The following is a 64,359-nucleotide window of genomic DNA, read 5'->3' on the forward strand; positions in this document are numbered from 1 at the left end:
TATGCTGGAAAACTGTATCTCTGAAAACAGAGAAATAAATGTCCTCTTCATTTGTAGTGTCTACCAATTCTTATGATATATATAAAGGCTGATTTCAGCTGCCAATATGGCATCATTGAATACAGAGTTGAGATGAGATATACACTATGGATTCTCGCAAGCTGGTGTGAGCTCCAGCACATTGCTGCCCCAGTGTTTGTGGGAAACAGGAAGCATCACTCCTATTGATAAATTTCCAATTGCAACAAAATTGGTGTGACTCCTATCAGGTTTCTATCTCTGTGTTTCTCTGAGGTTTTTTTCTTTTCTTTTTTTTACCATTATTCTCAACTCTATGTTAAGCTTCTGCCTGCCTCTTAAATTGATATAGTTACTGTGAATCTCTTTTCAGGAGCTAACTGGCTAAAGTCTAGTTATGTATGACTGCTTGTAGGCTGAAAACAGTGAATTCTTTACTTTGGTTCATTGGTTGGTTAAGAGAACCATATAGATCTTTCATGGCATTTATAAAATCTCTGACATTTTTGGACAATTGTATAAGTGTGTTTATATGTGATTTTTTGGTGTGTGTATGGAGAATGGTTAATGAGTTTCATTAGATTCCAAAAAGACCATCATGCAGAAAATGATTAAGATCCTCTGCCCCTAACTTCCTTATATTCTACCACTACATAATCATTTTCAGTTTCCCAAAGTTCCCAATTTTTGTGATGGATTGCCAAATGTCCCCAATCCTTGAAACCTTATTGACTATCAAGTTCAGAGATCTGATCTATGGCTTACTTTTTCATTCTTTGCACTATTTTTTTAATCTTCAACTATTAATTATTAATGAAGAAAATAAAGTAAAGTATACACTAAGGGAGCCATTATAACTTTTTAAAGCCACTGACATATAGACATAAGCATCAGTTTTCATCTCATAGCATATTCCTAGCTGCTTCTGGTAGAGTATAAAAATACTAGTGAAGAGCAATGGGGTCTAAGAGACAGAAAGCCTGGGTTCAAATAAAACCCTGCTCTGTTAGATTACTGGCCTTTGATGAATAAATAAATGTCTCTAGGTTTCAGTTTTTTCATTTCTAAAACAACTAATAATTTTATTGAGTTGTTTTAAAAAATAAATAGAATATATCTCCAAAGTAGTTAGTAGGACACCTCATGTAAAATAAAAAATCAGTTTGACCTGTGGTGGCCCAGTGGCCTGGAATGCTGAGGTTGCCGATTCGAAATCCTGGGCTTGCCCAGTCAAGGCACATATGAGAAGCAACTATGACAAGTTAATGCTCCTTGAACCTCCCCTCACTCCCTTCTCTCTCTCACTATCCTCTCTTTAAAATCAATAAATAAAATCTTTAAAAAATAAGCAATCAATAAAGGTTAATTACTACAAATATTATTTTTATTGTTTCATTATTATATTTTCCTGTTTTTATTATTGGACTACAAGATTCTTGAGGTATATTTTATAACTGAAAACATAAAAATGCTTACAAAATATTTGTTGAATAATTAAATAAAATGAGAAAATATATCTCATAGACAGCAACTTACCAGACTTGCTTTTCTACAGTGAAAGTAAACTTTATCAGGGTTCTCTTAAAATTAATCATTTTTGTTTATTTTGTAAAGAGAAGACTGAGTATAGCCTTGCGAATGTGTTTTGTTTTTACACTATAGATGATGGGGTTGAGCACAGGCGGCAAAAGCAGGTATATACTGGCCATCATTGAATGGACCACTTTGGGGGCTGATTGGCCATAGCGGTGCACCAAGGACAAGCTTATCATGGGGATGTAGAAAATAGCAACTGCTCCAATGTGAGAGACACAAGTACTGAATACCTTGTGCCATTCTTTGGGGGAGGCCATACTAAACACAGAGTAAATGATCAAGATATAAGACAGAACAATACATGGTGTATCCACCCCTGTGGTCAAGATGAGATCAATTAATCCACAGATGTTGTTGGCTCGAGTATCTGAACATGAGAATTTAATCACATCTGGATGGTAACAGTAAGAATGGGAAAGGACATTTTTCCTACAGAAATTGAGGGATTTAAGGAGAAGGAGTAGTGGCACTATTAATACTACAGTGCGTATAATTATTAAGAGGCCCATCTGAATAATTCTGGAAGTAGTGAGAATGGTAGTATACCGCAGAGGGTCACAAATTGCCACATAGCGGTCAAAGGCCATAGCCACTAGCACACCAGATTCTATGAAAGTAAATCCATGAAGAAAAAACATCTGGGTAATACAGTTATCTAGACTGATTTCTCTTGCATTAAACCAGAGGATGGGTAATGTTGTTGACATTGTAGAAATAGTCAAGCCCAAGTCAGCAGCTGACAGCATGGATAGGAAATAGTACATGGGCTCATGGAGATTCTTCTGGGTAATGATGACAAGCAGGATCATGCTGTTCCCAGAGAGGGCAATGGCATAAAGAAAGCCAAAGGGAAGGGAGACCCAGGCATGGACAGACTCCAGGCCAGGTATGCTGGTCAGTAAGAAAGTAGGAAGTATAGATGTCAAATTACCTAAAATCTCCATGTTTTGTAGATTTGTAGTACCTGTCCTTAGACTGCTCACATCCTAGAGAAATAAGAAATTACATGTTTATACAAAAAGTATTGAGATAAATTTTCTTTTGGTTAAGAAAGTTATCTAAACACATAGATAAGTACACTAACATCATGACTGCTCTAAATCAAAATCTCATTTACATATGTGTTTATATGTGTGTTTATTCTTAAATTCAAGAAAAATATGCTAATATAAATTTATAAATATAGGAAGATATATTTTCTATATTGACAGAATTTAAAATTCCACTAAATCACAAGATTAAATGATTAGAGGCTTTGTTAAAAAAAAAAATTTATTTTGAATGAGTTGTGTATGAAGTGACTAAGAGAAGTCCACTTGCAGATTCAGATATTGATTTGTCTGCAGTGCTCATGTGGATATGAACCGCTAGAATGTATCGCCAGAATTTTGCTGATAATATACAGTTGGAAGTTATTGTATAAGTGCCATTTTAATCCACTGTGTAGGTAAACAACCTCAGAAATTTGTTTTACAACAGAAAATTGGTAAAGATGAAACTCTGTTGTAGTTATTGGGAAGGTCTATAAACTAGATGAAACCAGGTGGTTCTATAGGAATATTAAAACCAGGAGAGCATGGTGTCATGACTGGGTGTTACATGAACAACTATGCTGAATTACTTGAGTGGTCATGTTTTCTAAGGATTAATTCTTTAAATGCATCTGAGAACACATCAGTCACTCTAGAAAAAAATAGTTTAAGTTCAGCATTTAAAGCTGAGAATCTGCTATAGTGGCTTGAGGAATGAATAGAAAAGTAGTAAAGGCACAATGTCTATATTTTTAAAAACTTATTAGTGAAGGCAAAGAGAAAAATAAGCCATGACTGAAGAAGATGTCAAGTGAACCTAAAATTTTTGTAAGAATGGAAAGACCTAGACAAATATACATATTTGCAAACTGATGGTAAAGACACATACAATATATAGTGAGAAACTGAAAATATAGAATGATAGAGATTAAATGATGTCAAAAATTCTTTAAGAAAGTAGTGGGTGATTTTATGTAAAACATAATAATTAGTCCTCAAAAAGATGAGGATTATCATTTCTTCTGACACTAGTAAGTGGCAAATGAGTAGGTTGGTGAAGGTTTATATGAGGAGAATATCGCCCAGTGCTACTTTTTTTTTTTTTTTACAATTTTTTTTTATTGTGGTCAAATATACAAAATGTAAAATTTACCATTAACCATTTTTAGGTCTGCAGTTTAGTGATATTAAGTACATTCGTATTATTGTGCAACTATTGCCACCATCCATCTCCATACATCTTTCCATCTTTTAAAAAAGAAACTCTAAGATAACAAGTCCAGGTTATCTTGTCATTCAATTATGTTGCATACCCATCACCCAAAGTCAGATTGTCCTGATTTATTGATGTCGCCCCATTAAAAAAATAAAATAAAAGAAAAAGAAACTGTATACCCATTAAACAGTAACTTCTCATTATTCCCCTTCCAAGACCCTGGCAACCAACATTCTATTTTCTCTATTATTTTGTCTATTCTATGTGCCTCATATAAGTATAATTATACAGTATTTGTCTTTTTATGATGGCTTATTTTGCTTAGCATAATGCATTCAAGGGTCAGTCAAATTATATCATACATTAGATTTTCTTCTTTTTTTAACCCATTTCTACTTTTTCCCTGTAAATTATTAGGTGAAAATTACTGCTGTTCAAAGAGTATGAGGATGATAGAGGTAGGTCTGAATATAAGATAGGGTTTTCCGTAGACATTGCAGAGAATAGAAGAGGCAGTTGAATCAATACACACAGAAATGTTATAAAAGTCTTGTTCAATTGTTTACCTAAAACCTATGCATTCTTATTGACCAATGTCACTCTATTAAATTTGGTTTCAAAATAAAAGAATAAAAAATCTTAAAAATACATTATTAAAATAAATTTTATTATAAAAATAATTCAAATAATCATATATAGTTATTAAAATATTAATATTTTTTAACCAAGCTCTTTAAAATACTAAGTAAAGTTTACTTTCTGAGAATAAAAGCCTTATGAGTAAGTTTACATATTACCATTCCCTTTATGTAAGCTTCTACAGTTCCTTTTTAATCTCTACTTCCTAGGATGTGGTAGGATTCAAATAATTTAACAACTGGTTCTCTGTCCTAATGATCATTTTAAGTATAAAAAAATAATATACCAAAAGCTATTTTATTATTTCATGGATTTAATACTTAAATAAAAACAATAAAAGAGGTATAAAAAACTAGATTATGTTATAAGGAAGAGTTTTAAAATATCAATGAAAAAATATTAAATATATAATACCTGACAAAAAACAATAAAATTGTTATTTAAGATATTTCCATATTACTTCTTGATTGGTATCCTCATTTGCAATTTTTTTCACCTGTGGATGGAATAAACATTACTATGGGTGCTTAGACTATGCTATTGCACTGATGAATATTAAAAAAGAGTAAAGAATGTAAATTTGTGATTTCTACTTTGGGTGGCTGACCAGGCACCCACCTTAGAGAGATCTCTGATTATAAGTGCTGTTTTAACAACCAGTTTGCTGAACTCAACAAAAAATTAAGTATCAGTTCTGTCAAGTTGGTACAAACTGGCTGAATCCCACCACTGTTCCCAAGGTTTTCATTCAATCTCACAAAATTTATTGCAGTATTCAATTTAAATTAGTAGGTTTCAGATACTTGTCTGCTATGTGGATCTCTGAGTATAGGAGAGACCCTAACATTATCTGACTTTTCTGTAAGCCCGTATGAATATTTGTGAATAGATAACAAACTACAACATCACCACAATGAACACCTTTATCTGCCTCCTTACCATCTTCGTGTGGAAAAAGGATCCTTTTCTTTCTCCACTAGCAGAGAGAGAACAAGCTATAATTTTAGAGCCACAAACTTTATAGTAAAGTGGCATTAATTACTCTGTGGGGTCACTGGTAAAATTTAAATTTCTCTAGAGTCATAAAAAGAGAAAAAAACTTTGCTCTTCATCTATAAATAAGGAAAATGTTGTGTAATCTCAGGAGGGTTTTAGCTACTAGTTCAAGTGACAAGTGGTCCATAGGGATCTTAAATGCAAAGTAAATCAATCAAGTTATCTATATAAATAAATGTTTAGACATTGTTTTATCACAGGAGAATAGAAAAGTGCATGTCATTGTTTCTAGATTATCAATATCCTGGGAACATAGTAAAGCAAACCAATGCTCACTCGATAATTATGATGACAATGAAGGTAGAAGGAATATGTACCCCCGTCTGCAAGACCTTGTTTCTTCATTATTGCAGTGAACCAGAGGGGAGTTGCCATCCACTCCTGAATCCATCTCTGTTCAGTGACTCACTAGCTTTTCCCCAGAAAACGGGTCAGCCCCATTTTTCTTGCAGCTGAGTTACTGTCGGTGAAAAATGAGTTCCCATGTGCATGTGTTCTTGCTCTTGTACTTGCTATTTTACCATGGTAATAAGTTTAACATCCTGGACTCATAGGGTATATTGTATAAAATAATAAAATATCCCTGATTAACCCTGCTTTCTTGAACCCTTGTGTAATCTTCTGATCTTGAGTGTGCATAGAACTTATATTTGCTTTTAACCAATAGACTATTGCAAAGGTGACAAGTTATTATTTTCATGCTTATGTTACATAAGATCTGGCCTTAATGAAGCAAAATGCCATGTTAGACAGGCCCACATGCAAAGAAATGAGGATTGTTTCTGGCCATCATCCAGTTAGGAACTAAATCTGGCCTCCTCTAGCCAATAGCCAGTAAAACTCTGAGTCACTCAATCCAACAGGCCATAGGTAACTACCTGAATCCTACTAAAACCCCATGTGATCTTGAAAGCATATCTTTCCCCAGTCAAGCCTCTAATGAGGCCCTAGTCCTGATGATACCTTGACTATAGCACTGCACATTGCCATAAAACATGCAAAAGGATATCGATATAATTAGTTAGAAAAATGTAAACTAGTGTCAAAATAAGATAGGCACAAACCCACAGGATAACTAACATTAAAAATATAGGTAATAAAAATTATTGATAAAATATGAATTAAAGAGAACTCTCACATGCTGCTGGTGTGAATATAAATTAGCACAAACTCTTTTAAAAACTGTTGGTAGTATCTCAAATTTGACCCAGAAATTTCATTCAGAATATTACCAACAGAAATGAATATGTGTGCAAGTAAAAGACATTATAATGTTCATAGCAGCATAATTATTTATAATGATAATTATTTTATAACCAAAACCTGAACACAATAGAAGCATCCAGGAAAAGATAACCTGACAATTTTAAGTGTGTTCATAAAATTATGACTTAAAATGAATGAACAATTTCAACACACCACATTGATAAATCTCATAAAGATAATGTATGAGCCTGACCAGGTGGTGGCACAGTGGATAGAGCATCAGCCTGGGACGCTGAAGAACCAGGTTTGAAACTCCGAGGTCATCAAGGGTTTGCCAGCTTGACCATGGGATCATAGACATGACCCCATGGTAGCTGACTGGAGCCCAAAGGTCCCTGGCTTGAGCCCATGCTCACTGGTTAGAGCAAGGCATCCCTGGCTTTGCTGGAGCCACCCCCCCCCCCCATCAAGGCAGATATGAGAAAGCAATCAATGAACAATTAAGGTGCCGCAACAAAGAACTGATGCTTTCTCCCTTCCTGTCTGTCTGTTCCTGTCTGTATCTTTTGCTCTCTCCTTCTCATGCTAAAAAAAAAAAAAAAAAAAAAAAAAAAAGATAATGTGGCCCTGGCCAGTTGGCTCAGCGGTAGAGCGTCGGCCTGGCGTGCGGGGGACCCGGGTTCGATTCCCGGCCAGGGCACATAGGAGAAGCGCCCATTTGCTTCTCCACCCCCCCTCCTTCCTCTCTGTCTCTCTCTTCCCCTCCCGCAGCCAAGGCTCCATTGGAGCAAAGATGGCCCGGGCGCTGGGGATGGCTCCTTGGCCTCTGCCCCAGGCGCTAGAGTGGCTCTGGTCGTGGCAGAGCAACGCCACGGAGGGGCATAGCATCGCCCCCTGGTGGGCAAAGCATCGCCCCTGGTGGGCATGCTGGGTGGATCCCGGGCGGGCGCATGCGGGAATCTGTCTGACTGTCTCTCCCCGTTTCCAGCTTCAGAAAAATACCAAAAAAAAAAAGAAAAAAAAAAAAAAGAAAAAAAAAAGATAATGTTATGAAATGAGCCAGGAACAAAAGTATATATACTTTTATTAATCATTTTATATTTTATTATATTGAATAAAAATTATAAACAAAAATAAACTAGGATGTTGGAGGTCAGGAGAGTATTTATTTTTGGCATACAAGGAAGGAATAGTTATTGGAATGGATATTTGCAAAGTATTACCTGCATGCCAAATGTGGCCTACTTCTTGTTTTAATAAACCAAGCTTTGTTTGAACACAGCCATGCCAATTCAGAATTGTCTTTGGCTGTTTCATAGCATCAACATTCAGTAGTTACAACAAAGAACTATATTACCTGGTAAAGCCTAAATTATTTACTATTTAGTCCTTAAAGGAAAGAAAGTAACTTGCTGACCTTTATTATATATTACTGGCTGGGTTGTAGTTATATGTGATAAATCATTGAATAATTACACTCCTGAAATGCATAACTTCCTGAATGTGTCTTATTAAAACTTATTTCCAATTCGAGAAATCATTATTTTAATCTTATGATGTACCAAAGTGTATCCTAGGTATTTTAGATGATACATAAGACCACTCAGGACAGGAGTAGAAGTCACTGTCTGTGTTACTGTTTTATGCTCATTAGCAACCAGAGATGGTGAACAATAAGAAAACAAACAAAACAAAACAGATTTTTCTTTAGCTTTTAAGTAAAAGTTATCTATTGTTGCGAGACAAATCACCATAAACATAGGAACTTAAAAGAACTCAAAATTTTTTATCTCACAATTTCTGTTGGAATAAACTACCATGGCCAGATAGCTGGGTTGGTTCCCAAAGCACAGAGGTTACTGGTTCCATCCCCAGTCAGGGTACATACAGGAACAGAATGATGTTCCTGTCTCTCTCTCTTACCCTCCTCTCTCTCTAAAACCAATAAAATAAACATGTAAAAAAATAAAAGAATAAACTGTTTTGTGTACTCACAACTGTAAACCTACTTTTGTTCATCTCTATATAATATTTATAAATTTTGAAAATTTAGCCCTTATCACATTCATTGATAAGCACGTTCTCCCATTTAGTGGGTTGTCTTTTTATTTTGTTGATGGGACCTTTTGCAATGCAAAAGATTTTTAGTTTGATGTAGTCTCATTTTTTTGTTGTTGTTGTTTCCCTTGCCTGAGGAGATATATTGGCAAAAATATTGCTACAACAGATATCTGCGATTTTACTGCCTATGTTTTCTTCTAGGTTATGGTTTCATGACCTACATTTAAGTCTTTTATCTATTTTAAGTTTATTCTTACAGTGTAAGTTGGTGGTCTACTTTTATTTTTTTATCCTGTCCAATTCTCACAACACCATCTATTAAAGAGACTGCTTTACTTCGCTATATGTTCTTACCTCCTTTGTCAAATATTAATTGACCATAAAGGTGTGGGGTTTATTTTGGGGCTGCCAGTTCTGTTCCATTGATATATATACCAGTTCTTATGCCAGTACCAGGCTGTTTTGATTACAATAGCCTTGTAGCATAGCATGATACCAGATAATGTGATACTTCCAACTTTGATCTTCTTTCTCAGGATTGCTGAGGCTATTTGGGGTCTTTTGTTGTTCCATAAAAATATTTTAAATATTTGTTATAGATCTGTAAAATATATCATTGATATAATAATAGGAACTGCATTAAATCTATCATTTTCTTTGGAAAACCCTTTAAATATATTCTGTTTACTGGTAAAAATATTTTAAAAAATTTTTATGGTGATAGTATATCATAAATTTTGCAAATTCCATTTATTAATATGAAAGTTTATTTGTTGATTGTTTTTGGTATTCTACATAATTTATCAAGTTTTCAACAAATAATAGAATTTATATTTGTTCCTTTCTTTCCATTTACTTTGTGTGTTTGTTATTTTTCTCTAATTATTGTATGTGCTCAGTCCTTCTTTGCAATGTTGACTACAATTGTTTTTATAAACTTATGAGGAAATATTTCTTCTTTCCCTATTCTATAGAAGAATCTGTCTACACTTAGATCCTATAGTTTGGAGAGTGAAGCTAATTATTGTTAGTTTTCTTTTGGCCTTATATTTCTATTATTTCCTCCATCCCTCCTTCTTTTCTTTCTTCTGTTTCTCTCTCTCTCTGCCTCCTTTCTATCTTCTTTCTTCCTTCCTTTGTACTTTACGTCTTTGTATTGGTTTTTAAATATAGTTATAATGTATTTAATATATATGAGACCTCTGAGCCTTTATTTTTCTTTTATTACTGTGCTATGTTGTAATCTTTAGATAGTTGTACATTTTATGTAAGGTTTCCAAAAATTGGCATAAGAAATTAAAAATTACACTGGGAAACAATTTTTTTTTTCATTTTCGGTTGCATGAGGTTTTAGAACTGTTTCTGTATATTTCTGCATTGCTGATTCCAAATCTGAAATCTGTTTTTTGGTGCATGCTCTAGTTTTTTTTTTTTTTTTTACAGAGACAGAAAGAAAGTCAGAGAGAGGATAGGGACAGACAGACAGGAACAGAGAGAGATGAGAAGCATCAATCATCAATTTTTCGTTGCAACACCTTAGTTGTTCATTGATTGCTTTCTCATATGTGCCTTGACCATGGGCCTTCAGCAGACCGAGGAACCCCTTGCTCGAGTGACCTTGGGTCCAAGCTGGTGAGCTTTGCTCAAACCAGATGAGCTCGCACTCAAGCTGGCTACCTCAGGGTCTTGAACCTGGGTCCTCCGCATCCCAGTCCGACACTCTATCCACTGCATCACTGCCAGGTCAGGCAGTGCATGCTCTAGTTTTTATACAATTTTAATTTCTTTTTGTTACAGTTAATGGCATGCATTGGTTTTTAAGTTGGATTTAAAAGCAAGGCAGTTAATATTTTACAAACATCCCTTTTACATAATTGTAGTTGTTTTTAAATGTAAAAACTTATTAACTGATAAAAATACCCTCTTATTTTGTTTTAAGATTGAATCATGGCTTCTTCAAGTAGGTGTAAATGTAAGAATAGTCCTGACACTTCTGTTATATAAGTGGCTGTTACACACTTCAACGTCAAAGGCACAATATTTCATCATTTGTGACACATGCATATATTGCCTATTTTCAAGTTTCCCTTGGCGACCAAAACAAGAATTGGGCTCCTTATATTGTGTGTCATAATTGTGAGAAAATGCTTTGTGACTGGACAAAAGAGAAACACAAAGGAATGCCTTTTGGTATTCCCATGGTTTGGCGTGAACCTAAGGACCACAACAGTGACTGTTATTTCTGTCTGATCCATACAAAGGGCATTGGCAAGAAAAAAACAGCATATGATCGCATATCCTAATATTCCTTCAGCAATATGACCTATCCCACACTCTAAGACACTCCTGGTTCCAGTGTTCAATGGTTTTATCTTTTCGAAGGATGAAGAAAGTGAACATGGTGATCAAGTGTATTTTGATAAGATGCATGAGGAAATGGTTATAGAATCTGAAGGGTCTTCTTCTGATGCCAAGCAGTCATTAACCCCTCAGCAGTTTAGCCAACCCAAATTGAATGACTTATTGATAGTAAGAATGACATAAAAATTGTCCTTGACTTTCTGAAGTATGAGGAGCATAACTGGATCATTTGTGTGGATCTTAAAATGGTAAATTTCCTGCTAGGACAACAGAGTGGTTTCACGAAGGATCTTTGCTTTCTGTGTTTGTGGGACAGCCGAGCTCGGGAGAAACACTGAACACAGAAGGAGTGGTTGAAACGTGAAGCTCTGGAAGTAGGGATGCAAATATTGTGAATGAACCTGTAGTTAATTGAGACAGGATCATTTTTCCCTCACTTCACATCAAACTTGGCTTAATGAAGCAGTTTGTTCAGTCTTTGAATAGAGAAAGTGAATGCTTTCAACATGTTATTTCTGCTTTTCCTGCCTTGTCTTTTAAGAAGATAAAAGCAGGTGTATTCAATGGACCTCAAATTTGAATCCTCATACGTGAAGAAGAATTTGCCAGGAAGATAAATAAGGAGGAGAGAGCAGCATGGTAGTCTTTTGTGGCAGTTATAAAGAACTTCTTTGGCAACAAAAAAGCAGAAAACTACGAACTTCTGGTTCAAAGGATGCTGTTAGTTTTCCATGACATTGGATGTAACATGAGCATTAAGATTCACTTCCTGAACAGTCTCCTTGATAAGTTTCCCGAAAATCTTGGAGCTGTTAGTGATGAGCAGACTACTGCTGGAGCATCAAACGAGATTGTCCTCAACAAGTACACAAACACAAGAGCTACAAACAGAAATTTTTGCCTGAATAGAATTTAAATAAGTTTTGCACAAATTTTATGATTAAAATAAGTGTTTTAATATGTTCTGTTTTGAAATTGTAGACAAATTCTGATGCAATCATATTTTTTAGTATATTTACTGCACTATATAAATTATTATATTTTCATAAAGATGATGCCCAAAAGACATTCTACTTCATTATGTGAAACTAAATGTTGAAAATTTTACAATAAGATGAAAACCTAAAATGTTGAGTTGCAAAAAAACTGTAACCTACAGAGAAAAACTAATGTCAGATTTGCGATCAGCACACTTGAATCAGGTAATAACTACTGTTTTTGTGGATGCAACAAAAATTTTGTTCCCCAGTGTTATTTTTTTTCCTCTTTAAACTGTTGTAGTATTAGAAATAATGTCACCTTTTCTTTCCTAATTTTGATTTTTTAAAATCTTTTTTCTCAATTATAATTGCTCACTTTTCTTAGGCAAGTTTATATATCTTTCTGATAAATTAGTTTTTAAATATTGTTTCTGTAATTAGCTATAGAAAGTATTTGAAAGATCAGAAATGTTTTTTATATGCTCCTATATTACTACCACTAAGAAAAAACCTAATATTTTTTAGTAAAATTTTGAAGGAAGGAAGAATTATAGGGAGGAAGACTATCTCTATCTTTATCCACATCACTGGATTGTCAAAGTGGCTACTTTATGTTTGGAAACAGCTTGTAAAATGCCTTACGGATTTGTTTGGTCTTCACATTATATAGTAAGTGGTTCAGATTGGAAGAAATAGGAAATGGAGTTTTGACATCACCAAGTGAACATGTGAAGGAGCATTATGCTCAAATCAATGTACCAATGCCACGATGATCCAGGGGATGTAGAAAATGGCAAAAGTACCAATGTGAGTGCTGCAGGTGACAAAACTCTTTTGCCTATCGTCTGGGAAGGTGATGCTGAGTATGGCATATTGGCACATAGAAGAAGAAAATGCATGGGATATCTATGTCTGAAGTCAGAGTGACTTCCCAAAAGTGGAACCACACAGAGTCAATAAGAAAGGATGGAAAGTTAGATGTGAAAAGCTTCTAGCCCTGGAACTGTGGCTAAAAGAAACTTGGAGGGTTGGAGTTTACCAATGGATAGCATGGTGGCTTGCATGAAATGGCACTTGTCTTCAGTAAGTTTCTGTAGTAAAACATTTCATTGAGTCAAAGGTAGTCTCTGTCAGGTATTTTGACAATTGTTTTATTTAAATTTGTTTCATTGATCTCATGTGTATTACTTCTCAGAAGGCCTACAGAAAGTATGCTCCCAGTCACTGGTGTTTTGTTAAACCAAATCTTTGAGGAAAAATTTTATTTTTGAAGTGTTCACCAATTTTCATGTTATCAATGCTGATTTCAAGCTGCCAGTATGACAGACATCACTGAACACAAGAGTTAAAAGAGATACACACAATGATCTCTTGAGAGATGGCAAATTGCTTGTCCCAGTGTCTGTGGGATACATGACAGATCTTTTATATTTATTATTATTTTTACAAATTAATATAATTTGCACGACTTCAATCAGGTTTCCATTTCCATTTTTTCTCTGGATTTTCTACCACTTCATACAACCAACTTTTAAGCTTCACACAATTGCTGTGAGTCCCTTTTTAGAAACCAAGTATCTTAGATTCAGTTATGTATAACTATTTGCAGCTGAGTATCATGAATTATTTACCTTGGTTCATTGGTTGATTAAGGGCACACTGGCAGATTATTCATGACATTTGTGAACCTCTGAAATATTATAAAAAATAATGTGTGTATTTATATGTAATATTTCTGTGGCAAAGGCTTCAGATTATAAAGAGGCAATTGACCCAAATGTCCTTGCATTCTACTTCATGATTTTTTTCCAGGTTTCCAGTTTCTATTTCCTTTAATGAATAGCAAATTTCTCTAACCCTTGAAACTTTTCTATTGACATTCCAGGACTGGATACTAGTAAATGGCTTACATGCCCAATGGTATATTATTCCTACTTTTTGAATTATTATTAATGAAAAGAACACTAAAATATACTTCAAGAAGAACAACATTACTTTCTTAAAGAATGATGTATGGACATGGAGATCCACTTGGTAAATATGATCTTAGAACATTTTTATTAGATACCCTTGGCAGAGAATGCAATATACGAATGAAGAAAATGGTGTCCAAGATACAGAAATCCTGGATTAAAATCTCAATCCTGCTTTGTTAGATGTCTGGCCTTTGATGAACTAAATGATTCTAAGGCTCAACATCTTCATTTCTAAAATGTAATTAACAATTTTATATATTTCATTGAGCTATTGTAGGATAAACAGACTATGTCTTTAAAAAAAACTGTTAGTAGACCACACAGTATAAAATACAAACTCAATAAATGTTAATTATGATGTATATTATTTTTATTTTATTATTATTATTTTTTGTTTTCCTTATTAGATGAACCATAAATACTTGAGGTATATTGTACTTGTATTTTATGACTGAAAACAAAATATGGCTTACTAAATATTTGTTGAATAAGTGAATAAAATAAGAAAAAAATGCCTGACAGGCAGTTCCTTTCCAGACTTGCTTTTCTATAGTGAATGTAACCTTCATCAGGTTTTCTCAAAATTAATCATCTCTGTATCTCTGTTTATCTTGTAAAAAGAAGCCTGAGTATAGCCTTGCGAACGTGTTTTGTTTTTATGCTATAGATGATAGGATTGAGCACAGGTGGCAAAAGTAGATATATATTGGCCATCATTGAATGGACCATTTTGGGGGCTGATTGGCCATAGCGGTGCACCAAGGACAAGCTTATCATGGGGATGTAGAAAATAGCAACTGCTCCAATGTGAGAGACACAAGTACTGAATACCTTGTGCCGTTCTTTGAGGGAGTCCATACTAAACACAGAGTAAATGATCAAGATGTAAGACAGAACAATGTATAATATATCCACTCCTGTTGTTAGGATGATAGCAATTAATCCATAAATGCTATTGGCTTGAGAATCTGAACATGCTAATTTAATCACATCTGGATGGTAACAATAAGAGTGAGAAAGGATGTTTTCTCTACAAAAATAGAGGGGCTTAAGGAGCAAGAGTACTGGTATTATTAATACTATAGCACGTGTAATTATTATGATGCCCATCTGAATAATTCTAGAATTGGTGAGAATGATAGTGTACCTCAGTGGGTCACAGATTGCCACATAGCGGTCAAAGGCCATAACTGTTAGCACTCCAGATTCCATGATGGTAAATCCATGAAGAAAAAACATCTGGATAATGCAGTTATCTAGACTGATTTCTCTTGCATTAAACCAGAAGATGGGTAATGTTGTTGACATTGTAGAAATAGTCAAGCCCAAGTCAGTAGCTGACAGCATAGAGAGGAAACAGTACATGGGTTCATGGAGATTTTTCTGGGTAATGATTACAAACAGGATCATGCTGTTCCCAGAGAGAGCAATGGCATAAAGAAAGCCAAAGGGAAGGGAGATCCAGGCATGGACAGACTCCAGACCAGGTATGCTGGTCAGTAAGAAAGTAGGAAGTATAGATGTCAAGTTACCTAAAATCTTCATGTTTTGTAGATTTGTAGTACTTGTCCTCACACTGCTCACATCCTATAGAAGTAAAAAATTACATGGTTACATAAAAATATCTAGGTAATTTTTTGGGGGTAAGAAGAGGTATCTAAGTTTCTAAATAAATACGTTATAATTGAGAAAACTCAAAAATCTGACATTCATCTACATTCATATAAGGAATATTTGTCAATATACATAAATATTTTAAACCTTAAATTAAAAATATTATTTCTGTTTAACTTTATACATTTTGATAATAATTATATATTAACATACTTTTAAGCTCCATTAAATCATAAGATTATATGAACAAAGACTTTCTTAAGAACAGTAATTACATTCAAGTTTAAATATGTCATATATGAAATGACTAAGAAATATGCAAAACAATATCCTTAGGTCTGCAGTGCCTATATAGGTGTGAATCTTTAAGCAAAAAACTTAAGATTTGCACTGGAGACAAAAATTCAAATTTTAGCTCCTTATATATTTGAATGTTGTAAATCTTTTTAATCTAACAGTGCGGGTGAAAAACCTCAGAGAGTGGACTTATAAGTTAAAACCAGTGAAGATGGAATATGCAGATTTACAAGAAAGAACTATATCCTAAAGTAAGATGAGTCTAGACCTTCTCAAGAACTATAAAAACCAAGAGAGCATGGTTTCATGCTCAGTGAATTCATGGATTCATGACTCAGTGTACATGAATAATGCTGTTGAGCTTATGTGGTCAAATCTACCTAAGGGTTAAAATTTTTATTTTTTTTAATTAATTTATTTTTTTAGTGAAAGAGGGACAGTAAGGCAGAGAAATGAGAAGCATCAACTCATATTAGCAGCACTTTAGTTGTTCATTATTTGCTTTCTCATATGTGCTTTGACTGAGGGACTTCAGCTGAACCAGCAACCCCTTGCTCAAGCCAGTGACCTTGGGCTCAAGCCAGCAACCTTGGAGTCATATCTATGATCCCATAGTCAAGCTGGCAACCTGGTGCTCAAGCTGGTGAGCCTGTGCTAAATTCAGATGAGCCTACACTTAGTGTGGTGACCTGGGGACTTTGAACCTGGGTGTCCTTAGTTTCCTAGGTCAATGTTCTATCCACTGCACCACCACCTGGTCAGGCAAGGGTTAAAAATTTTAAATGAGAGCCCATGTAAAAATAACATTTGTGACCTTGAGAAAAAGCAATTGAAGTCCACCAATGTAAGCTGAGAACCTGCTGCATGAGAAAAAAATAAAAAAACAAATAGTGGAGGCACAGTGTACATTATTTCTAGATCACTGTCAATAAAGGCAAGAAGAGGCCATGACTAAAAGAGACTCTAGGTGAATGGAGAATTTTCATAAGATTATACAAATTTAGAGAAATGTATGTATTTAATCAATCAATTAATTAATTTTTGAGAGAGGGGCAGGGAGAGAGAGATAAGAACATTGAGTTGTTTCCGTTTGTGTCCTGACAGGGAAATTGAACTGGCAACTTCTGTCCCCAGGACAATGCTCTAACCACTCGGCCAGGGATTAATTTTTTTTATTTATTGATTGGTTCTTAGAGAGACAGAGAGAAAAGGGAGAGAGATGGGAGGGGGAGGGGAAGCATTTATTTTTTCTACTTAGTCTTGCACTTATTGGTTGTTTCCATGTACATCCTGTCTGGGATCGAAACCACAACCTTGTTGCTTCCAGGTGACACTCTTACCTGGCTGAGCTAACTGGCCAGGGCCAAGATACAGTAAATAACAAGAGTTTGGAAATATACAATGATAGGGATTCATTGGTATAGAAAATCTCTTAGGAAAGTACCAGGTGATTTATTTAGAGCATGGTAGTAATTAGCCCTCAAAAAAGATGATACAATGCAATATATGGAATTGTACACTTGAAACCTATATAATTTTATTAACCAACTTTACTCCAAAATTTTAATTTAAAAAATGATGATTATCATTATTTCCACTGACAACAGAGAGTAAGTGGCAAACAGGTAGGTTAGCGGAGGGTCATGTGGGAACATTTTTACCCAATGCTACTTTAAACAGAAATTTTTTTATCGTGATCAAGTACACTGAACATTAAATTTTCCATTATAACTATTTTTAAGTGTAAAATTCAATGGTATTAAATATATTTATAATGTTGTGCAACCATTACCATCAATTACCTCCTGAACTCTTTTCATCTTGTAAAACCGAAACACTATAACTATTTAAACAATAATTCTCCATTTTTTGATTCTCATCAGTAGGGAACCATTGTCCTTTCTCTCCCTATGGTTTTGATTACTCTAAATATCTTATGTAAATAGAATCATGCAGTACTTTTTCTTTTGTGATAGCATATTTTACTTAACATAGTGTCCTTAAAGTTCATCTATGTTGTAGAATATGCCAGAATTTCCTTTCTTTTTAACAAGTACCTACTTTTTGCCCCACATGAGTTATTAGAGTAATATTTATTGCTGTTCCAGGAGTATGAAGTGATGGATGCTGGTTTGAAGATAAGGCAGATATATATTTTCATTAGGTATGTCAGAGAACAGGAGAGGCAATTGAATCAATACACACAGTAATGTCATAAATGTTTTAAAATCTTGTCAATTCAAATTTTTAAAATAATATTTAAATTAATACATTTTATTGTTAAAAATTAATTCTAGAAATGCTTAAAATCCAATAATTGCAGTATTAATTATTATACCATTGATATTTTTTAATTAAGCATTTTAAAATACTAGAGAAAGTTTACTTTTTGAGAGCAAATACTCTGTAGTAAGTATACATGTTACTATTCCCTTTATGCTAGTTTCTACAGTTCCTTTTTAATTTCAATTAAACCTGAAAAAAATCATTACAATACTTAATGATAATCTAGAAATCATAAATCTGTTATATGGATTCCAGAGTTTAGGGGTGATCATAACATTATCTAATTTTTCTACAAGCTCATCTACTATTTGTAAGTAGGTAACTGTCAAAGCACAAAGTTAATTAATACCTTTTCCTACCTTCTTACCAGCTTCATGTGGAAAGAGAAGTCTTTTCTGTCTTCACTAGCAGACAGAGATCAAGTTACAGTTCTGGAGCCAAGCACTTTATAGTAAAGTGGGGTTGAGCTGTGGGATTATTGGCAAAATGTGAATCTCCCTGGGGTCACAGACAGAGGAAAACTGAAAAATTTCTCTTTTCATCTATTAATATAGGACAGTGCTGTGTAATCTCAGAAGGGTTTTAGCAACTAATTCAAGTGATAAGTGGTCCACAGGATCCTTAAATAACCAAATCATCTAATAAAGCAAATCATCTATACAAACGGATGTAGAGACATTTTGCTCTGTCATTGGAGAATAAAATGATGCATGTCACTGTCTCTAGATTATTAGTATGCTGGGAAGTTAGGAAAGTAAACCAGTGTTTATTGAAACAATTATGGTGACTATAAAGAATGAAGAAATTTGGAAACCAGTCTCCAAGCCCCAGTTTCTTTATTACCACATTTACCCTTTAGGAGGGAATGATAATATCCAATCCTGAATCCATCTTTGCCCAACCCCTCACTAGCTTTCCTCAAGAAATGGGCGAGCTTCTAATATATTAATTGAATTCCATTTTGCTAGTGGCTGGCATCACTATTTGTGAATAAGGAGTTCTCATGTGCATGTGTTCTTACTCTAGTACTTGCAGTTTTCCTATGGTAATAAGTTGAAGGTCCTAGACTCTTGGGAGAATCTCTCCATCCTTTTCAATATGGGCAGCTGAGTATGGGTGCAGATTACTTGATAGGCCTAGCAATTCTAGATTCATAGGAGTGGGAAAGACCAACACCCAAACATGTTCATCCTTTATAGAGAAGCCCCACATTGGAAGGGAGAGTCTTTCATTTGCTTAGATCTCAATGAAACCAGTAATATGTTTCTGAAGTAGCTATTTTTCTTTAAATTCTATTTGACTATTGTTCCTATGCTTTCTTGTTTGAGAGCTTTTAACAACAGTAAGTATGAGGGGTTACATTCAAACATCATAATGCTACCTGCAAGTCTAAACTGATACTTCAAGAACATAAATGAAGTATAAGCAAATTATTGTGCCGAATTCTATTAGACTGAAAGAATAAAAAGCTTCACTACTCTCTCTCTCTCTCCTTCCCTCCCTCCCTTTCTTTCTCTCTCTCTTTCTTTTTTTCTTCCCTTTCTTTTATGCTGGTTGAATATCTATTTTTAGGAAATACCTTTCCAAGTTTTTTTAATGAAAGTTGCTTATGTTTTCTAGAAAAAATTACAAATGACACAATTAGAGAGAAAGTTGACAAAAAACAGGTGAATACTCATTATAATTTATTTCAGTAACAGAGGGTTACTTGTTTCAGTGGTTATGGACCAAAGATTGACCCTTCCAAGTCTTTTGTCTATTTTTATTGACTTGTGTTCCTTTTCTTCCTCATTTCTCATTCATGTCTTTTATTTCCATATGGTCATCCAATAGATCTGGTATCCATGATTAAAGTAAGCTTTTTTTTTTTTGCCATTGCACTGTAAAATCACTTTTGGTATATGTCACATAACTCTATATGAATTTGTTTCTAGATTTTCTGTCGTGTCCTATTAGTTTATTCTCTCCTTGCACTGATAGTTCACTGTTTTTATATTGTCCTTTGTTGCCTGGTAGTATAAGCCCTTCAATTTTATTCTTTTATAACAGAACTTTGGCATTTCTAGATTCTTCACCTTTTCATAAACATTTGAACAATGTCTATAGGAAAACCTTCTAAAATGTTGATTAAGATTGAATAAAATCTATTGATCATTTCTGGAAGACTAACCTGTTTAAAATATAGAACTTTATAATTCATGGACATGAGAAATCTTAGTGTTTATATATCTTCTTTAGTTTCTTGAATTAATGCTTAATAATTTTTTTCTATTGATACCTTTACTAATTTGCATTTGATTCATTCTAAGTTGTATGATTTCTGATGCTATTTTATATGATATGATGTTAGAACTTTACTTTCTAATTAATTATTGGTTTATAGAATTAAATTGCTATTTTAATTTTTTTATTTAGTTATCTTTTATTCATCTCATTTTATTTAAGGCTGTGCCTATTCTTTCTGATTATGTAAATAACCATGTCATCTGTGAATAAATTATTTTATTTTGTCTTTACAATGATTCAGTGTTTGCCTTTTTTTTTTTTTTGCTTTATTATACTAGTCTTTGATACAAAGTTAAGTTAAAGTGGTGATGGTAAGTATCACTATTCCATGCCCAAACTCAGAAGGAATATTTTCTGCATTTCAACATTAACCATGATTTTTAATGAGTAAGTTTCTAATCCAATTTTTAAGTTAACATGAATATATATTGAAATAAATTTTTTTGTATTTAATGAAGAATTACATAGCTTTTTTTCTCTTTTATTAATGTGGTAAAATATATATATGAATGTTAAATAGCCTTACTAGGTTGTTTTTGATAATATTTCTTTAGAATTTTTGTGGCTGTATTAATGATAAATTTGATTTTAATTTTTTTTTTTGCTTTGCAACACCCTTTCAAGGTTTAGTGGCCTCACAAAATAAGTTAGGAAGTGTTCTTCCCCCCCCCCCCCACCAACCCACTGGTAGGTTCATTACTTCAATTTCTGCCTTTGTGTTCACATGTTCTTGCATGCTTATCTCTGTGTCCAAACCCCTCCTTTTTAAAAGGATACCAGTCATATTGGAGTAAGGCTCACCTTAGTGATCTCAGTTGAACTTGATTACCTTTATAAAGACCTAGCTTCAAATAGGTATTTTCAGAAGAAGCTAATAACTAAGTTTTAACTCTGTTACAATCCTTGGATTCATTATAGAGTTCATATATTAGGTTCTTCTTCCAATAGTAATCATCTTCTGATGTCACCCCTGGGGGTTGCCACCCTATCTGCTCCTGGTGTCTTTCCAAGGTGGGAGGATTCCCAATTCTAGATCTGTTTCCTGTTCTATATCAGCTATGCTGTTGCTGTTGAGAGAAACAGTCTACTTCTTTGGTGTGGCCTATACTAACTACTCCTTTGAACTATGCATTTCTTTCTGGCCCTGCTAACTTTTCCGTCCTCCTAAACTGAGATGTTGTCCACTGCATTGGTCCCAAGCCCATAAATTCAATTACTATAACTAGTTTTACTAGGCCAGTTCTGCTTCATTCATACTTTTTCTTGTGTCATTTAGGATGGTCACATGATATCTGGGTATTAGATGTGTCCATATGCTGTCGATTTCACTGTATCATTTGTCCCAATAATTGGCAGCCCTGTGATAGCACAAAGTGTGCTGTGTGTGAGTCCCTTTGCTCTATGATCTCCTGGTTGTTCTTCTCCCTCACCAAATCATTCCCAGAAGGCTGAAAACTATGAGATCTAGGTGATTAGAAAATTGTCTAAACAGAAAACCACTTATCATGTTAAGAAATACACATAATTATCTTAAATTAAACCTAAAACAATTGGACTATATTGTTTTTCCTGCTGGCAGTGTTCATAAATTATAGTTTAAATTTATATAATAAAGACTAAACATTAAATCTCCAAATGGAAAGAAGTCACAGTAAATGCTAGATTAACACTTGTAACTTATTTCCACATAAAAATCAACTGTTTTTAAAAAAGAAATTACTTTTTTATTACGCCTATGTGTGTATTTAAATACTTTCTCTTTAATTAAAATGAATTGCAGAAATCAAGACAATGGGGGAGAAAGGATGTTTGTTTCCACAATTTGCCTCCTTGATTTAGGGCCTGCTCTACTTGTCAGGATTTCATTTTTTCCCCTTGGGACCCAGTTTCTCTCAAGAGTCTCAACAAGAAAAGTCTGCATCCTGATTTTGTCCAAGGTTCTTTGGTTCAAACACAATGGAGGCTGTCTGTGCTGCAAGCTAAAACCTAACCTCCTAGGAAAAAATCAAGCCTGTAGTTTGCTGGGCAGCCTCATTTCTCTCCATAACCCCTTTGCTGGGTTCCTCTTAGATCTTTCATGGTTTATTGTCTTTGCAAATGCTGACTTCTCAGCTTTGCTTCTACTTCCCATGGTTATCCAGATTATCAATTAAAGCTACTCAGTTTAAGACAAAAATTAGTCATCACCTCCTCAGTGATACCTGATATCCTTTGTGCCCTCACATCTTCTTGCCAATGGAGGGATTCATAAATACACAAATTTCCTTGTGTAGGCATAAAAATTTCTCTGTTTCTTGGGAAGTAGGCAGGTCTAATAAGTGATTATTGTTTGTTCCAACAGCTGAGGGAATGGTGACCGAAGAGCCGGTCTAGGGAATAGTAGAAACTTCCTCAATCACACCCTGAGGAAAGGCCTGTATTGGGACTAGCTTCTATGTCTTCTGACTCTGAGTCCTGCTTCTCTCCCTCCATGGCTATTTCTAAAAAAATATTGGGCTTCATTGCTGGGAACCTTGGGAAAGGAGATGATGCCTTAGGGATAGTTTCTTCAGTAGCTGCCGCTTAAACCATTGCTATTGCCAGTAAGTCAAAAACCCATAACACAGTTTAGGTTCATGTATTATGTTCCTTGTGAAAGTGAGCTCCCAAGAACTCAAAACATGATTTACTTATTTTTAAATCCTACATGAGACCTTTTTAGAATATAGTATTCATTATTGACTTAGTTATTCACGTAACAAATATTTAAGCACTTACTGTTGCTGTCTAAGTGTTGGACATGCAGCAATAAGAATGATTTGGTGGCTGCCTTAAAAAAATTCTTTGCCAGTTTTAAGAAAATAAAACACATGACTGTTGAGTATTAGTAAAACAGAAGACACATAGAAGATCTATACATGTCTTTGTAATTTTAAAATAAATTCTATTTCTATAAAGAGATTTCAAAATAGAGAAAATATATATATACCTTTAACTGTTTTGATGGAAATTTATATACTTTTTTTTAAAACAAGTTATACCAACTTATCCTTCTACAAACAATGTAAAAATAATTTTCACCTTAGTGGTCTGTGGAAGATAAAATTCTTTTCAAATTCTTACAAATTTTAGGGTTAAACATATTAATTGCTGTTTTCTTGTGATGATGAACATAGGTAAATTCAGCATCAACCACACCTCTCAGAGAACTCTTGTTTTGAACATTTTGTAAATGATTTATTTTAGCTTCTGGAAGGTTGCCAAACTCTGGGCCAGTTATTCACAGAAATGACTTAATGATGATATGTGATGGTCTGGCAGTTGTTCTGCATTTATATACCCAGATCAGTGGGGCAACTGGGGTGGTTGTGATGCCTAGTCCCTGGGATCAGGGGTCTTTTCCACAACATCCTTGAATAACCCTGTCCTTGATTTGTTTGGTTCGAAGTCCATAGATGATGGGGTTGAGCATGGGAGGCACCAGTAGATAGAGATTAGCCAACATAATGTGTACCACTTGGGGCACATACTGACCAAAGCGGTGGGTGAGGAAAGTAAAGAGGGCTGGTATATAAAAAGCCAAGATAACACAGATATGAGAAGCACATGTGCCAAAAGCCTTGAGTTGGGCTTCACTGGAGGGCAACCCCAGCACAGTCCTCAAGATCATCACATAGGATATACTGATGACAATCATATCAAAGCCAACCACTGAGAAGGCCACAAAGAGCCCATATGCACGATTTATTCTCGTATCAGCACACACCAGCTTCAGCACAGCCATGTGCTCACAATATGACTGAGGAATGACATGGCTGGGGCAGAAGGGCATCCTGGAGACCATAAAGCAGAAGGGGCTCACCAACAACAGCCCTCTTGTCATCACAACTGTCCCCAGTTTACCCACTACAGATGGGGTCAGGATTTTAGAATGATGAAGTGGGAAGCAGATAGCCACATAACGGTCCAAGGCCATAACCATGAGCATCCCAGACTCCACAGAAGAAAAGGCATGGATGAAGAACACCTGGATGAGACAGGCGTAATATTCAATCTTATGAGCATGAAACCAGAAAATAGCCAGCATTTTAGGTTGGGCAGAGGAAGAGAGGACCAGGTCAGTGACAGCCAGCATTGCTAGAAAAAGGTACATGGGCTCATGCAGGGTATGGTCAGTTCGAATTATGTGAAGGACAGTGATGTTGCCAACTATAGCCAAAACATACATGGCAAAAAATGGAAAGGCAATCCAAAATTGGGAACTTTCAAGTCCTGGGATCCCAAGCAAGATGAAAGACACAGGATGAGAAGAGCTATTCCCTGAAGCCGACATCACAGGATAGTTATATTGTTCTTCATTGGGAAAGTAATCTCTCTGAAAATGATAACAATCAAATAACATTATTTGTAATCTTTTTAAAGGAGCAATTGAATCATAAGGCAATAGGGTTTAATGAGAAACTGGAATAATTTCAACTACTTTAATAAATAAAACTTTACAACATAAAGTGATGCTACTCTTGATCTTTTATTTATATCCATGCCATTCAAAATAGAAGCAGTACATACTAGTTATATGTGTAATTTCTTATAAGAATCAATATTTTTTCTTGAAAGTAGAATCTGCTAAGGGAAAACTCTCTTGACAAATATTGTCATAGCAATTCTCACCCTTATATTTTTTAGAACTAACAACTGGTTTGTTTAACCTTTTCCCTGGGTCCTTTTTATCCCTCTATTTAATCAATTTTTAGGGTTGGAAACCAGTTGGGAAACACAATAAATTAGTGCCGAGTACATGACTCCACATCTCATGGTTTCGGTAGTATACTTCCTCTGCTAGATAATGGTTGATTGGGACAGTCACCCTTGTGGAGTAAAGCAGAGATTGTTGCCCTATCATTACAAAGGCAGATAATAGATATGCAAAATTATATGCTGAATATTATATATAGATCTGTACTTGAACCTAGAATCTCTGCTACTTCAGGGGAGTGGCTCTAGAATATGCTCTGGGTTGATCTTCTGGGTATGGGTTGCTTTCTCTAAGATAACATTTTTATTAGTCCTGCCTATGAGCCTTAATGGAGAATTTACCTGTTCCACATACTTTTTGGGTTAGTGACTCTCTCACAGTGTGCAGCTTCTTTCAAAAGCCAATTTTTCTCCTCTGCTTTGTCTATACCCTAGACTCTCCAAGGGTCTTCTCACAGATCAGAGCTCTCCCATTAGAGATGCTTCTTAGTTTCCATGTTCCATTGCTTCTGATTTTCTGCTCTAAAATTTTCTTTCTTGGATGAACAATGGAGGAGAAAAGCTGACCCAGAACCCAAGTCTGAAGTGGGACCCAGGGGCCCTTGATAGGTGCCTCTCTTCCTTCTCTGCACTTTCTGCTGCTGTCCCATGGCATCTGGTGCCCTCACTCTTAGCAATTCCAGTACTTTTTCACTCTCTCAGCCTTAAGAACTCAACATCGCAGAGGTAAAGCTATAAGTTACGAGAGTGGATAGGAAGTTAACAATTTTTGGTCATTTTGTGCAGTGTGTGGGGTTTTCAAAATGTTTCTAGGGAAAGCACAGGTTATCAGCTTGCATCTGGGTTAGGGATAGAAGTGTGCATTTCCAAAAGGATAGGAAAAGAAAGAGTATTATACTTCTTTGCCCCAAATTCTTTTCTGCCTTCCCTGATTTTAAATATATTCTCCGTCCCCACCCTTCATAGGCTAGAGAGCTTATGAGCATACTGCACATTGAAAGATGAAACTGTTATTTTTTTCAAGCATTATAGCTAGGGTGATCACATATTGAACTTCAGATTCAATCTTTCTTTTCCCCAACGTACAACATTACTTGTGAGAATTTGACCTTGCTTTTAGTTCAGGAAATATGGTTACAAAAACTATGTTCTCATACTGATGGAACTCTGTTTTCATTTGTGAATATGAATTTACTCCAGCTCTGGCACTCACTGGCTCTGTGGAGCCTCCATTACTCTACTCATTACATGGAAATAGCTATGTCCATTAGTTCAACAGTTGCTCAAGTTGATAGAGATGAAACATACAATGGGCTGAGATCTTGCTAAGAAATAGATTTAGTGACATTTATACTATGTATTCTCACTTTGTGATATCTAAAACTAAAGCATAGAACAACAATGAGGGAGCAGTATCAGGTTCAAATTTAACTTACTTTGTGGAGGGATTGCATATGGAGGTAGTCTTTCTACTTTTTTAAAGTCTCCCTGAAATACAGTGGGAGCATTGAATCTTCTCTCCCTCTCGGAAGGAATTTGAGCAGTCATGGATCTCTGGACCTGTAGCCCCCAGTGAATCAGGCCATTTTGCACAGTGCACCCCTTGCCTTCCAGCCTCTTGGAGCCTCTGTGAGTCCACTGCTCTTTGTGAAGGGCAGAGATGACTGCGGCACAGGGAACCACTCGCCTTGAGCTCTGCTTTATTTCTGTTTCATCTCGGACCAAGCCACTCATGACCATGAGCAGCTCTGATGGGTTCCTGGGATTCAGCCATTAGCCGAGACCTCAGATTAGGACCTATATTTAAAGATATAGTAAAGTCTGGCTTTTCCCTTCTCCCAAGTTTAGGTCTCCTCCTCCTCCAAAGCGCCACGCCTCCTCATGCATTGGCTTCCTCTGAGACTAGAGATTAAAGCTGGAAGCATTAACCCCAAACTATCCTTCTCCTCTGTGTACATAGTACAAAAGCAGGGAATTTGAATTCATTTGTCAGAGAGTGTGTTGATGAGATTACATTAATGTGAATTTATCTGTGTGAAGGAAATTTTTGTTAGAGTATGTACATTTATAATTGAAAGGATATTTTACACAATGTTAAAGTGTGCTGATATGTCGTGTGGCCTTGTATTTATGTGACACTGGATCAGCACATTATTAAAAAACTTATAAAGAAACCAGAGATAGCCCCAGACATATTTAACTAATTTCAACAAAGATATCAATTCAATTCAGTGACAAAAAAAATGTCTTTATGGTACTAAAACAGATATCTGAATGAAAAACAAAATGAACCTCAATTCATAAGAGATAAAAAATATTTGAAATATAATATAAACCCCAATTTAAAAGTTAAAACTATGAATATTTTTTATTATTTTTTATTATTTTTTTTAATTTTATTTTTTTAATGGGGTGACATCAATAAATCAGGATACATATATTCAAAGATAACAAGTCCAGGTTATCTTGTCATTCAATTATGTTGCAAACCCACCACCCAAAGTCAGATTGTCCTCTGTCACCTTCTATCTTGTTTTCTTTGTGCCCCTCCCCACCCCCTATCCCTCTCCCATTCCCCCCTCCCCCCCCCCCCGTAACCACCACACTCTTATCAATGTCTCTTAGTTTCACTATTATGTCCCACCTACGTATGGAATAATACAGTTCCTGGTTTTTTCTGATTTACTTATTTCGCTTCGTATCATGTTATCAAGATCCCACCATTTTGCTGTAAATGTTCCAATGTCATCATTTCTTATGGCTGAGTAGTATTCTATAGTGTATATGTGCCACATCTTCTTTATCCAGTCATCTATTGATGGGCTTTTTGGTTGTTTCCATGTCCTGGCCACTGTGAACAATGCTGCAATAAACATGGGGCTGCATGTGTCTTTACGTATCAATGTTTCTGAGTTTTGGGGATATATACCCAGTAGAGGGATTGCTGGGTCATAAGGTAGTTCTATTTGCAGTTTTTTGAGGAACCACCATACTTTCTTCCATAATGGTTGTACTACTTTACATTCCCACCAACAGTGTATGAGGGTTCCTTTTTCTCCACAGCCTCTCCAACATTAGCTATTACCTGACTTGCTAATAACAGCTAATCGAACAGGTGTGAGGTGGTATCTCATTGCCGTTTTGATTTGCATTTCTCTAATAGCAAAAGAAGATGAGCATCTTTTCATATATCTGTTGGCCATTTGTATTTCTTCCTGGGAGAAATGTCTATTCATATCCTCTTCCCATTTTTTTATTGGATTGTTTGTTTGTTTGTTGTTGAGTTTTATGAGTTCTTTGTATATTTTGGATATTAGGCCCTTATCTGAGCTGTTGTTTGAAAATATCATTTCCCATTTAGTTGGCTTTCTGTTTATTTTGTTATCAGTTTCTCTTGCTGAGCAAAAACTTCTTAGTCTGATGTAGTCCCATTCATTAATTTTTGCCTTCACTTCTCTTGCCTATGGAGTCAAATTCATAAAATGCTCTTTAAAACCCAGGTCCATGAGTTGAGTACCTATGTCTTCTTCTATGTACTTAATTGTTTCAGGTCTTATGTTTAGATCTTTGATTCATTTTGAGTTAATTTTTGTACAGGGGGAGAGACTGTAGTCCAGTTTCATTCTTTTGCATGTGGCTTTCCAGTTTTCCCAGCACCATTTATTGAAGAGGCTTTCTTTTCTCCATTGTGTGTTGTTGGCCCCTTTATCAAAAATTATTTGACTATATATATGTGGTTTTATTTCTGGACTTTCTATTCTGTTCCATTGGTCTGAGTGTCTATTTTTCTGCCAATACCATGCTGTTTTGATTGTCGTGGCCCTTTAATAGAGTTTGAAGTCAGGTATTGTTATGCCCCCAGCTTCATTCTTTTTCTTTAGGATTGCTTTGGCTATTCGGGGTTTTTTATAGTTCCATATAAATCTGATGATTTTTTGCTCTATTTCTTTAAAAAATGTCATTGGAAGTTTGATGGGAATTGCATTAAATTTGTATATTGCTTTGGGTAATATAGCCATCTTGATTATATTTATTCTTCCTAGCCAAGAACAAGGTATATTCTTCCATCTCATTATATCTTTTTCGATTTCCCTTAACAATGGTTTATAGTTTTCATTATATAAGTCCTTTACATTCTTTGTTATGTTTATTCCTAAGTATTTTATTTTTTTTGTTGCAATCGTGAAGGGGATTATTCTTTTGAGTTCCTTCTCAGTTGTTTCATTGTTGGCATATAGAAAGGCTATTGACTTCTGTATGTTAATTTTGTATCCTGCGACCTTACTGTATTGGCTTATTGTTTCTAGTAGTCTTTTTGTGGATTCTTTGGGGTTTTCGATGTATAGGATCATATCATCTGCAAAAAGTGATACCTTTACTTCTTCTTTTCCGATATGGATGCCTTTTATTTCTTTGTCTTGTCTGATTGCTCTGGCTAGAACCTCTAGTACCACATTAAATAAGAGTGGAGAGAGTGGACAACCCTGTCTTGTTCCTGATTTAAGGGGGAAAGCCTTCAGTTTAGTGCCATTTAATATGATGTTAGCTGATGGTTTATCGTATATGGCCTTTATCATGTTGAGATATTTTCCTTCTATACCCATTTTGTTGAGAGTCTTAAACATAAAATTGTGTTGTATTTTATCGAAAGCCTTTTCTGTGTCTATTGATAAGATCATGTGGTTTTTGTTCTTTGTTTTGTTGATATGGTGTATTACATTAACCGTTTTACGTATGTTGAACCATCCTTGAGATTCTGGGATGAATCCCACTTGATCATAATGTATTATTTTTTTAATATGTTGTTGTATTCGATTTGCCAGTATTTTGTTTAGTATTTTAGCATCTGTATTCATTAGAGATATTGGTCTGTAGTTTTCTTTTTTTGTGCCATCCTTGCCTGGTTTTGGTATGAGGGTTATGTTGGCCTCATAAAATGTGTTTGGAAGTATTGCTTCTTCTTCAATTTTTTGGAAGACTTTGAGTAGAATAGGAACCAAGTCTTCTTTGAATGTTTGATAAAATTCGCTGGTATAGCCGTCAGGGCCTGGACTTTTATTTTTGGGGAGGTTTTTAATGGTTTTTCATATTTCTTCTCTACTGATAGGTCTGTTTAGGCTTTCTGCTTCTTCTTGACCCAGTCTAGGAAGGTTGTATTGTTCTAGGAATTTATCCATTTCTTCTAGGTTGTTGAATTTCGTGGCATAAAGTTTTTCATAGTATTCTACAATAATTCTTTGTATATCTACGGTGTCTGTGGTGATTTCTCCTCTTTCATTTTGTATTTTGTTTATATGAGTTCTTTCTCTTTTTTCCTTGGTAAGTCTTGCCAAGGGTTTGTCAATTTTGTTGATCTTTTCAAAGAACCAGCTCCTTGTTCTATTAATTTTTTCTATAGTTTTTCTGTTCTCTAATTCATTTATTTCTGCTCTGATTTTTATTATTTCCTTTCTTCGGCTGGTTTTGGGTTGTCTTTGTTCTTCTTTTTCTAGTTCCTTAAGGTGGGAAGTTAAGTGGTTCACTTGGGCTCTCTCTTGTTTGTTCATATAGGCCTGAAGTGATATGAACTTCCCTCTTATCACTGCTTTTGCTGCATCCCATAGATTCTGATATGTCGTATTGTCATTTTCATTAGTCTGTATATATCTTTTGATCTCTGCACTTATTTCTTCTTTGACCCATTCATTTTTTAAAAGTATGTTGTTTAGTTTCCACATTTTTGTGGGATTTTTTTCCTCTTTTTTGCAGTTGAATTCTAGTTTCAAAGCTTTATGATCAGAAAATATGCTTGGTACAACTTCAGTTTTTCTGAATTTGCTGATGTTGTTTTTGTGGCCCAACATATGGTCAATTCTTGAGAATGATCCATGTACACTGGAGAAAAATGTATACTCAGTCACTTTGGGATGAAATGTCCTGTAGATGTCTATCATATCCAGGTGCTCTAGTGTTTTGTTTAAGGCCACTATGTCTTTGTTGATTCTCTGTTTGGATGACCGATCTAGAGCCGTCAGCGGTGTATTGAGGTCTCCAAGTATGATTGTATTTTTATCAGTTTTTGTTTTAAGATCAATAAGTAGCTGTCTTATATATTTTGGTGCTCTTTGGTTTGGTGCATATATATTAAGAATTGTTATGTCTTCTTGATTCAGTGTCCCCTTAGCCATTATGAAATGGCCATTTTTGTCTCTGAGTACTTTTCCTGTCTTGTAGTCAGCATTATCCGATATGAGTATTGCTACACCTGCTTTTTTTTGGATGTTATTTGCTTGGAGTATTGTCTTCCAGCCTTTCACTTTGAATTTGTTTTTATCCTTGTTACTTAGATGAGTTTCCTGTAGGCAGCATACAGTTGGATTTTCTTTTTTAATCCATTCTGCTACTCTGTGCCTTTTTATTGGTGAGTTTAATCCATTTACATTTAGTGTCATTATTGATACTTGTGAGTTCCCTATTGCCATTTTATATCTTGCTTTCTGTTAGTTTTGTGTCTTGTTTGATCCTTCTCTTTCGTTTTTCTATCTTTTGTTTTTATTTGGTTGTATTCCATACATCTTTCCTCTGTTGCTATCTTTTTTATCTCATGTGCTTCTGTGGTGGTTTTTTCAATGGTGGTTACCTTTGAGTAATGAAAAGGGTCCCTACCCTGTTTATTGTAGCGAACTATTTTGTGAGTACTTTTGCACTCCATCGTCCTTTGCTACTGTTAATCTCCATCTTCTCCCCCTCTTTCTTTTTGTTGTTGTCACAGTTTAAGTTTGGTTTTATTGTGTTCTTCTTGGAGATTTTACTTGTGGTTCTGTTTTTTTTTTTGTTCTTTGTATCTGATTGGAGAACCCCCTTTAGTAATTCCTGGAGTGGGGGTTTTCTGATGATAAATTCCCTCATCTTTTCTGTATCTGTGAATGTTTTTATTTCTCTTTCGTATTTGAAGGATAGCTTTGATGGGTATAGTATTCGTGGCTGAAAGTTCCTCTCTTTCAGAACTGAATATTTTAAAAGAAGAAAAGTAAGTTAATATTGTCATAAACTTGAGGAAAGCAAAGATTTCTTAGGACACAGAAGGCATTAGTCATTAAAGAAAAAATTCAACATTAAGCTTGATTTAAAAATTTACTTCAAATGATATTATAATAAATATGAAAAAAACAAGCCACAGATAGAAAAAATATTTATAGTGCTTCTAGCTGAAAAACAAAGCATCACAATTAATTAAAAAAGATAACTCATTAAAATTTTAAGTAAATGATTTACACTGGTACTTTAAAAGGAAGGTAAATGTATGGATAATACATATATATTATTATCTATCTATCTGTATATATAGTGGATGAGAAAAGAGCCACATACTAAACCTGAAAAGCTCATGAAAGACTTACACGGAAGCTTTACGAATTTAGAGACCTTAAGTAAGATGGTCTAAAATTAAAACTTTCTAACTAAAAGTAGTTCATGATAGGTAGTAATGTCTTAAGGTGATATTACCTTAACTGAGCTTGTTGTCTTTTCTGCATCTACAATAACATACCTTAAGAATAGCATGTCTTTGAAATGTAAGAACAATGTTCTTTTCCAGATCTTTCAGAAAGCAGGTGCCCACTAGAGCAGAGATCACAAATCTGTTATTATCGTGTCAATCATTCTTAACTATCTTATATCTGCCTGCCGCCTAAATTATCACATAGATTTCATGAAACCTTTATATCTTCCCCTTTGATTCTGATGTATAAAATAAGTAGTGAAACTGCCATTTTCTCAATCCATTGAGATTTTGCGTCCTGACTATTGTCATCAATTTGAAATAACCTCATAAAAATTCTTACAGGTTTAGATGTTTCTTACACTGACAATGGAAAAGGTACTCAACATTATTACAATAGGAAAATGAAAAAAAAATTAAACCATGAAGAGCCCATACAAACTCATTAGAATAAATAAAATTAAATACAATGACAATACTAAGTATTGGCAAAAACTGTCAGGCAATTGGAGTATACAAGCACTAAGAGTAGCCACATCAGGAACATTTCCAGCAATTTATTTAACCTTACTAAATTTAAGTATCTTTTTGACCTAGGAATTTTACTGTTAGTTGCATTCACCAAATAAATGGTCTACATATACACCAAAAATGTTAAAGAATACTTATAACAGCTGTAATCATAACATAAAATGTGGAAATAACTGAAATACCTGTCAATCAGTTAAACAAATTTTTCTACGCTCAATCGATAAAATACTACTCAGCAAATAAGAAAAAGGAAGAAAAAAAACTGGGGGAAAATGTATATATAGAAACAATATTATGGATATTATTGTGGATAAAGAGTAGAGCCTAATGTTTTAAAATAGGGACATGACCTGCAAGGAAAGGCTGATAAGTTCAGTTTTGTCTCACAGGCCTAGCAGTAAATAGTTGAGGTTTGTTTAATAGTTTTAATATGGCAGAATTGTATTCTAAAGGTTTTAAAACTACATGATTACTTAATCCCTACAACAACTCCATGAAATGGGTGTCACTATTTTTATTTTATAGGTAGAGAAACTAAGGCACAGTGAGGTTAAGTTTTTACAGTGTAAATCTACAGACCCAGAATTTTATCTCTAGTCTTATTCATTATATTAACTAAACTTTCAGATATGCTGAGAAAATTATTCAAAGCCTTAAAATTTTATATAAAGCCAATCTATTAATAAAGTATAATATATATACATATATATTTAGACAGGCAGGAACAGAGAAAAAAATGTCATTTATTGCAGCCATTGTTTTTATGAATAAAACTGGAGTATATGCTTCAGCAACATGAAACAGAATTCCAATCAAGTTCAACTATTGTTAACCAAGTATAAGTGGAAATGGCTCAGGGGTGCCATGTAAGGTAATCCCAGGAAAGCAGCAATACAATATGCTTTACAAAATATAGAATGGATTAAAGTTTTGCACAAAATATGGCCTCAGAGCAGAAGTGGTGTCAGAAATTCAGAACTCAGGGCTCCATCCCAAACATAAAGAATTAGAATTTTTATTTTAACAGAGTCTTGAGGAAATTTGAATGGTCATTAATTCTTGCAAGCATTTAATTACCACTCTGAGTAAATAGCAGTTAGTCAGAGATGATGAAGAAGGCCTGCCTTTATCCTGCCAGCAGGCAAAATGGAAAATAACTTGAATCCCAGAGTAAGCAGAAAGTCATCTTAGAAAACCATGACCCAATGTAAATTAAATGGAAATTTGACATAATGAATCAGTGTACAGAAAAGAATCAATTTTGTTTTGATGAATACATGCTTCCTTTAACAGTGATATGTACTTAGCGGTTTAGGATGATATACCATTCTCTTTTTAGTCACAGCATGTGTTCTAGATTTTGTGTTGGGTAATATTTGTTTAATCCTATTTCAATAAAAATTTGTTTGCTTTAAAGTTCAAACAACTGAAACACAAAATCTTGGCTCCAAGGCCACATATAAATTTATCTATCTTATTCAGGAAAATATTATGCTGGGTGACTAAATTGAAGAACAGAAAAAGAAGAGAAAGAGGGATGTATAAGGGCATTTCTGGCCTGCATCCCACATTGCAGTAAATAAAGATCTAAAATCAATGAAGAGAAAAAAGAATGTTTATATTTATTAAAAATAATATGAAGATAATAAAATAATTAAAGTGAGATGGTAAACATATTATTCAGACCTGCTTCAGTCTGATGTGGTGAAACCTCCTGGGAAATTCAAGTTCTCACACCTAGGATCACACTATTCATCTAATTATAGTATTTCCAAACCCCAGCGGTCTCTTGGCAGCAGGGCTAGGTTAATTCTGGGCTCTTTAGAGAAGACCTGGTCTAAAAGCCACCTACATATATACTTGGCTGGGCAGAGAACAGAAAGGCAGATCTCCCTCTGTTAGGAACCAGGTAATGATGCCTAGGGCCACAAACAGCAGACCTAGAAGAGGGAATGGCGAGAGCTTACTTGGAAGGCGAGGGATATACCAGAGGGAGGGATGAAAAGTGGAGGCAGGTACTTAGAAGCAAATGACTGTGAATCAGGGGTAGAATAGTAGAGAAGTTGGGAAGAAGGGTTCAGAGTGACAGTTTAAAGCTGAAGGTTCTGAAAATTAGTCAGAGATCAGTGTGTTTGCAAACCAGCATTTCTTTCAGGGAGAAAATGTCCAAGTCAGTGAAGTCAAGAAAGTGGAGTAAATTGTTATGATTCTGTATTAACAAAACTTAACATTTAATGTATATTTTATTGTTGTTTCACTTAGCTTTGAAATTTAGCTGATTTCTTTCTTATTTTCTAGAAAATCAGCTCTTTGAGTTCTTCCACTTGGCATCAGCTCCACCTTTTTACAGAATCCTCATACTCTGAGCTTTCTAATAGCTCTCTTAATAGTACCTATTTATATTTAGAAAGAAGGATTTCAAATGCATCTTTGCATCTGACCATTTGAAAAACAACTGGAAGTAGATCAGAGATATTTTTAAAGTACCAGGTTTACAGATGATAGGAATGGGTTAACAAGGTCCTATCTCCTGTCAGCGATGGAGTGAGGACTTCTGCCTTCATCTGCTGAACCAGAATAACACATCCCAGTGTCCACTACGTCCTTCATGACCAAAACCTTTAGACACAGAATTCTATTTAGTGTCATTTTTCTCTGTTCCCAACTCCCTCACCATTCATCAAACCCCAGACTGACATCACACAAAAACAGACACATGATCTAGTTTAGAGCAAATGCAGCAGCATTGTTTGGTTTTGACCTTCTACTGCAAGAGTGGCATACTACACTACTGATTCTGTTTACAGTCTCTTTTGCAATCAGTAAGTATTTAAGTTTGATGAAGTGTTCTGTATCAATATTTTACTTAATGGTTTTAATTTTATCATATTTAAGAAGGGATTTCCTAAAAGAGTCATAAATGCATTTTCTCTTATTTTGATATTATTATATGAGTTTTGTTTCACTTTAAAATTCTTAAAGGAATGTGAAAAATACAGATTTTAAAAAATATTTTTTTGTAAATTGTTAGCCAATTGACCAAGCATCATCCCTCACATATCAATTCTTTTTTGTATGGATATGTCATTATCATCATATTCTTTATCCTCATTTATACATTTTTTTTGGGAAACACTTCCTGGGGATATACTTTTTAAAATTTTGACAATTACATTTTGTTAATTGCAATGGCCTTTACTACATTTTTATATATCAAAGGATATCACCTATTGTTTTCAATATTATACTGCCAATATTTGCTTATTTATTGTACCTAATACATTTTAAGAACCATCTGTTTTAATCCATTAAAAGCTCTTTTGTGTTAATGACTGATAATGCTTTAAATTTATGTATTAATGGAAGAATTCACATATTTTTCACTATTGAATATTTTTACCCTCAGGAGAGAAATAAAGGACTTTAAATTCAGCAGTAAATTTTTATAGACCTTACCTTTTGCTGCAAAACACAAACTTTTGTTATACCAATGTATTTTATAGTTCTGTGGCTATTAAAAAATCTTTATTTTTATAAAGTTTTTTTAGTGAGTAATTTTTGTGAACAGCAATAGCTATTAGTTTGTGATATTGATCTTTTATCTGGTCACTTTGGTAGACTGTTTTAAAAGTTTGAAATTTATTTTTTGGATTTTTCAGGTAAAAAAATCAATTAAAACCTAAAAAAAGACATTTTTGTTTCCTTTCAAAAGTAATATCATCATCCCCTTTTACTTCATTGATTTTTTTTTCATTTCCTGATATTGTCCCATGAAATGTTGAATAATAGTTACAATAGTAGGTATTCTTCTCTTGTCAGTGATTTTTATAAAAATTCTTCCAATAGGTCACCACTAAACATATTTGCTTCAAATTTCTGGAAGTTACCTTTCATTTGGGAACTAATTTTCTTTCTAAATATTAAGAATTTGATTGTGAATTGCAGTTGAATCTTCTGCTTTGCTTATCTCTCTAGATAAAACACATTTTTAATTTAGAAACATAGTTATACCATTGATATATTATTTAAACTGAATTTTTTCATTTATAAGACAATGTCTACTATGTCAAAGTGCAATATTATTTAAGAGCACAGTTAGATCTGACTTGCTAAAATGTTTTAATGTTTGCATGTCATCATAACTAATTAGATGAATAGCTTCTCATGTTTTTTATGTTTTTTATGCTCTAAATAGCATTTCTTAAACCTCATCCCTACTGACCTCTTGGTCTGAATAATTCTCTGCTGTTTTTTGCCTTGTATGATGTAAGCATCCCTGGAATCTGCCCTCTAGATGCCAGTAGTATTTATCCAGGGTTATGACAACCTAAAGTCTCCAAGTATTGGCCTTGGCCAGTTGAGTCAGCAGTAGAGCTTAGGCCTGGCTTGTGAAAGTCCCAGATTCGATTCCCAGTCAGGGCACACAATAGAAGCGACTATCTGCTTCTCCACCTCTTCTCCTCCCCTTTCTTTCTCTCTCTCTCTCTCTCCTCTCTTCTCAGAGCCATGGCTCGAATGCTTTGAGCAAGTTGGCCCCGGGTGCTAAGGACAGCACCATGGCCTCACCTCAGGCACTAAAATAGCTTGATTGCTGAGCAACAGAGCATCAGCCTCAGGCTGGTAAAGCATTGCCCCAGTAGGGGGCTTGCTGGGTGGATCACAGTCAGGGTGCATGTGAGAGTCTGTCTTTCTGCCTCCCTGCCTCTCACTTAATAATAAAAAAAAGTCTTCAAATATTGTCCTTGGGGAGGGTGGATAGCAATTCCATCTTTTCTGCTACAGTATGATTTGTAAAAGATAGAAATACTCTAAGTTTTTATTCTTCAAGTTTGGTTGTTGGTGGAGTTTTTCCTGTCATTGTCATTTTTTCTCTCTGCTGAATTTATTTCTTGGGTTAGTTCTGTCATTGAGATTTTCCTATAAAATTATTTATTTTATAGCTCTTGCCAAATATAGTGTTATAGTTATGTAGCTATTTTATTATAGTTAACATTTACCCATCTACTTTTCTTTTTAATTTATTATGCTATTAATCACTTTTCTAAAGTTTTTTTTGACTACTCTTGAGAAAGTTCTTATATTTTCTTTCTAAATAATCAACTTTGGTTTTATTATTAACTCATTTACTTGTGCTTTTTATTTTTGTTGTCTCTTGACATTTATTTAAATATTAATAGCATCTTATATTGAACCCTTAAAAAATAATATTTCACATCCTTGTCTTTTAATAAATGTCTATTCTTCAAGCTATACATTTCACTCAAATGTTTTTTGCACCACAAGTTCTGAGATATGGTTTTATCATTTTCATTTAGCTTAAAAGATTGTTATTCTCATTTATATTTTTCTGGCATAGAGAAGAAGAGGGGAAATAAGAAATAGAGATATTTGAAACCGAATACAAAAGACTTGGTAATTGCTTGAGAGTGGTGACCATTAGAAATATAAAAAAAAAAAAAAGAGTGGGAGATTTGACTTAGACAACTGGTTAATTTTTGTGAAAATTATAAACTTTATATAGAATATATATAGAAGTAAGAATAATTATAAGGGAACATGATTAATTTGGTTTGAACACACTGAATTTGATTTATCCACAAGACATTCATATAGCAATATCCAGAAGTATGGTAATTTCTGTCTTCAGGAATCTAGAAACCAAAGGTGGCTTTCAGATATCTTTTTGAATATTGTCATTAAATAAGTGAAAGTGTGAAAATTGGCAAGATAATTATTTAAATGTCTTGAGAATGGGCAAAGGGTAGATAGATCCTTAAAAGATTTATATTTAAGGTACTTGGGGACAAAATCAAACGAGAAAAAGAATTTGATGTATAGTAGAAGAAAAATAACAGAGACTAGTGTCATATAATACTAGAGGAGAGAAAATTTTAATAAAGAAAGTGTCATCAGTGTCATAATTATGTCAGTGTTGGATAAATGAGTCACTCAAATGAGTCAACAGAATTTGGAAGTTCTGTTTTAGTGTTGCTTTCCATAGTTGGGTGTAGCCTGATTTCCTGAGCCCTTAGCACAGAAACCATCAGTGAGATTTCATTCCTGAAAAGGCTAAAGAATTTCTTCATATTTGCACACTCCATATGAAATTAACATCTGAAATTCAGTATTCTACTCCACAGATGCTACATTAAACATAATCTGCCTCTGAAAGCACACATCTGAAAAATGTCTGTTAGGGATATTCATCAGAATGGTGTAGAAATTACTGTTATGCAGTTCTCACCCTTATTGAATAAAGATATTGAGGTCATATATTCAGGTTTCAACTCCAGCGCTTCTACTGCTTAACTGCATAATTTGGAGTAAACTCTTAGTTACTTTATCAATTTCACTGCATGTATATTAGGGATAACACATTTTTTAACTTCATTGGATGTTATAATTATTGAATGAGATTATAGATATAAAGATGATTGCATCGGTACATAGTATGTGTTCAAGAAATGCTCACCGTTAGGGTTCTCTGTGTTTCAGCAGTAGCCAGTGCTGCTATTTTATAAACTGCAGTGCTTATTGTACTGTGTTAAAATAATGGCAAGGTTGTCTTTCTGCCCCAGTTTTTCCTTCCCTCCCTTCCTCTCCTCTCTCTTTCAATCTTTTTATCTTTCTTTCTCCCTCTCTTCCTTCTTTTTCCTTTTTTTTTCTTTCTTTTCTCCATTTATATTATATACGCAGTTTCTCTCAACAGTTAGGCAGTACTTTATAGAGCTAACATTGAGAGATTATTTAATTATTAAATCTTAGTTTTCTCATATGCAGATAGATTCATATACTACTCAGAGTTGGTGTATGGATAAAATTATATTTATAATACATATAAATATCAATAACAGGGAAATCACAATAAATGAGAGCTATACTAATTTTTGTTGGGGTTGTTCTTTCGACTACACTGTTATCACATATATAGACATGTGTATCTTAGGATGTCTTTGATATTCTTCTGGACATATGACTGGAAAACATAATAATATCTACATTTCAATGTGATTTGATTTTTTAGTGCTTTATTTCAGGATTAATAATTTATTTTTTAAAAATACTTGAAATCAGATTTCTCATAGTATATTTTAAGCAATCTGTTGGGGCTTTTTATTATTAGTGTTGATTTAATTGTGATGTTTGTTTCCACCAGAGAGAATTACAGACTTAAGAAAATTGCATGTGGTATACTTTATCAAGTTCTCTCTTCTCAACAAGTGAGAAATAGTAAGAACTTAGGAAAGAAGTTTACTATCAGCAAAAGTAACTTAGTGAGTCTCAGAATATCACAAAGATGTTCAAAGTGATAAGCTATATATATATATATTCAATATATGTCATGTTCAACTATTTAAACATCCCTGCCTTCTCAGTCCTTCATTATGTTGGACCTCAACAATACAAATGCTCAGACTCTGACCTTCCTCCTGACGGGTATTCCAGGCTTGAGAGGAGCCCAGGCCTGGCTCTCCATCCCTTTTTGTCTCCTGTATGTCATTGCCCTGTCTGGGAACAGCATGATCCTGTTTGTGGTGCTCCGTGAACAGAGCCTCCATGAGACCATGTATTATTTCCTCTCTATGCTGTCAGCCACAGACCTGAGCTTGTCTCTTTGCACACTTTCCACTACCCTTGGTGTCTTCTGGTTTGAAACTCGAGAGATCAAGTTAAATGCCTGCATTGCCCAGATGTTCTTTCTCCATGCACTTACTCTCATGGAGTCTGGTGTTTTGCTGGCCATGGCCTTTGATCGTTTTGTGGCCATCTGTCTCCCACTGAGATACACCACCATCCTCACCAATGCCAGGATTGCCCAGATTGGGGTGAGCATGTTAGTAAGAAATGTCGCTGTCATGTTGCCTGTTGTACTTTTTGTCAAGAGGTTGTCCTTCTGCAGTTCTATGGTCCTTTCACATTCCTTCTGCTACCATGTTGATCTCATTCAGCTTTCATGCACAGACAATAGAATCAACAGTATCCTTGGTATGTTTGCACTCTTCTCTACGACAGGATTTGACTGCCCTTGCATCTTGCTCTCCTATGTTTTGATCATTCGATCTGTCCTCAACATTGCTTCCTCAGAGGGGCGGCAGAAAGCCTTCAACACCTGCACATCTCACATCAGTGCTGTTGCCATCTTCTACATCCCTTTCATCAGCTTGTCTCTTGTTCATCGCTACGGCCATTCAGCACCTCCATTTGTCCACACCATCATGGCCAATGTCTTCCTGCTCATCCCTCCTGTGCTCAACCCTATTGTCTATAGCGTGAAGACTAAACAGATTAGAAAGGTTATTGTCAAGATCATGATTAGGAAGCAGCGCCAAATCTAATCATTAATTCTCTCAGAGTAGAGATAAAGCCATTTATGAATGAGTGCTTTGATAGAATGGGTAATTGTCCTCAAAATGCCTAGAAATGCTTCCAATAGTCCAAATAATTCTATTAATGGTTATATGAGATTTTCTTTTATTTTTTATAGATTTATTGATTGATTTTAGAGGGAAAAGAGAGAGAGAGAGAAATGGGAGGAAGAGTGGTAAGCATCAACTTAAAGTAGTTGCTTCTGGTATGTGCATTGACTGGGCAAACCCATGGTTTCAAACCGGTGACCTCAGTGTCCCAGGTCAATGCTCGATCTGCTGCACTGTCACAGGTCTGGTGTTTATTTGATACTTTCTTAGTTTTCTTCTTGTAAGTCCATATTAACCATTATTTTTATTTATAAATTAATTTTAATGGGGTAACATTGGTCCATAGAATCGCACAGGTTTCAAGTCTACATCTCCATGGCACATGATCTTATTATGATTTCATTTTCAAGATAAAGTGAGATAATGTATATAAACAGCTATTCATATTTGCAAGTAATATGAGATTTCAATAAAATATTCATTCAGATACTGCATATAATTCTAAAAATTCAGATTAATAAACCAGTTGTGCTTATTTAATTGATAAAATGCATTTCAGTTAATTGAATTTTTTCATAAAATTCTTGATTCTTTACATGCTTTCAAAATATCCATTAAAGAGTAAATCCTAAAACATATCACTGTAATTCAACTTTGAATACTATATAGGTGGTTATTTTATCCTTTATTACATTCAGGGTCATATCTATTGTAAATCTAAAATACCTTCTGAAATACTCAGAACAGTTACTATTGCTGTTCAATGAACATTAAAAGTTAAAATAAAAATTGTCTAGTATTTCATTAATCATCTTGCCTCTGTATTCTCACACTCTAACCAAAAAAAAGGAACATGATGATATGTTTGGTTGACTACTATCAGTGATAGATTATATTGTGTATTTATTTTATCAGAATGTGAAAAATCAAAATTAAAGTCTATAGGCCTCTTTTCTCCAATATTCTGCCTGAACTAATTGTTTGTAGTAGCTCTCACCTCAAACACATCCCTTCTTGTATTAACCTGAAGACAGAGACATTGATGTTGGCTTATCAACATTGATTTACTTATCTGCTCTTATTTTATTTTAGACCTAAGGTGTTTTGCTAGATCTTAATTTTTCTTCTCTGTCTGAAAGTCATAAGTGCTCCTGCAACATTTCACCAGAGTTACTACTTCTATTTATTTCTGTTATTTAAAATTGAGGGCTGAATAAACATTGATATTCTCTTCTGAACTTGAGTATCTCAGATACCAGCAATGCTTGTGACCCTGGGCTGTCCTTTCTGTTCTATGAGATTAAATGCCTTTGGTGGCCAGCAAATGTAAAGAGACTGGATATAAAACATTGAAGAAAGGAGGAGTCTATGATAAATTTGAGAGCTATGACCTAAATCCATTCACATTAATAATAAGTTCAGATGTTGTGATGACCAAACAGAACATATCTGTGGGTAAAATGCCCATAAAGAATGTGATAGTCTTATATTGTTGTAAACAATATTGTAAAGAGTAAGCCATTTCTTTAACTAGCTGAGTTAAGTAGAAGCTTGTCAAGAAAGTCCTCAGAAAGGAAATCTTAGAAACGACCTATTCTGAGGGGACTCATTGAACAATAACGAACATTGTGTTATCACTTTCCTCCCTCTGTCTGAATCCCACTCTCTCTAACAAGGACACACTGTGAGCTGAATGACTATTGGTTTTCTGGTCTAGAGCTGTTAAAAGGAGTGTTACTTGAGAGATGTCAGTGATACTAACACCAAGAGAGTGAGCAGAATCAAATCTAGATACCAATGAAAACCCGAGTTAGTCACCAATCTAACATGCAAGATGGAGAAGCCAACAGCAGTGGGAAAGGAATCCAAGAATAGGAAGAGAGGGGCAAGGGCTGTGGCCACCCTGAGCAGGGCCAGTAGCAATCGCCTGGAAATGGTGTGAGTGCTCTAAGCACCTGCAAATGACAACTGTGATGTGTGCTGCAAGTCAGGGGAACATTAACCATGATTGAAGGATGAGACAAAATGATCAGTCAGTGCTGTGAGTAGAAAGCATGTTGTCCTCTCCATCTTACCATTTCCTTTTCTCCAGTGACGCCCCCATACATACCACTACACTTCTTTCAGAGCCTCTACCTTGAGTCAGCTTGAGGCAAAGGTCATTTAAAATTTGGGCAGCAGAGAGAAAAGCTAGTAAGTCGTCTCTGCTTCTTCACCGCTTCCTACTTTCACCCTTTGTCCTGTAATTTCTTCTATCTGGATGTAAGCTTTCCCTTTTCTACTCTTATGAAGAACTGCTTATAAACTCCCTGTGAAAGGACAAATATCGATACTTGTACCTGAGCTATGCCTCCTCACCACTTTCTGTGGTCTTCAAGCTTGTAGCTCATCACTTAAGTAAGCAATTTTTAATTATTTTTATCTCATGGCACACATAAACTAGGTACTAAAATTCTGTAGCACTCTAAAAATTATATGATTTTTTTTGCTGATATGACAAAAATACATTTAATTTTTTATTCATTCACATGGGACAACTATTATTGTGTTGGCTGTTATCATTTTTTTTATATGACAATCTAAGGGAAAAAAGGTCAGTACCCCTGGTTAAATACTCAGGTACTATATGTTTTAAAAATTCTTGAGGCACACTGGTTGAAAATTGCTGGCTTAGGTCATGATAGCTGGTGTTAGAGAAGTCCTCCCTCCTCTGCTTCTGGAAGTGCTATACCCACCAATACTGCTCTGCTTTGAGTTTCCATCAAGTTCTAGCAAATGGTATTTGGTACTGGACATCTCACTGAGGTTTAAGGGTTTATGATTCTGAGAGTGATGCTGTGTAAGACAACTAAGAAGGGAAATAATTGAAAGTATAGAAAAATATACAGAGAGTAACACCTGTCTTCATGATTCTGATGGGAAAATTTGAACATTTATTTATTTGCTCTATGTACTATTTCTTTTTGTTAGTAAAAAATTAAAACATTCCTCTTAATTTTGAAGTTCTGTTTTACCTCTACTCCATTTTCACAATACTCATGATCTTATTTGTGTGTGTGTGTGTGTGTGTGTGTTTGTGTATGCACAGTTGTATATATATTTTTTAGTCCAGGGATCATAAAACCTTTTCTGTAAATGGCTAGAAATTTTAGATTTCTTTAGGCCACAATCTGTCTCTGCCAGATATGTTTTTTCCTCTTTAAAATACAATCTTATAAAGATATTTTTAAAACCCCATTGGTTGTCCAAAAACAGGCCTTGGGCTGAATTTGGCTCTGCATCTTAGTTTGCCAATCTCTGTGGTAGATTAATTTTATGTTTTCACACACATGCATCATGAACAATAGTATAAGATGTGGGCCTCTTTTCACTCCTGCTATTATAGTCTTTGTAGTTTGTATGAGTACATGACCATTGACCACATCAATAAAGTTAGAGCTTTTCCAGGTTGTGATATTTTCCAACTTAGTTACTTGATGAATAAATCTCAAAAATGGGTGGATTTTTAAAAAGACTATTAAAGCATCTTGTTACTTCCAAGTTACAGAGTTGTTTGGAAGTATATCATGGAATACAGTTAGACTTATAGAGTATAAAGACCTTAAATGAATATCATCAAAATCTGTTTAAATCTATACCATCGTTTTTTATATATAATATATAGAAAAACTTAAGTTTCATTATTTCTTTCTGGTTTTTTTCATTTTTTTAATAAATAAATTTTTATTTTAATGGGGTGACATTAATAAATCAGGGTACATATATTCAAAGAAAACATTTCCAGGTTATCTTGTCATTTAGTTCTGTTGCATACCCATCACCCAAAGAGAGATCGTCCTCCGTCACCCCCTATCCAGTTTTCTTTGTAACCCTCCCCCTCCCCCTCTCCCTCCTCCTCTTCCCCCACCCCCCATAACCACCCCACTCCTGTCCATGTCTCTTAGTCTCGTTTTTATGTCCCACCAATGTATGGAATCCTGCAGTTCTTGTTTTTTTCTGATTCACTTATCTCACTCCGCATAATGTTATCAAGATTCCACCATTCTGCTGTAAGTGATCCGATGTCATCATTTCTTCTAGTTGAATAGTATACCATGGTGTATATGTGCCCCATCTTCTTTATCCAGTCTTCTATTTTTTTTTTACAGTGATTAAAAACCTTTGAGCAAGCTCTTGGCCAATACAGCAAGAGTCCATAAAAGAATAGTGTCCTTAACATGTTCACCAAGTCCAAGTTGGCCCCATCACCATGCCAAATTCCTGAAAAAATGCAACCCAACCACAGTTCAGTCTGTTAGGAGCTGTCACAGGGAGCAGGAGTCCAGGAAAAGTCCTCATGGCACTGGAATTGTTGTCACCATTCTATACTTTGCAGCTCATGTCCAAGTCCCAATGACCGCTGCTTCTAGATGGTAATGATTCAGGTAGACTGGAAAAGCCATTTGCAGCATGCATGGATATGGAGCTTCTGTTCTCTGCCTGGAGAGTTGAGACCAGGTTGCTTTTCCCTGGAGCTCTGCGACTGTGGCATGGTAAAGAGAACCTTGGGATACACTAAGCTGGGTGGTAAAGGTAGATTCATAACAGAAGTTGGCAAAAAGGGGAAAGAGAGCTCTAAAGTAGGAGTAGGTCCCAGCCTGAAATATGAGTGGGGCATTGAGGTAGGAGGGTTAAAGGAAACACTATATATTAAGCAAAGCAGCAGAAAATAGGACTATCAACACCCACAACCAAGATCTTTGAAGGAAGAATAAAAAACTTGACTATTCAGGCAAAACATAGTTAAGTGACCCTTGTGTAAATAAGATCAATTTACCTGCTTCTTGGAAGAAATACCCTAGGCTTGTCCACAGTGTCTTAGGTGGGGCCAACGGCCCTGGGCACCTTCAACCTTCAGTGGCACAGCCCAGCATTCCAGGCAAGGTTAGGTCATGGGTGGCTGGAGCAGGGCTGGAAGAGACTGAACCCTCCCTTAGAGGAGCGAGGGGGAAGCCTACCTTCCAGTGTCCCTGTTTCCTCACAGCAGAGGCATGTAAGCCTGGCAGGCTTTAGCTCAATGACCTTCCTTTCCACTATTGAAGCAGGACCCAGATGGCATCCTATGAGACCCCTTTGGGGCGTTGGAGCCTTTAAGGGTGTATCCTAAAAGCTGGTAGTTCCCCTGATCTCTATTGGGCTTTTTCTGCCTCTAGGTATCTTAAAAGCCATGCTCAGAAGATCTCCCTTAGGGGTTTGAGGATCCCCATCCACCTATATAAATCTTTTCCATATATCTGGAGCTATTTGGAAAAAGACAAAACAGTGTTATTAGCTGGATCTAATAAAGAAGGTAGTAGTTTGCAGGCGAAAAAGATTTGGTGTCTCCTGTTCATCAGCATTCAAAAGAAATGTATTTTTTTTTGAAGTAAGAAGCATGATATGGTAGACCCATAGGAGTTCCAGGATATGACTACCCCCTTTAAAATTTTTTTTTTTAAATTGACCTTAAAATGTTTGCTGAGTACACTTTAATAATACCTTAACTTTAAAGATTGTAAGCATGACAAAATACAGTAAATGCTTTTGCTCCATATGCAGGAGCATTTTCAGTTTAGCCAGTTTAGGAAATCCAATAATAGAACAATGCATACAGATAATGAGCTATAACATGCTTAGCAGCCTCTCCTGTTCTGACAGAGGTTACTCTAGATCCGGAGTATGTATCCACTGTAATGTGGACATATGACTGTTTGCCAAATGAAGGTATATGAGTAACATCCATCTGCCAAAGTTGTCCTGGTAGGGGTCCTTGAGGGTTAACTCCAAGTGAAGGGACAGTATAGGACCCCTTGGACAGAATTTCCCAATCTGCCGTGCTGCTACCCGAGAAAGTTGAAACTGTTTACACCTGGCTGCAGCGTTTTGGTGATGAATAGTATGAGACTGACTTGCTCGGTCTGTCATGGTTGCTCCATATAATTTTCTTTTGGGTAGCTTGATCAACAATGGCATTCCTAGGCCCTGGCCGGTTGGCTCAGTGGTAGAGCATTGGCCTGGTGTGCAGGATTCCCAGGTTCGATTCTCAGTCAGAGTACACAGAGGAAGCACCCATCTACTTTTCCACCCCTCCCCCTCTCCCTCCTCTCTGTCTCTCTCTTCCCCTCCCACAGCCAAGGCTCCACCAGAGCAAAGCCCCCCGGGGCACTAAGGATGGCCCCATGGCCTCTGCCTCAGGCGCTAGAATGGCTCTGGTTGCAACAGAGCAACACCCCAAATGGGCAGAGTATTCCTCCCCCCCCCCCCGTAGGCATGCCAGGCGGATCCCGGTCAGGCGCATGCGGGAGTCTGTCTGACTGCCTCCCCATTTCCATCTTCAGAAAAATGCAAAAAATAAATAATTAAAAGAAACAATACAACAACAACAAAAAAAAAGAAAAGAAAAAAAAAAAGGGCATTCCCTTGTGCTAAAGCTCCAGGGAGCATGGAGTGAGCTTGAGTATGTCCTATGAAACATGGAGCTCTATGTTGAAATATAAGTCTTTGAAGAAGGAGGAACTGCTGAGATAGTTCATCAGCATTTGTCGCTAAGACAGCAGTCTTTATAGTGCAAACACCATAAGTAAATATTTGCTGTCTGTCTATAGATTAAGGGGGGAATATGGCAAATGCTGAAAAGCCATGATCTTTGTGCCCCTCCCCTCCCCCAACCCCCTCCTTCTCCTCCCCCCACCCTGTAACCCCAACACTGTTGTCCATGTCTCTGGGTCTCATCTTTATGTCCCACCTATGTATGGAATCATATATTTCTTAGTTTTTTCTGATTTACTTCTTTTGCTCAGTATAATGTTATCAAGGCCCATCCATGTTGTTGTAAAAGATCCTATGTCATCATTTCTTATGGCTGAGTAGTATTCCATAGTATATATATATCAAAGCTTTTTAATCCACTCGTCCTCTGATGGACACTTGGGCTGTTTCCAGATCTTTGCTATTGTGAACAATGCTGCCATAAACATGGGGGTACATTTCTTCTTTTCAAACAGTGCTATGGTGTTTTGGGGGTATATTCCTAACAGTGGTATAGCTGGGTCCAAAGGCAGTTCAATTTTTAATTTCTTGAGGAATCTCCATACTGTTTTCCACACTGACTGCACCAGTCTGCATTCCCACCAGCAGTGTAGGAGGGTTCCCTTTTCTCCACATCCTCGCCAGCACTTATTCTGTGTTGTTATATTAATGAGCGCCATTCTGACTGGTGTGAGGTGATATCTCGTTGTGGTTTTAATTTGCATTTCTCTAATCATTAGTGATGTTGAACATTTTTTCATATGCCTGTTGGCCATCTGTGTGTCCTCTTTGGAGAAGTGTCTATTCATTTCTTTTGCCCATTTTTGGATTGGATTGTTTGTCTTCCTGGAATTAAGTTTTACAAGTTCTTTATAAATTTTGGTTATTAACCCCTTATCAGACGCAATGCCAAATATATTCTCCTATTGTGTAGTTTGTCTTTTTATTCTGTTCTTATTGTCTTTAGCTGTGCAGAAGCTTTTTAGTTTGATAAAGTCCCATTTGTTTTTTATTTCACTTGCCTGTGGAGACAAATCAGCAAATATATTGCTGCAAGAGATGTCAGAGAGCTTACTGCCTATGTTTTCTTCTAAGATGCTTATGGTTTCATGGCTTACATTTAAGTCTTTTATCCATTTTGAGTTTATTTTTGTGAGTGGTGTAAGTTGGTGGTCTAGTTTCATTTTTTTGCAGGTACCTGTCCAATTTTCCCAACACCATTTGTTGAAGAGGCTGTCTTTACTCCATTGTATTTTCTTACCTCCTTTGTCAAATATCAATTGTCCATAGAGCTGTGGGTTTATTTCTGGGTTCTCTGTTCTGTTCCATTGATCTATGTGCCAGTTCTCTTGCTGTTTTGAGTACAATAGCCTTATAATATAACTTGATATCCGGAAATGTGATACCTCCCACTTTATTCTTCCTTTTCAAGATTGCTGAGGCTATTCGTGTTCTCTTTTGGTTCCATATAAATTTTTGGAATATGTGTTCTATATCTTTGAAGTAAGTCATTGGTATTTTAATTGGTATTGCATTGAATTTATAAATTGCTTTGGGTAATATAGACATTTTAATGATGTTTATTCTTCCTAACCATGAGCATGGTATATGCTTCCACTTGTTTGTATCTTCCCTGATTTCTTTTATCAATGTTTTATAATTTTCTGAGTACAAGTCTTTAATCTCCCTGGTTAAATTTATTCCTAGATACTTTATTTTTTTGGTTGCAATGGTAAAGGAGATTGATTCCTTAATTTCTCTTTCTGACGGTTCATTGTTAGTGTATAAAAATGCCTCTGAATACTGAGTATTAATTTTATATCCTGCCACCTTGCTGAATTCATTTATCAGGTCTAGTAGTTTTTTGACTGAGAATTTAGGGTTTTCTATATACAATATCATATCATCTGCAAATAATGATAGTTTGACTTCTTCTTTTCCAATTTGAATGCCTTTTATTTCTTTTTCTTGTCTGATTGCTGTGGCTAGGACTTCCAGAACTATGTTGAATAAGAGTGGTGAAAGGGGGTACCCCTGCCTTGTTCCTGATCTTAAGGGGATTGCTTTTCATTTTTGCCCATTGAGTATGATGTTGGCTGTGGGTTTGTCATAGATGGCCTTTATCTTGTTGAGGTATGTTTCCTGTATTCCCACTTTGCTGAGAGTTTTGATCATGAATGGGTGCTGGATTGTATCAAATGCTTTTTCTGCATCTATTGAAATTATCATGTGGTTTTTCTCCTTTCTTTTGTTTATGTGATGAATCACATTGATTGATTTACGAATATTGTACCAGCCTTGCCTCCCAAAAATAAATCCCACTTGATCATGGTGTATGATTTTTTTCATATATTGCTGGATCCAGTTTGCTAATATTTTGTTAAGGATTTTTGCATCTAAGTTCATCAGAGATATTGGCGTATAATTTTCTTTTTTTGTGTTGTCTTTGCCTGGTTTTGGAATCAGAATTATGCTTGCCTCATAAAAAGAGTTTGGAAGTCTTCCTTCCTCTTGAATTTTTTGAAAATAGCTTGAGAAGGATAGGAGTTAGTTCTTCTTTGAATATTGGGTAGAATTCACTTGTGAAGCCATCAGGCCCAGGACTTTCCTTTTTTGGGAGTTTTTTGATAGCTGTTTCAATCTCATTTGTTGTAATTGGTCTGTTTAGGTTTTCTGGTTCTTCCAGATTGAGTTTTGGAAGCTTATATGATTCAAGGAATTTGTCCATTTTATCTAGGTTGTCTAGTTTTTTGGCGTACAGTTCTTCATAGTATTTTCTTACAATATTTTGTATTTCTGTTGTGTCAGTTGTTATTTCTCCACTCTCGTTTCTAATTTTATTTATTTGAGTCCTCTCTCTTTTTTTCTTGGTGGGTCTAGTTAAAGGTTCATCAATCTTGTTTACCTTTTCAAAAAACCAGCTCCTGGTTTCATTGATCCTCTGTATTGTTTCTTTAGCCTCTATGTCATTTATTTCTGCTCTGATCTTTATTTTCTTCCTTCTACTAGCTCTGGGCTTTACTCGCTGTTCTTTTTCTAGTTCTTTTAGATGCAGGGTTAAGTTGTTTATTTGAGCTTTTTCTAGCTTCTTGAGGTATGCCTGTAATGCTATAAACTTCCCTCTCAGGACTGCTTTTGCTGTGTCCCATAAATTTTGAGTTGATGTATGCTCATTATCATTTGTTTCTAGAAATTTTTTAATTTCTTCTTTGATCTCAATGTTAATCCATTTATTATTTAATAACATGCTATTTAGTTTCCAAGTGTTTGAATATTTTTCAATTTTTTTATTGTGGTTGATTTCTAGTTTAATGCCATTGTGATCAGAGAAAGTGCTCGATATGATTTTAATCTTCTTAAATTTGTTGAGACCGCTTTTGTGCCCTAACATGTGGTCTATTCTAGAGAATGTACCATGAGCGCTTGAAAAGAATGTATATTCTGCTGCTTTAGGGTGAAAGGTTCTGAAGATATCTATTAAATCGAGTTGATCTAATATGTCCTTTAAGTCTGCTGTTTCTTTGTTAATTTTCTTTCTTGAGGATCTATCTAATGATGTTAATTGGGTATTGAAATCCCCTACTATTATAGTATTGCTGTTGATCTTGCCCTTTAAGTCCATCACAGTCTGCTTTATATATTTAGGTGCTCCTATATTAGGTGCGTAGATATTTATAATGGTTATATCTTCCTTTTGGATTGCTCCCTTTATCATTATGTAGTGACCTTCTTTATCTCTAACAAATGGACTTTGTTTTAAAGTCCATTTTATCAGATATAAGTATTGCTACCCCAGCTTTTTTTTCATTTTCATTTGCGTGAAATATTTTTTTCCATCCTTTTATCTTCAGTCTGTGTGCATCTTTTGATTTAAGGTGTGTCTCTTGTAGACAGCATATGTATGGGTCCTGTTTTCTTATCCACGCAGCTACCCTATGTCTCTTGATCGGATCATTTAATCCATTAACATTTAAGGTTATTACGGTATGTAATTGTTTATTGCCATTATTTTTTCTTTAAAATTGTATTCCTCCTTTGCTATATTCTTTTTTTCCTTTGATCTGTTTACAACAGGTCCCTTAGCATTTCTTGAAGCCTCGGTTTGGTTGCAGTGAAATCCTTGAGTTTTTTGACTGTAAAGCTTTTTATTTCTCCTTCAATTTTAAATGATAGCCTTGCTGGATAATGTAGTCTTGGTTGTAGGTTCTTGTTCTGCATTACTTTGAATATTTCTTGCCATTTCCTTCTGGCCTCAAGTGTTTCTGTTGAGAAGTCAGAAGTCATCCTTATGGGGGCTCCTTTGTAGGTGATAGTCTTTTTTTCTCTAGCAGCTTTTAATATTTTCTCTTTATCACTTAGCTTTGGTATTTTAATTATGATGTGTCTTGGTGTTGGTTTCTTTGGGTTTCTCCTTAATGGAGTTCTCTGTGCTTCCTGAACATATGAAATGTTTTCCTGCCTTAATTGGGGGAAGTTTTTTCTATGATTTGTTTGAACAAAGTCTCTATCCCTTGTTCTTTCTCTTCTTCTTCAGGAACCCCTATGATGCAGATGTTGTTTTTCTTCATGTTGTCACAGAGCTCTCTTAGAGTTTCCTCAGACTTTTTGAGTCTCTTTTCTTTTTTCTGCTCTGCTTCTGTGCCTTTATTTATCGTGTCCTCTAACTCGCTGATTCGATTCTCTGCTTCATCCATCCTGCTTTTAATTCCTTCCATTGTATTCTTTATTTCAGATATTGTATTTGTCATTTCTGACTGATTCTTTTTTATTATTTCAATGTCATTTTTTATATTTGTTATCTCTTTATTTAGGTTTTCATAATGGCCATCTATGGTTGTTCTCATATCTTTGAGCATCCTAACAATCGTTATTTTAAACTCTGCATCTGGTTATATCTGATTCACTTAGGTCCTTTCCTGGGGATTTCTCTTGGTTTATTTGTGTTGTATTTCACGGGAGTGGCTGTGATCACGTGCTTGGGTGCACAAGCATTGGTGGCCTTGGCCTTTGCCCCGCCCCCATGTGTGATGTTATGCTTGGTCCTGAGGGCACTGGTGAGCACCTTTGCTCAGCTGCAGGTCTCTGCCTGTTTCCGGGCTTTCGCCCTGCCCTTGCAGGAGGAGCCCACTCAAGGATCGGCTGCTAGCCTTGGCTCTACCGCTGGACAGGACTGCATGCCCAAGCTCAGCTCAGTAGTGGAACTCCGTCTCTTCTGGACTTTTGGCTCCACCCCTGCGGGAGAAGCCAGCTACCAAGTCAGACCACAAGCCTCGGTTGCACGGGTGGGGCAAGGCTGTGCTCCTCTGCTTTTGCTCATGGGCTGGTCTCCACCTTTTCCTTCTCCCGCAGGCTAGATTACAGGCTGCTGGCAGCTGAGCTTGACCACTTTTGCACGCCCCCTTCTCCCCAGCCGGGCAAGATTGAACTCACACCTGAGCCCAGTGGTGGCCAGCTGGCTTCCGCCCCTGCCAGCAGAACCGTGCTTTTGTCTCCTGCTGCCGCCGGCCCTCCGGCGCACCCTCAGCCGCGTGGGTGGGGGTGTTGCAGCTCGGACCCTAGGACTCACTACTGTAGACCCAAAAGCTCCTTCCTTCTATGCGACTCTGCTCTGAGTGCTGTGGGGGAGCTTGTTTGGCTGCTCTCCTGCTTCCCTTTGCTGGTATTGATGTTTCCGGGGAAAATATTCACTTCAGCTTGGGGGGTTGACTCATCCCAGGGGTTAGGGTGGCTATCTCCGAAAATGTTTCTCCCTGTGCCTCCTAGATTACAATCTCTTCCTGTTACTCTGGTCCTGTCCTCTTTCCCCCCGTCCCCAGGAGCCCCAGGTGAGTGGTTGTGAGAGAGATGTTCTGCGTGGTCCCTTTAAGAAGGATCCTGGGTCTGAGAAATCAGACTCTCACAAACAGTATCCTGACTTGTTTCCAGCTAAGTACTGTCCTTATGCCTCTTCTGGGCTCTGGGGCTGCAGGCTGGGGCTTTGTTCCTGGGGCTCAGGACCTTTTCCCCTCTGCTAAACTCACTTCCCGCCACGCGAGTTTCTCCCTGCTGCTGTTCGCTCCGGGGAGCTGGGCAGCCCTCTCCGCATTTCCACGTTTCCGCTTTTCCTACCAGTCTCGGTGTGGCTTCTTCAGTGTTCCTTGGTTGAAGAGACCTCTTAGTTTATTCCAAAGTTGGTTTTTCCAGATAATAGTTCATAAAATTAGTTTGTAATCCATTTTGGTTCTGGGAGGTAGATGTTGGTACGTCGCCTACTCCAGCACCATCTTGTTTCCTCTAAGTTTCATTATTTCTTGACACCTAAGGATGAACTATATTTAATTTAACTGACAACTGAGCTTAGTTGTGATTAATACATATAACTAAGAGAATTTCTGTTTGTTGTTATTATCAATCAGGAGCATATAAGCAAGAGACTTATTCATGATATTTACTCTCAATATTGCAGAAGTTGAAACCTCCACATTCTTATTGATTGGGATCCTATTGGCATTCCTATTGATTTTGGCCTTGAGCATGCACGCACTTGGATCTTCATCTTATCTGCCTCATATACCTCTTGGCTGCCTTGGGCAATTGCACCATCCTGTTTGTCATCAGGACAGAGTCTTCCCTGTAGGAGCTCATGTACTACTTTCTCCTTTATTTGACCTCAGTCTATCTGACCTGGGCCTTTCTCCTCACTTGCCACCATGCTGAAAATCTTGTTCAATGCCATGAGGATTTCTGCTGATGCCTGCTTTACCCAAGAATTTTTCATAAGTGGATTCACAGACATGGAGTCTTCAGTGTTCTTGATCATGTCCTTTGATCACTTTGTAGCCATTCACAACCCCCTGAAATATAGCTTTATCCTTCCCGCTCTAAAGTTTTGCAAATTGGGCTGGCATTTGTTATAAAAAGCATTCTCTTACTTCTTCCCCTTCCTTTTACTTTAAAGAGACTCAGATACTGTAATAAACACCTGTTATCACACCCCTACTACCTCCCCAGGACGTCATGACACTGGACTGCTCTGACAATAGAGTTAACTTTTACTATGGTCTGTTTGTTGCCCTCTGTATGATGTCAGACAGTGTGTTCATTGCTGTTTCCTATGTGTCCATCCTGAAGATCATGATGGGTACTGCATTACACAGGCAACGGCTTAAAACTCTTAACACCTGCTTGTCTCACATCAGTGCTGTGCTCATCTTCTATGTGCCCATCATCACCTTGGCTACCATGCATTGCTTTGTCAATCATAAGTCTCCTTTGGCTATGATTCTTATAACTGATGCATTCCTGCTCATACCATCCTTGATGAATTCCATTGTGTATTGTGTAAAAACTAAGCAGATTAGAGTGAAGGTCCTAGAAAAAATGAATCTGACGTCTACATGATGAGGCAAAAGTGTAAGTTTCATTTTCGTTCCAGGAAATGGTCTTAGGAGCAGGCCAGAATATCTTTCAATAAAAGATGTTTCCATTGACTTTATTGCCCTTAAGTTGCATTAATTAATTAGTTAAGTAATCAATCAAGCCCTATTGAGAATCTAATTCACCCCAGCTTTTCTGCTTTTAAGGAAGAAGAGGTCTACATTTCATAAAGTATATTGGAATCCTGTTGTTGTTTGTAGAATTGATGACGTCTATCTCAGGTGTAAGAGTACAGAATGAGAATCCAAAGAAGTGTCTAAGAAAGAGCAAGGAAGAGCATCCTGAACTGTGACAGGGAGAATTCTGCAAGGTTCTGGAATCATTTAGCATCATTTTATTTACCTCCGATTATTTGATTCCTCATTGTTATTTTCACTAAACCTTTTTACATTGTGTCTACATTTGTCTATGTATGTTTTCTTTCTTGGTACTCAAAGTGTGGTACATTGATCATCAGCAGCAGCACCTGGAATGTAATTAGAATTATAGAAGCTCATGTCCAGCCAGCCTATTCAGTCCAAAGCTACATTTTTAGCAAGATCACAGATAATTGGTTATACATTAATGTTTGAAAAATGCTTCCCTAGGGCAATGTGAAAGGAGAACCTACAGAGTGTGTCTTTTGCTGAAGTCAAATTTTGGGGAACTTGTAGAAGGAAATTATAGGTGGGTATTGGCATTTGGCAGTACAGGGGGTCCTCGGGCTATGACACAGTTCCTAAGACAGTGACGTAACCCGAATTTTGGTGTAAGTTGAAACACACCTTAGCCTAACATAAACAGAATGCTTGAGTTTTTCACAGTCAAAAGTAGTGTAGGTAAGCATACTGCGGGATGCCAACCCCCTCACTCATATGTCGCGTTACTGTGTATTCTTCAGCAATCAAACTGGCTTGCCCATGTAGTCCATAAGTACGATACTAATGGTGTAAGCCAAAACACTCAGGTCTCAATTTTTTTAAGTTTTTATGGGAGTGAGTATAGTAAACTCGAAACATTGTATGTCAAGATTGTCGTAATCTGAGGACCTCCTGTATTTAGAGTAAAAGTAAGGAGCTGTGTCTTTAGGACACAGTGAATAAGTATCTCTAACATCATACGTATGTCACTCTCACTGATGACATTGTGATCTTCCACTTCAACTTTAAAAGTCTCTTCACAATAAAGTAACTTGTCCACAGTGTGTGTTTAGTACATGTATATTAATTTGAGGAAAAAATAATAATAAAAGGGGGTAACACATCTGGTAAAATGGCTGACATCCCAGTGTACTAAATATTAGAGAACAAAAAATAATTCTGGAAGTTTCTGTATAAAGGGAAAACTGGATCATAGTACCGAAGGGTATTCAGCATGTCATGAAAATTCCCCAGGTTTTACTGGGCTGGAGATTAAGGGTGATTTGGGGAAGTCATCATCTAGGCTCAATTCCCCACTGTTTTCATCTCTTGCCAAGAAGTTAACACTGACAGGGAGCTTCAGAGGTCTTTGTGAGACAGGGCTTCTTCCCTCTGAATTTAGGGTAGCCCATAATACTATTAAGTAATAGCTGTCAAGTCACAACACGGAATCTGGAGCTCTGTGGCCAAGTGCACTTCCAAACAACGTGAATACTTGAAGGCCCTGGTCCCACCTGTAACCTCCTGGCATTTAAATGGAACCAGACTAAAGTGTTCCAAGGACCTACTGATGAGAAAGGGTCAGTAAAGAAACTTTAGGAACACTAGGATGATATCATACTTATTTAGGAGATCAGAATCCAAGATTATTGCTAAACAGTAAAATATAAGGTAGCTCCAAACCGAGGAATGAGAACCCAGCCCATGGAAGAAAGAGTGAAAAAGCCCCATCAGGGATTACATGCCCTTAAAACTACCCACTGTGATAATTTAGTCTTTCTTGCCAGGGAAGAGGTAAGATAAGCAGACAAGCTAGGAACACAGCCAGGAAACAGCTTTGCCATTTCCTGGCCATGTAGTTTTGAAAAAAATTACTTTCTATATATTGTGTATTATTATATATTTCACACGTACTTTGATATGTAAAAATAATGTCTTCCACTGCATGGTCTAATAAGTTAGTTTTATGAGGTACAAAATCCAAATATGGTCTTCAGACAAGACAGGTTTGTCTGGACAATATGGTGTTTAGATAATTTCATATAAAAACATGGATTTGTAAAATATATTAGTAGTGGTAAGATACAGAAATATTATAAAATAGCTAAATTTTTATTTATTGATGTTAGAGAGAGAAAAAGAGAGACAAAAAGACAGAGAAATACAGGAACATTTATGTGTTTCTGTATGTGCCCTGACCTGGGATGGAATCAGCAACTTCTAAACTTTATATATATATATTTCCCATTGATTTGAGGGGAGTGAGATGTGTGGTGGGGGAAGGTGCAGAGAGAAAGAGAGAAGCATCAATTCATTGTTCCACTTGTGTGTGTCCTCACTGGGATTGGAACAACGCTTTATCCAATGAACCACCCAGCCAGGGCCATTCATTTCTAGTATCATGGTGGTCCTCTAAGTACTTGAACTTATGATTGATTCTTGTTATGAATTTCTTAACTCTCTCTCTCTCTCTCTCTCACTCACACACACACACACACACACACACAGTCTGTAAGGTTTCCTTTAGCAATGGGAACTTTGCCAGATGTGCTGTTTTATTCAAATTCTATGTGTTACTCTTATATTTTATTTACCTATAGAAATGTTTCTACTAGTTCCCCTGTGGGCTTTGACAAGGTTGATGTGGATGTGTTCAGGGACCAGGAGAGAGTGAGAACCAAGAAACAGCAGTTGAGGCTCTGCTGTGAAAGAGAGGTTTTTGCTTCCCACACTTAGTGAAGTAATAAACATATAGAGGCAGCCTAGTTTAGTTTATCTACTGCTGATTCACTAAAGTCCGTTCAAAAATGCTTATCAGGTCCCAAGTTGCAATTTTCTGTCTATAAAATAAGGTGGTAGAAGCTTAAAGAAACTTACTGTTGTAAAGTTTTAATTAAAATTTAATACGCATAAAAGTTTAAATGGCCTGACCTGTGGTGGCACAATGCATAAAGCATTGACTGGAATGCTGAGGTCACCAGTTCAAGGCCCTGGGCTTGCCTGGTCCAGGCACAAATGGGAGTTGATACTTCCTGCTCCTCCTCACTCCCTCTGTCTCTCTTCTCTTTAAAATGAGTAAAGTCTTAAAAAAATAAAAAAGTTTAAATGTAATTATTTTAATTTTATTATTAATTCAAAATCAATTTATCAAACACCTCTTATATTCAGACACCATGATACGGCATTTGATTCATATAATCTTCATTATACCTATTTTACAAATATGGGAACTGATGCCAGATAACACAGAAAGTAGAGGACTGATAATTCAAATGCTGTCCTGAGGAACTCTGTTCAAATCCTGCTACTCTCAGTAAATACATGGGAAGCTGGAGGTGAATGAATCAGGGAGGAAGGAAAGGTAGACTTTGGGAAAATGGGTTCTCAGAGACCTCATTGCTGACAGAAAATATTGCCTCAAGATCAGGCTGTTCCTCTGTTCAAAAATTTAAAAAAATTTATTTTGAATTAAGACAAATCTGAAAATAAATTTTCAATCTCTAATTTTATAGATTTGGGTAATTCTTTAATTATCAGCTTCTCATTTGTGAAATAGGACTATATACAATATATTTTGCAAAAAGCTTGATATAACATGAGTAGATAACTATTTCTGTGTTCTTGGAATATATACTAACATATCATTGTGTGTGGGTTTTTTGGGGGTTTTTCTTTGTATTTTTCCAAAATGAGAAGAGGGGCAGGGAAGGCAGGCAGACAGATTCCACATGCATCCCACCGGGATCCTCCCAGCATGCCCACCAGGGGGCGACGCTTGGCCCTTCTGGGGCATTGCTCCACTGCAATTAGAGCCATTCTAGCGCCTGAGGAGGAGGCCATGAAACCATCCTTATTGCCTGGGCCAACTTTGCTCCAATGGAGCCTTGGCTAGGGGAGGGGAAGAGAGAAATAGACAGATAGGAGAGAGGGAAGGGTGGAGAAACAGACAGGCACTTTTCCTGTGTGCCCTGGCCAGGAATTGAACTTGGGACCTCCACACACCAGGCGGACGCTCTACCGCTGAGCCAACTGGCCAGGGCCATCATTGTGTGTTCTTATTTTGTGACTAAGTGAATAAAATTTGCTACTTTTTATTTAAATGGGTTCTCTTATAAACATAAGAGAACAATATTTCAATTTCAGAAAAAATTTTAAAACATTAAACCAGGCAACTATAATTATATTTCTGGATGCTGAAAAGCATCTGACAGGATTCATTTAGTACACTTTTTAAAAAATTAAAATGAGGCCCTGGGTGGTTGGCTCAGTGGTAGAGCATTGGCCTGGCATATGGACGTCCAGGGTTCAATTCCCAGTCAGGGCACACCGGTGAAGCAGCCATCTGCTTCTCCACCCCTCTCTCCCCCCCTTTCTTTTTCTCTCTCTCTTCCCCTTTCGCAGCTGCAGCCAAGGCTTGATTGGGAAGTTGGCTCTGAACACTGAGGATGGCTCTGTGAAACCTCTGCCTCAGGCACTAAAAAATGGCTTTGTTGTGGAGCAATGGCCCTAAATGGGCAGAGCAGCCACCAACTAGAGTGCTTGCCAGGTGGCTCCCAGTCTGGGCACATGTCTGTCTTTCTGTCTCCCCTCCTCTCACTTAAAAAAAATTAAAATTAAATATAAGTGAACTATTTAAATGGTATAAAATTTACTCAAAGATCTAGAAGACAACCTATTTCTCAGTCTAATGAGAAATGAGGTTTGAATGTTCACTTTCACTCTTAATTTTTAATAATGTGTTAAAGAGCTAATGAATTCAACAAAATAAATTGAAATAATGTACATTATTATTGGAGAAAAGTTACTAATCATCTATTTTTACTTATATATGCTTTATACAAATAAAATCCAAAGGGTAATAATTGGCAAAGTACATATCAAATTAAGATAAAAGATGTTTTTCTCTACCTAGTAATATGTATGTGGAAATAGAAATGAAGACATTTTTTAAAGAGTATATTTATTTATTTTAGAGAGGAGAGAGAGAAGGGAGGAGGAGCAGGAAGCATGAACTTTCATATGTGCCTTGACCAGGCAAGCCTAGGGTTTCGAACCAGCAACCTCAGCATTCCAGGTCATCGCTTTATCCACTGTGCCACCACAGGACAGGCAAGGAATTTTTTTTTTATAATAGCAAAATCATATACTTTAAAAGTACATTGAAATATGTACCAAAGCTTCTTAATCCACTCGTCCTCTGACGGACACTTGGGCTGTTTCCAGATCTTCGCTATTGTGAACAATGCTGCCACAAACATGCGGGTGCATTTCTCCTTTTCGAGCCGTTCTATTGTGTCCTTGGGGTATATTCCTAAAAGTGGGATAGCTGGGTCAAAAGGCAGTTCGATTTTCAGATTTTTGAGGAATCTCCATACTGTTTTCCACAGTGGCCGCACCAGTCTGCATTCCCACCAGCAGTGCAGGAGGGTTCCCTTTTCTCCACATCCTCGCCAGCACTAATTCTGTGTTGTTTTGTTGATAAACGCCATTCTGACTGGTGTGAGGTGATATCTCATTGTGGTTTTAATTTGCATTTCTCTAATGATTAGTGATGTTGAGCATTTTTTCATATGCCTATTGGCCATCTGTATGTCCTTTTTGGAGAAGTGTCTATTCATCTCTTTTGCCCATTTTTGGATTGGGTTGTTTGTCTTCCTGGTGTTGAGTTTTACAAGTTCTTTATAAATTTTGGTTATTAACCCCTTATCAGACGTATTGTCAAATATATTCTCCCATTGTGTAGTTTGTCTTTTTATTCTGTTCTTGTTGTCTTTAGCTGTGCAAATCTTTTTAGTTTGATATAGTCCCATTTGTTTATCCTGTGTTTTATTTCACTTCCCCGTGGAGATAAATCAGCAAATATATTGCTCTGAGAGATGTCGGAGAGCTTACTGCCTAGGTTTTCTTCTAAGATGCTTATGGTTTCACGGCCTACATTTAAGTCTTTTATCCATTTTGAATTTATTTTTGATTTATTTTTGTGAGTGGTGTAAGCTGGTGATCTAGTTTCATTTTTTTGCAGGTAGCTGTCCAATTTTCCCAACACCATTTGTTAAAGAGGCTGTCTTTACTCCATTGTATTTCCTTACCTCCTTTGTCAAATACTACTCAGCCATAAGAAATGATGACATCGGATCATTTACAATAACATGGATGGACCTTGACAACATTATACGGAGTGAAATAAGTAAATCAGAAAAAAAAAAAACTAAGATGAATCCATACATAGAAGGGACATAAAAATGAGACTCAGAGACATGAACAAGAATGTGATGGCAACAGGGGCGGGAGGTTGGGGGAGGGGGTGGGGGTGAAGAAGGAGAGAGGGGTTAGGGGAGGGGAGGGGCACAAAGAAAACCAGATAGAAGATGACAGAAGACAATTTAACTTTGGGGGAGGGGTATACAGCACAATCAAATGTCAAAATAATCTAGAGATATTTTCTCTCAACATATGTACCCTGATTTATCAATGTCACTGCATTAAATTTAATAAAAAAAAAAACTGAAAAAAAAGAATAATTAAAAAAAAAGTACATTGAAATAGATTAATTAAAACTAATAATTTCATTAAAATGTAAAATATTACTAAATAAAATATTTATTATTTATTGAATGTAAAAACTTGTCAAATGTTAATTGTCATACATTTAATCTATTAAAAATATAGTTTCTCTTAGAATTTATTTATTTATATATTTTTGAGAGAGAGATCCCTATACCATATATTAACAAAATTATATTATGAGGCTACTCTAATAGATCATTGATATATAATTATATATGTGACACATATATACCAAAGCCATTAAAAGATCTGTAAAGCAATATATACAGACACATGCATATACATATATATATTTTAAACAATGACATTCATAGATAGTATTTTATTTCAGTGAGAGAGTATTTAATAGATGATTTTGCCTCTAGTACACATTGACTTTGATTAATATGTTTTTGACTTCTTACATAAAAATAACTTAAAATTAAAACTATTACAAGCTTAAAATAAAGCATAAGAGACTGTATATAAAAAGCAAAAGAGTCAAAAAACATTTCTTTAAAGTAAAATATAAAACAATAAAATTATAAAGGCAAATTAAAGTGGGTTTGACCATATAAGACTATATGTGTTTGCAATTGAGTTGCCTAAACAAGGCCAAAGACAAATATTATACTAGCAATGGCATGAAACTAAGATCTCCTGCAAATTTATATTTAAAATATAAACAACACAATAGAAAAATGGATGAAGGTTATTTGAAGTGTCTATTCATAAAGATAACAAAGTAATCAATAGGCATGTGAAAGACACTCATTCTTATTATGGGGGAAATTCAACATAAAGGTAAGTGTGATCATTCTTATTAATAAAATTGATGGAAAGTTAAGAATAATGGTAACTGAATTCTGGTGGATACAGGAAAAAGGCACACTCTAACATAGTGTAGAAATAAAAATTGATATGGTCTTTGGGGAAAAGGATCTGCCAATATATATAGAAATAAAAACTGTACAACCCTTTGAAACCAGCAGTGATGATCTGGAGAGCAGTCTTACAGAAATGAAAGCATAACGGCACAAGGCTGGTTGCATTAGGAATGTTTATACAGCAATGTTCAGAGTGGCATGATACGGAACAGAACTCCAATATCCATTACGAGGAAATAGTTGAGTTAATTGCAACCTATCTATGCCTTGAATGTAGCTACATTTGTTTGAGGGATTTCTACTGTAAGGGAAAAAAAGATACGGAAAGAAATGTAGAATGTTATTCAATTTTTGTGCTACAAATAAAGCAAGCTCCTTATATATGTACATTAACAATTGTAAGAACCACAAAAAATAAATCAAGAAATTAACCACATTTATAGAATAAAACTGTAATTATAGTGTTCTTTTTTTTCTCAATATAATCACAAATCTTAGTTTTTTATAACTACAGAATATATTGTAATGCTTGCTGAGCATCAGGTTGGCAGAGTCCTTTCAATCTAGGCTGTTTTGACTTGATGGTTTTGCTTCAGGTCTCTAGTCAGCTAGGACTGGTTCTGATGTATAGGTTTGGCTTAGAGATACACCATATATCTTATTCTGGGGACCAGGCAGAAGGAACAGTACCTACCAGAGCTAAACATTACTCATGGTAGAGGAAGAAACTCTGTTGCAAACTTGCACTTAGGCCCCTGCCCTTATCACACCCTATTGACCAAAGCAGGTTGTATGGACTATGTTGACCAGAGCTCAAAGTAAAAGTGAAGGTAAGTACAATTTTCCCTTTCTGATCTCTATGATGTCGGTGTGGATAAACAGGAGTTAAGACCAGCAATTTCATCTACTATGTGTAAGATTCCATTTATATAAAACTTTACATTTATTAGTGTTCACTAAAAAGGTAATTATGGTTATATTTGGATAACATATTTACCTTTTCTGTTTTTATGACTTATTTGAAATTTTAGACATAATTATGCATATATATTCAAAAATT

General features: G+C 35.9%; 4 protein-coding genes and 1 pseudogene across 4 annotated transcripts; 2 read left to right on the forward strand and 3 right to left on the reverse strand.

The window, feature by feature from the left end:
• Window positions 1–1,619: 1,619 nt before the first annotated feature.
• LOC136320589 (olfactory receptor 51F1-like) lies at window positions 1,620–2,558 on the reverse strand. The gene has a single exon (XM_066253746.1). It carries the CDS (start codon window positions 2,556–2,558, stop codon window positions 1,620–1,622), a length of 939 nt encoding a protein of 312 aa, XP_066109843.1.
• A 12,188-nt stretch (window positions 2,559–14,746) lies between these two features.
• LOC136320590 (olfactory receptor 51F1-like) lies at window positions 14,747–15,709 on the reverse strand. Its single transcript, XM_066253747.1, has one exon. It carries the CDS (start codon window positions 15,683–15,685, stop codon window positions 14,747–14,749), a length of 939 nt encoding a protein of 312 aa, XP_066109844.1. The 5' UTR covers window positions 15,686–15,709.
• An 8,281-nt stretch (window positions 15,710–23,990) lies between these two features.
• OR52R1 (olfactory receptor family 52 subfamily R member 1) lies at window positions 23,991–24,935 on the reverse strand. The gene has a single exon (XM_066253748.1). It carries the CDS (start codon window positions 24,933–24,935, stop codon window positions 23,991–23,993), a length of 945 nt encoding a protein of 314 aa, XP_066109845.1.
• Window positions 24,936–40,753: 15,818 nt separating this feature from the next.
• On the forward strand, window positions 40,754–41,704 carry OR51F2 (olfactory receptor family 51 subfamily F member 2). The gene has a single exon (XM_066253749.1). It carries the CDS (start codon window positions 40,754–40,756, stop codon window positions 41,702–41,704), a length of 951 nt encoding a protein of 316 aa, XP_066109846.1.
• Window positions 41,705–54,751: 13,047 nt separating this feature from the next.
• On the forward strand, window positions 54,752–55,711 carry LOC136319594 (olfactory receptor 51A7-like; annotated as a pseudogene).
• The last annotated feature ends 8,648 nt before the right edge of the window (window positions 55,712–64,359 follow it).

Source organism: Saccopteryx bilineata, chromosome 1, assembly GCF_036850765.1.
Source record: "Saccopteryx bilineata isolate mSacBil1 chromosome 1, mSacBil1_pri_phased_curated, whole genome shotgun sequence".
NCBI lineage: Eukaryota > Metazoa > Chordata > Mammalia > Chiroptera > Emballonuridae > Saccopteryx > Saccopteryx bilineata.

Coding starts and splice junctions, on each gene's coding strand:
- LOC136320589 (XM_066253746.1), bottom strand. CDS start 2,558: ATGGAGATTTTAGGTAATTTGACATCTATACTTCCTACTTTCTTACTG.
- LOC136320590 (XM_066253747.1), bottom strand. CDS start 15,685: ATGAAGATTTTAGGTAACTTGACATCTATACTTCCTACTTTCTTACTG.
- OR52R1 (XM_066253748.1), bottom strand. CDS start 24,935: ATGTCGGCTTCAGGGAATAGCTCTTCTCATCCTGTGTCTTTCATCTTG.
- OR51F2 (XM_066253749.1), top strand. CDS start 40,754: ATGTTGGACCTCAACAATACAAATGCTCAGACTCTGACCTTCCTCCTG.